Raw genomic sequence first — 72,089 nt, forward strand, 5'->3', positions numbered from 1 at the left:
AAATGAAAACCTAGTTAACCATACAACTACAGTCGGCTTGGAGCGTTGTGATGCTTCTTCTTGATTCAAACTTATTGACGTGATTTTGGTTGCATTAATTATGAAATTATAAATCAAATTACATCTTTGATTTAAAACTTAAAAAACCTGATTTGCGTACAATTTTAACTTTCATTTCATATTTGGATCGATTCATTTTTATTTTCAGTATCAAAGTTTCTTTTCCAAATTTTTAGCTCAAGTTATTTCATTTAATAACATGCATAATGTTTATATTTTGCATCTGCTTATTATTTTATATATGTATTTATTTGTTTTTGGGTGATCTCATTTTGTGGTTTGCATGTGTTTATTGTATTTGTTTTTTTAGATTAATATGGGTGTTCGTGTCATTTTGGACGCATCTCGACTAATCTTACGAGCTCTGAAATTAACAGCTATGTAAGTTTCCAGTGGCTCCAAGATTTATGAGACTCGAACTAATGACATCAAGAGAATATATTTAAAGTCTGATCAGTTAAGCTATACCCTTCAGAATTATGTGTTTATTGTTTTTAATATGTGTGCTACGTGTTTTCGTGCATTTATACATATAAAAAGTGTTGTATACATTTTTATCATGTATGTTTATATATATATATATATATATATATATGAAGCTTTGTGAGGGATAGTGGTCAATGATGGTATACATGTTAACAAATTTTTAAAAAATTGAGATATTTCAAAAAGGAAAAAGAAAATCAAAGAAAAAAACAATAAAATACAAAGATAAGTGAGTTTTAAAATAATCAATGAAGGAAAGATAGATCAAAATAAACCGAAGGTTTTGGCCTCCTCTCTAAGCAACTAAGATAAGAGATAAGGGAATAAGGATAAAAAATACATAAAAAGTAAATAAAAAAGAGAGTAGAAGAGAAGATAAGATTCGAAGGAATACAAAATAAAGAAGGGTGTAAATATAGCTTAACCCACATAATGAAGTGGGTGCACTAATATAAAATTATTAAATATCAATGAAAATATTGATGAAGAAAAATATTGTTTGTAAATTACTATAAAATTTACCGAGAAAACATCTCGTCGTTGTTTCTTTTGATATTCATCGATGGAAAAAACTCCTTAGTGAATACATAGGGAATTACCGGTGGAATTAGAGAATGCAAAAAAAATTAAATAGGTATTCACTTGTTAATTTTATTGGAAAATCTGACGTGTTAATATTTCTAATGGAATTCCCAATAAAAAAATATTGTCACTAATTTTTGTTGGGGAATCCATTGGTAATATTTAAGTTATAACTTGCCACATGAACCTCCCCTCCCCCTATTTCTCCTTTTTCTTCCTTTTTATATAAAAACATCTTTTCCCATCTTATTTTGTCACAAATCAAGCTTTTATATTCACAAATTTAGACACCTTAACACTTAGTTTGTGAGTATCCTTGTATTGGTTCAATTTTTTAAAAAAGATTTACCATATGAAGTAATCAAACCTACTCATTTTTTGTTATAGCCCATTTAATTATGTTAATGTTTTGGCATTTTTATGTAGTATATGTAGTTTGTTTGTGTGTTTATTTATTTTGTAGCTTTTTTCTACAAATATTTGTTTTATAAATGCATGATTTGTACATGTTAGGGTTTGTTTGAGATTTTAAAAAATTATATTTGTTTGTCATTTGATGAAATTGAGTTTTATTTTATAATTTAGGTGTTTTATAATGAAAGAAATAGTTGGTTATTTAATGGGTACATTTTATATTTTGTCAATTTTATTGTTAAGTTGAAAATTTTAGTAAATTTGGAGGAATTTGGACTTTTTAAGAAAATTGATATTGATTAAAGGGTACTATTAAAATAGATTGAATAAGTTTAAATTAAGTCAATGATAGCTAATTAGTTGGGTATCGATAATTTATTTAGTTCACATTATTAACTAATACTTGTTGTCATTAATATTTTATATAGGTTTCATATAAGTAATGGATAATTATTCTTGGATGTATCGAGTTTCATGTAAAGGGTTGTGCAGGATAGATTATTGAAATGAAGTTCAGGGTTTTATTAATTACGCATATCTAATTCAAGAAATATTAGTGGATGGGGTATTAAATGTCCATGTAAAGAGTGTAAAAATAAAAAGTTTTTAAATACAGATGTTGTTACAATGTGTCTTCTCTAAAAATGATTCATTGGAAAATATTCATGTTAGTTTACACACGGAGAACCCTATGTTTTAGCAACGTGCATGGAGTTATAGATGGGAATAGTAAACCTTATAGGAGTTTGATGATGGATGCAATGTGAATGAATCAGAGTTATACAGGTGAATGTTCAAGTGTAGATGAAGAACCAAATACAAACGCAACTAGGTTTTTTGAACTTTTGAAAGATTTTGACGAACCATTATAGGATAGATGTATAAATCATAGTAAGTTATTATTCATTACACAAGTGTTCATCATTAAGTCAGATCATGGACTGAGTGAGACCAGTTATAATAAAATTATCGAATGGGCAAGAAGCATTTTATTAATCGTTGCAAAGATGCTCACCACATTAAATTATCAATCATTGCATGGGTGTTCATTATCAAGTCAGATCATGGGTTGAGTGAGGCTAGTTATGACAGAATCATCGAATAGGTGAGAAGCATTTTACTAGAAGGGAAGAGGTTGAAAGAGAACTTACATACTGCTAAATTCATGATGAAAACCTTAGCCTAGGATGCTAGAAAATTGACATGTGTCTAAATTTCTGCAAATTATACTACCATGAAAATACAGATTTTATCTAGCGCAGAACCGATAGGCATGCTCGGTATAAATCTAACGTTAGTAGGGGAAGGAATCTTGTTTCACATAGAAAACTAAGATACTTCTTAATCACTCCTAGGTTGCAAAACATATTCATGTCTCCAGATACTACAGAGCACATGATGCTTGATATAAAGTTTTTGATAATGAAGCTTGGAAGCAGTTTAATAGGGTGCATCTTTGATTTTCAATGAAACCATAAAATATACATCTTAGGTTATATATAGATGGATTCAATCTATTTGAATCATTTGTCATACCCTATTCTTAGTGTCCAGTGATACTCATAGTTTACAACTTGCCACGAGAGATGCGTATAAGGCCAAAGTTCATGTTTTTATTTACAGTCATACCCGATCCTAACAATCCAAGTAGGAATATAGATGTTTATCTTCGATTGTTGATTGATGAATTGAACCAGTTGTGGTTATTCAGGAATTTGATGTATGATGTCTCAAGGAAACATAATTTTCAGATTAAGGCAGCTTTGATGTATCACTGATTTTCTTAGTATATAATGGTTTCTGGTTAAAGCATGCATAAAAAAAATTAGTATGTCCATAATTTATAGAAGATAACAAGGATTTCACCTTAACAAATAGTGGTAAAACATCTTTTTTCTATTGCCACTAGATGTTCTTGTTAATATTTTTCCATCTTGGATGACTTTTATCAAAATTATAATGAGGAGACTATACTTACAGAAATTGAATTCAAACGTGCATATAATTATATGTTATTGAATTGCAATGAATTGAGACCTTTTATTTTAAAAGTACAATATTAACATGTTGCTAATTTAAAACAATTTTCTCTTATACTCTCATATTAACTAATAGATTGAATAATTCTTTGTAGGCAACATTGTTAATTTTTACTATCCTAAAATTTACACTTGACTGAATCTTCAAATTTTTAATTACAAGATGAATAATTCACCACGTGATGTAAAACAAATCTAAGTAGTACTTAATAATTCTTAACTCTCGTAATACTTAGTTTTATTACATCTTCCTCTTTAATTGTTAATGGTTGTAATCTTGAAACAAGTTTCTCAAATAGAATACAATGCTAGTGGTAGTTTGAATTTGCTATGTTTAGGTCTTGAAAGAAAAGCCAAGTATTATAACAGGTATACCTTTCATACTAAAAGTATGTTCAGGACAGAAAGACCTATAATAGTGGAGTTTGTGTTAAATAATTAATTTTAAATGAGTTTGAAGTTGATTACTTTAGAGAATTAGAAGAGGTGGTTGAATTGTAATATCATAGCAAACATAATAAAGTCTTTTTATTCGAATATTATTGGTATTGTCGTGTCGTGCACCACATCGAGTGACGGATCATGCCTCTTAAGAAATGGTAAAAAAAAGGTTTTAAGTTTAATCATAAAATTATGATTATAAGGTTTAGGAGTCGCCATTAACTATTATGATCACTAGAAAACCTAATGGCTTGCAAGAGTTTGGGTAATGTACTAGTTGTGCAAAGAGAAGATGCATCACTCCTAATGCACCTTACCTAAGATAAGTTGTATTATTGTTTGATTATTTTTCTAGGTCATGTTCCTATCACTTGGTTTTTTCTAAGATCCAAGGCAAATCTCCCTTCGTAAGGAAGTCTCTATCTTATTAAGATAAATCTTAATTGTTCTAAAGTCTAAACTTATTTATTTCTTGAATTTAGCTAAGATCTAGCTTTCCAAATAACAAACTAATTATAATGAGATTTTTTTTATTGTATTCTGGTCAAACTCTAATGGATAATTATAAACCGGTTATGATATCCATTTTCATATTTTTAAAAACCTTTAGGACTTGGCCGTATGCATGAAAACCAAACACATTTTTTGTTTTTGATATGAAAGTTTTTTTTTTTAATTTTTGGATTTTTTTTGAAGTTTCAGAGAAAACATGATATTTTTAATACCGAATCTATATTTTACAGTGTAAGTTTTGTCACAATTATCAGATTTCAATGTAAAGTTCTCTGTATTTTCATTGCCTCCGAAAGGAAGAATTCAGTCCTCTAAATACATGTAATAGTCCCTGATTTGTAGTCTATAATCCCTGATTTGTAGTCTATAATAAATACAATAAATACAAGATATTCTGTTACAATTTGGTTGCCATATATTGTTGATATTCTTGCCATATACATTGACATCCCCCCTCAAATTGATGTTGGTTGATCAAGAAGCATCAATTTGTCAATCATGAGTTGATGTCGAGGCCGAGACAATGCCTTCGTAAAGACATCAGCTGTCTGATGCTCGGTGGAAATATGAGGTAGTGTAAGAATATTATGATCAAGAGCTTCACGAATATAGTGACAATCGACTTCAATATGTTTGGTGTGTTCATAAAACACAGGATTAGTAGCAATCTGAATAGCACTTTGTGTTATCAGCATGAAGATGTAGAGTGTGCTGAGGAAAACCAAGTTTCACGTAGCAAACCCTGGAGCCACACAATTTCAGAACATGCGGAGGACATAGCTCGATACTCAGATTTTGTGGAAGATTTTGAGATTCGGTCTTGCTTTTTACTTTTCCATGAAATTAAAGCATTTCCAAGAAACATACACCACCTAGTAACAGACCGACGTGTATCCATGCACCCTGCCCAATCTGCATCACTATAACCTGTTAATTGTAATGAATTATCAGCAGGAAAAAATAATCCTCGCCCAGATGTGCCTTTAAGATAGCGAAGAATTCTTCGAACAGCAGCTAAATGAGGTTGACGAGGAGCCTGTAGAAACTGACTGACTTGTTCTACTGCAAAAGAAATATCTAGCCGAGTAATGGTTAGATAATTCAAACTGCCCACCAATTGCCTATATATGGAGGGATCAGGTAACAGGTCACCATCATTCTGAAAAAGTTTTAAATTAATCTCAAGAGGTGTAAGAACGTTATTCTCTGATTCAAGACCGCCCAAGAGAAGAATCTCTTGGGTGTTATTTGTGCTGAGTAGAGAAATCCATTAGACATAGAGTGCACCTGGAGACCAAGGAATGTGAAGGTGTCCCAGATCCTTCATATGAAACTCACTGTTAAGAGAACGTTGTAAATCCTCAATGAGTGGAATGTCAGATCCTGTAATGATAATATCATCCACATATACCAGAAGAGCAACAATACCAGTAGTAGTTTGCTGAAGAAACAGAGAGGAATCATACTGGCTCTGAATAAATTTAAGTTTCAGAAGAGTAGTGCGAATTTTTCAAACCATGCCCGGGGCTGCCTGTTTAGACCATACAGGGACCGTTTCAACCAGCAGACTTTATCAGATGGGTGAGTAAACATACCAGGAGGAGGAGTCATATAAATATTCTCTTTTAGATCTCCATGTAAAAATGCATTTTTTTACATCCATTTGACGAAGTGGCCATCTCTTGGAAGCAGCAATTGCCATAATGGTACGTATGGTAGTCATTTTAGCCACAGGTGCAAAAGTCTCCTCATAATTAATATCATATGCCTGACAATTTCCAAGAGCCACCAACCGTGCTTTATATCGTTCCACAGATCCATCAGGTTGGAATTTAATAGTGTATACCCATTTGCATCCAATAGGTTTAATACCGGTAGGACAAGAAACAATATCCCATGTGTGATTATCCTGAAGAGCCTGAAGTTCCTCTTTCATAGCCTGTTGCCAACATTCTTGGGTACAAGCCTGCGCATAAGTCTTAGGCACAAAAGTACTATCAATAGTGGTTGCTGAGTATCCATACCTGTTTGGGGCACGTGAAACTCTAGTTGATCGTCTTAGTTGAGTGGAATGATCAGATGTCGGTTCCGAGTCCGGAAGGGGCAAAGTGGATGGTGGATGACATCTTTGATATACAATTCCTAGCTTAAAACGTTCAAAGATATAAGATGGACTATCATCATCAAATGTAGGAAGCTGGATAGGAGTGGATTCTGTAGAAGGACAAGAAGGGAAAAAATTCTGATTTTCAAAGAAAATCACATTTCGAGAGATACGAATTTTATGAGCATTTGCATCATAACATACAAACCCTTTATGAGAATTACTATATCCTAGAAAAGCACAACGAGCAGCTTGGGCTGAGAGTTTATTACGTTCAGTAAATGGTAAGTGAACAAAACAAACATACCCAAAAACATGGAGAGAATCATACTCAGGAAGAACACCAAATAAAATAGAGTATGGAGATGCAAAGTTTAGAACTTGAGAAGGAAAACGATTGATTAGATGAACGGCTGTGAATAGAGCTTCTACCCAAAATCGAGTAGGTACTGAAGAATCAATTAATAAAGTGCGAACAACATCTAAAAGATGACGATTCTTACGCTCAGCAAGTCCATTTTGTTGAGGAGTGTAAGGACAAGATCTTTGAGAGAGAATCCCTTTGTTTTTGAGATATTCCTGAAATTCTTTGGACACATATTCCCCCCCGGAGTCAGAACGAAGTATTTTAATATGAGCAGAAAATTGATTTTCAACAAATACTACGAAAGTCTGAAATGTTGAGAATACATCAGCTTTAGATCGGAGAAAATATATCCAAGTGAAATGACTGAAATCATCAATAAACGTGACAAAATATTTATACTGAGCATGAGAGATAACAGGACTTATACCCCATACATCAGTATGAATAATTTCAAAACATTTAGAAGCACGACTACCATGTGAAGGAAATGATAATGCTTTGCTTTTACCCAATTTGCAAGAACTACAATCCAAAAATTCTGTGGAAAAAGAATTTTTATTCCCCAAATATCCATGTTTCATAAGATGAGTCAATACATTAGAATTGGGATGTCCCAATTTCTTATGCCAAAAATGAGGATTATTAATGACAGTAGAATAAGCACAAGAATTAATACTAGGAATAGAAAATTGTATTGGAAATAAACGTCCAACTTTAGGCCCCTTCGCGATCACCTTCCCCGACACTTGATCCTGCACACAACAACCATGACGATTAAAGAGAATTTCACAGTTATTTTCTACCATTTGACCAACAGAGAGTAAACTTGTTGATAATTTCGGTGACACAAAAATATTGTTGAAATAAGACCCCAAATTACCAATTGATAAAATCGGCAGATTATCACCATTTGCAACCTGTATATGTTGATTACCCATGTATTTTCACACATTACACAAACCATTTTCACTGCTGGTCATATGATTCGACGCTGCCGAATCCATTAACCATGGTTTATTATATGCCGAATCCAAAGAAATGTTAAGTTTATTACCAGAAATTCCAAGTGCAGAGAAGGCAGAGATGATCATCTGCTGCACCATCTCGGGAGTGATCGTGCCTGACGAAGAGCTCACCGACGATGAAGATTCTGGTGCCAACGGTGAGGACACGGCTGCGGCAGCCATAGAAGTAGCCCCCAATTTTTGATCTGCACAGTAAACCCCTTGGCGATTCTGTGGTCGCAGACGACATTCCCTGATTACATGCCCCTCTTTCTTACAATAATTGCAGAATTTCTTACTGCAATTTCTGGCAATGTGCCCTAATTCCTTGCAATTGAAACACTGCACACTCTCACCCCTCTTTTGTCCCCTTCCTTGAGCCATGTAAGCCATATTCATCTCTGTGACAGTGTCCTGGGTCAACTCGTGTTGAGTGGCGAGTCGTTGTTCTTCCCGTAACAGTTCCCCCAAACATTCATCCAATGTGGGTACTAGACTTCGGTTGATCAAGCTAGCTCTCACAGCCTCAAATTCTGGCCGGAGCTTCATCAAGAACTGGTCCCTCTGGCTCTCGGCATAAACAAGGTATAGTGCTTCTAAACTATCCTTCGGTATTTTAGAGTAAATTATACCAGTATATTCACTCCATAGGTTTAGAAATCCAGCATAGAATTGTTCAATTGAAAGATTGCCTTGTTTGTAATTAGCAATACCCATTTCGACCTGAAATTTTTGAGCCGAATTGTTCTGGGAATACATGCGTCTGAAGTAGTCCCAAATCTCCTTCCCTGTGCCAAACGATCGAAGATTGTTGATCATATGGGGTTCAACAGACCCCAGTATCCAGGAGACAATTTTCGCATCCTTGGTAGTCCATATACCCAGCTCCTGTGGTTCGGTTGGTGCTGGTGAAGATCCATCAAAATGCCCCCATAATTCCTTCCCTTTAACAAACATACGAAACTGAAACTCCCAACTAGCATAGTTTTTGCCATTGAATCGAGTAAGAAAAGCCTCTCCAGACATCCTAGGAATCTCAAAAAAAATATCACCAAATACTGATGAATTCAGTCTATAGACTTAAGAAAAGAACAAAAGATCTAGATTAGAGAATAATCGGCTCTGATACCATGTCACAATTATCAGATTTCAATGTAAAGTTCTCTGTATTTTCATTGCCTCCGAAAGGAAGAATTCAGTCCTCTAAATACATGTAATAGTCCCCAATTTGTAGTCTATAATCCCTGATTTGTAGTCTATAATAAATACAATAAATACAAGATATTCTGTTACAATTTGGTTGCCATATATTGTTGATATTCTTGCCATATACATTGACAAGTTTGTAGCCTGATATTGTGCAAAATAGTTGGAAAAACATGTGAGGGGGCCATAAATATTTTTAAAATGCTCTTTGAAAAATTTGAATTTTTTAAATATTATTATATTATTTATTTATTTATTAAGTGGGCTAGACCCGGTCAGGTCGGGTTGGGCCAACTAATGGTCTAATAGACCTTTTTCTTTTTCTTTTGTTTCTAATGTTGGGTCGGGCCTGGAGCCCAAGCCCAATGTAACCGAGTTGGGCTGATAAATGGCCCAGCCTTTTTTTTTATATCTAAATCAAAAGAATGAAGACTAAAGCTGATATAAAAAATCATATTATATCAAATTCTAGGGGAAGAAATTGAAAAAATAAAAGAAAAAAATGATTTAAAACAAAATATATAGCAATCAAAAAGATTGAGGATTAAATTTGATATAATCAACAAATAACAAGATATTTTTGAGTTTTTCGTAAATTCCGGAAAGTGTTTTCTATCTAAATTAAAAGTAGAATACTTTTTAGAAAATATAGTCAAATTTTTCTTTGACCAGAAAATATTTTTTAATTAACCAACTTTTCTAATAGTAAACAAACATTAAAAAATTTATCACTTTTCATGAAACAAATATAACCTAATGAGCAATTTTAAAAGGGGATTAATGTCTATTGATTAGTTCAACTCTTGATTTTTAGTACAGTGTTAGATTTTCCAATACTTGTTTTATTATTATTATTATTATTATTATAGCAAATTTGGTGCATAAATAAGTTAATCATATATTTTACATGAAAATTTTACATTTCAAAGTCACATATAAATAAAGCAATATTTTTAATTACATGGAAGTTGAAGCATAAAATATGCTTGTACATGAGCCTAATTCAATGTAGATAAATCACCTCTTCAAATAATCGATAGACTATTTCATCTTTTTATCAAAAAAAAAGAAGAAGTAAATGCATAATCTTCTTATGCCTATCTAAACCAACCCTAGTTAAGATAATTAGATTCTTTAAAAAAAAGAAATTGCACAATTAATTAAAAATATTAACAGAATATCATGGTTGGAAAAAAAAAAACAAGTGAAATAGCATAGTTTATACATGTCACAATCAGGAAACATAACTTTTATAATTTATCGCTATTCAGAATAATAACTTTTTTTAAAAAAAAATATTTAATAAGTAGGAGAGAGGACAAAGAAAAGGAAAGAAAGAAAAAGACTCCAGTGAAGCTTTAATTAGAATACCAATACTACCATTAGAAAGATCTTGATGAGACAAATCAAATGATATTAGAAAAGGTCATCAACGGTGGCCCAAGAAGGTTACACTTATCACTAAAAACAAGTGAGTCATCCTCCTCCTTTGGGTGAAAAGTGTTTTTTTATAGTATCGGTGTTGTCGTAATCGTAATTTTAAATGTGTCTGCAAGTTTTTTTTTTCTCTTTACTCTCTTATCTTTCTTGCTCGTTTAATAATTTTTAAATGATGCTATTATCCTGAACAATCATAAATTATAAAAGTCACATTTTTTAACAAAAAGAATTTCAATGATTTATTTAGCTAATATTTTTTTTAAAAAAAATATGCTAAAAACCAAAAAACATCCGGATAATCACCATTCATTTCAAAGAAAAAGGGAAAGAAAAGTAAAAAAAGGTGACTGAGGTCGTTGCTTTAAATCAAAAGGGGGGAACTTGTAGCTTCGGAATCCAGTCATGGAAGTGGGGAGTTTACCTTATTCACAAGGCATTGCTTTGAGGGATCCTTATCACGAGTAGTAGTCATGGCCCTTTTCTTCCTCCCATCAATTTACAAAAGGTACGCACAGCTTTATGCTACCTTTTATTATTATTATTATTATTATAGATTTTTAGTTAAGTTTATATATCTCGATTAATTTTTAAATTTTAAACTTAAAAATTATATAACTTTCTAATTAAGTTTTATAAAACTTAAATTATTAATTTTTAAAAAAACAAACTTAAACTAATTAGTTACGCTATATGTTTCAGGGTTTATTATTAATTATTATTGAATTAAACGCAGGTATTATTATATTTCACACGTACCAAGGTGATTTATTTCACGGCGTTCTTCATTGCTCAACGGTGTGTGACGGAAGCAACCATACGTTATGGCCTAGGATTAGGAGCTAGAATAGGGTTACAATAGTAAACGTCTACGCATGCTAACCCCCAATTATGATTTTGCAACAGTAAACGTCTACGCATGCGGCAGCCAATATTAATTTTTTTCTAATATAAAAAACAATATCCAAGTAATTTAGGTTTTTTTTTATATATTAATACTAATTATTTTTTACTTAAAGATATATTAAAATAATATTTTTTTATTTTTAACATTAACAAATTAAAATAATTCAAAAATAAAAAATAATTTAAAATAAAAAAAATTCAGTTTATTTTTTTCAAAGCATGATGTCACCACACAAAAAAATACTACTTTAAAGAAGCAAGAAAAATCCAGGACTTCGATAATTGATTTAAATGAGTTCAATAATCTTTGTTAATTTAATAATATAATAAAAAAACAATGATAATAAAAAAGACCAGTGAATAATAATAATAGTAAACACTTGTCAATATTATTAAAAGATATCATCTAAATATTCTTAAAAAGATTTCAAAGATCTTATTTAACTACAAAGAAAAAATTAAATAGGAATGAGATAAATTTATAAAAAGAAAAATAAAAAAAAATTTGAAGCTCAATTACAAGCAAAAAGAACGTTGAATGACAAACTAAAAAAATATATTAATTTTAAAAAGAACAAAAAAAAAAAAACTCACTCATTTCAACATGATAAATTCATAGCCCGGTCATGAGATCGAGATAACTCTACATAAAAGAAATTGAGTAAAACAATAAAGGTCAACTCTCAAGTAAACTAAATAATGAAAAGACGAAACTGAAAAAAAAAAATTTAAAAAGTATAAAAACAAATTTGAGTCAACATGAGTTGACTTATTTAATCCGTGACTTGTGATATGATATCAGGATAACCCACAAAAAAAAAAAAAAAAACCATGTAGCTCAAGGTTTCAAAAACCTAATGTCAAAAGATTAAATGAAAAAAATAATCATTTAAAAAAATACCTAAAAAAATAATGAAATTAAATCAAGTTAATCTTCAAACCTCGTGACTCTGGTCATGAGACTGAGATTGACCTATAAAAGATCAAAAAAAAAATCATAAAAAAAATTTATAATCATCAAAAATTAAAAAGCAAAACAAATTATAATAAAAACAATGAGGATCAAATATGGTATTAAATTTGGAATAAAAACTAAATGAAATAAAATATTGAGAGATGAAATTAAAACAAGAAATAGAATCAGAACTAATTTGAATAAAATTAATAAATGAAATAAAATATCGAGAGATAGAATTAAAAGAAAAATTCTTAATTTGATATTTTTTTTAAGAAATAATGTTTATTTTTAGAAGTTTTCAAAACAATGTGTTTTTATTCCATATACACTGCAAGAACATGTTATATATAATCAATTATTGTATCAAGAAATATTCTTTATTTAAAAATATGTAAGGGGTGTTTACAAGTATAATATTTTTTCAGTTTAAAATATATTTTATTTAAAAATATATTAAAATAATACTTTTTTATTTTTTAAATATTATTTTTTAATATACGGCGCCGTCGTGAACAAGGGATGAGAATCCCTGGGGTCTCAAAACAGGCAGCCACCACGCAGAACACAAATCCCATCTCCCCCTCTTCCCTTCAGTTCCCAATCTGTTTCTTCTTCATTTTCTTTTTCTTAATCAGCTAATACTGAGTACTGACCTTCAGTTCAAGCTTGGATTACGCTCCATTTCAGGCAAGTCAACCTCTCCTCTCTTTTTCTTCTCTTCACAGGTTTCGACATACACAGCTCTTACACCTTGGTTTTTAGGTTGTTTTGTTAAAGGCATAGCCCAAGCCCAAGCCCAAGAACAAGACCAAGCCCATCTAGCTTAGGGTTTAAGGCACAAATTGAAAAAACATCTGGGCTCTCTCTCTCTCACTCTCCCTCCCCTGCGAAAAAATCGAAAACAAAATCAAATAGTTATCATTAGGGTTTATCAATCAATCTCTCTCTGTGGCACTTTTCTTTATTGTTACAGAAGCAGTTTCTTAAAGAATGAGGAAGCTAAAGTTTCACGAGAGAAAGCTGCTAAAGAAAGTAAATTTCTTGGACTGGAAAAGAGAGAACAATCACAGAGAAGCCCATGTTATGCAACGTTACCACATCGTTGAGCGTGATGATTACAAGAAGTATGTTGTGTGCATTGAAAACTTTAGTTTTTTGTTTTTGTTTATTAAATCTCTCTTTTAAGTTTCTCTAATTCTTTATGAAAATACTTACTTTTTTTGTGTTTCTTTAACTTTGTCTGTTTTAGTTTTCTGTACTTATTTAATGAAACGTGAAATTTATTTATTATTGTTGTTGTTGTTGTTTTTTTCTTGAACTGGGGATTGTTTTATTTTAGTTTAATTATTGGTAAAAATTGTGAAATGTAGGTATTCTAGTGTGTGCCGGATGGTGCAGAAGTTGACAAATATTTTGAAGCAGATGGATCCTAGAGACCCTTATCGTGTTGAAATGACTGACGTTCTTTTGGAGAAGCTGTAAGTTCATTTTGTTTATTTATTTTGTTATATCATTAGTGGAAAATGTGTGTATGTTAGTGATAATTTGAGCTAAGGGATTGCTGAGGCTTTGATATGGTAAAATCTGAGCTTAAGGAGTAAAGATTACTAAATAAACATTTTAATCTTGGTGGAAACAAAGTAGTTAGTGTTACCCGTGCTGCTTTTGATATGTGGCATTGCTTCACTGGCAGCAAATTAATTTTATTGTGATGAATACCAATCTTTTTTAGTCTTTGATTTAAGTTCCATTCTTGTAAATGCGTTATGGATGGTGTCCAGCTTCATGTTTTGCTTGTTGGTTTCAAGGTTTGAACATTAGGCAATGAAAAGCCACAATTGACCAAGATAGTCTTTTTAAATTGGTTTTACAAGTAACGTTCTAAGTGGTTCTTTTTGTTGCACCTTTTTTCTCTTGTTGCTGTTGTTTCCAATTAAGTGGCTGATGTTGTGGTTGTCTCATTGCAAATGACAGCTACAACATGGGTGTGATACCGAGCAGGAAAAGCTTGGCCTTGTGTGATCGCTTGTCAGTGTCATCCTTTTGCAGGTAGGATAATGCTTCCTGAACTGAAATCTTTTGCTGTTTAATGAGACCCTCTGTTTGAGCCCTCCCCCCTTTTCTACTCTCTCTCTTGAGAGGATGTGTACAGAAAATGTGGTGCAATTCGATATTTATGGTGTGACGAGAAATCCCAAGCTTCCATTGGACTTTAGTATGGTGTTCTCCCTTACTGCTGTACTGACTGGTTGCTTGGAAATTCTCTTCTTTCAAATCTTTACCCACTTGCATGTTTGTTTTGTTAATGAGTATATCTTGTTGGTTGCAGGCGTAGGCTTTCAACTGTTTTGATGAGATTGAAGTTTGCTGAACACTTAAAAGAAGCCATAACATACATTGAGCAGGGGCATCTTCGTGTAGGTCCTGAGACCGTTACTGACCCAGCATTCCTGGTAACAAGGAGCATGGAAGACTTTGTTACTTGGGTAGATACATCCAAGATAAAGAGAAAGGTGCTTGAATATAATGAGAATCTGGATGATTATGATGCAATGAACTAGGAGAAACTTTTTTTGTATGCCTTATGTCTGTGGGTTTACGACATAAGCAAAATCTTGGTCATAAATGATTAAAATATGGTGTAAGAATGATGTTTAGAGGGACTTTTGCCCTACCCTACTGCTGAGAACACCGCCCTCAAGAGCCAGAATTTATGGTGTTACAATTTACAAATATTTTGTAATTTGTGAAATCTTACGAGCAAGCCTTCTCTCAATGTTTTTCTTCAAGCTAAATTGATTTCTCGTTCTACCATATTTCTGATCGTTATACCTTCTTTTGTCTTAAAAAGAAATTAAAAAACTGTTTAGTGTGGTTTACATGAACATTATTTCTTGGTATTCTGACTTTGGCACATTGTAGGACTGGGATCCCAGGTGAAGTTAATTATGTGTATGTATGAATGTCGCACTTGCATTATTTTGTAAATTGAATCAGCTTGAGTTGTAAGAACTGACATCATGAAAATAGGCCTGTCTGGTATGAATTGGCAACATAAAATTGAGGGGTTTTTTTTTTTTTACCATGAAATATGGCAATTTAACTAAAAAAAGCAAAATATATTGTAGTGTGAACCACATTACATGTGAAATTAAATTCAATTTATAAATAAATTTGAATTCAACAGCATAACGCACAAAGGAAAGCTAATTATATACAGGATAGACATTTGCCTACAATAACCCGAATAAATAGTAATGGCTAAAATATCTAGCAGTTTGTGTTCTATGGTTTTGTAAAGGAGCTTCAACTCTACTTACAAGATTAGGAGCTTCAACTCTACTTACAAGATTAGGGTTTATAGTTAAGATATCAAAAGCAAAATGCTAAATCAGCCAGTTTTGCATTAGAATTTTATTATTTATTTGAGAGTGTAGTTCAAGTTGTTTTTTTAAAGTGCTTTTCGTATTGAAATATATCAAAATAATATATTTTTTTATTTTTTAAAAATTATTTTTGAGATTAACACATCAAAACGATTTAAAACATAAAAAAATTATTTTTTTATAAAATAAATAAATAAATTAAATTTATTAGAAACACGAGTTAACATGCGTTTTTAAACACAATTTTAGTTTTACAGGCTAAAAAAGATTATAACTTACCATCTAATTTTAGAAACTAATAAGTTGGTCTTTATTGTTCTACAATTCTTATATTTGATTTCTATATTCTTTTTATACATGATTTTGCCATGTGTACTATTAAAACTAAAATAAAATAAAATATTGTATGGGTTCAATAAACTAAACCGTTTATAAAGTGTAAAAGAAAAACTAGAATAGACGTTAACATTTGATATTGTGGCAAACATACAATATTTTTGAATAAATTTTTTTAATTTTTTATAAAACAATAAATACCGTATTTCCAAACACTATTATAATAAAAATTAAAATGAACTAAATGGTTGTTGTTTGGCTCAAATAAATAATTTCTGTTAGAAATTATCTAAAAAAATTTAAAATATATTTTAACCTAATAATATGAATATTTAAATCAACCATCTATTTTAATTGTTTTATTGATAATTATAATTAAAAAAGTGTTTAGAAGTATGATATTAATTATAATAGATATTTTTTAATATATTAAAATAATATTTTTTTTAATTTTAAATAATATTTTTTTATTAGTAGATAAAAATTAAAAACATAAAAAAATTAATAATCCCACGGTGAAAGAAAGGCTAGCTATTTTTTAATATACGGCGCCGTCTTGAACAAGGGATGAGAATCCCTGGGGTCTCAAAACAGGCAGCCACCACGCAGAACACAAATCCCATCTCCCCCTCTTCCCTTCAGTTCCCAATCTGTTTCTTCTTCATTTTCTTTTTCTTAATCAGCTGCTACTGAGTACTGACCTTCTGTTCAAGCTTGGATTACGCTCCATTTCAGGCAAGTCAACCTCTCCTCTCTTTTTTTCCAGTCTGGACGTGTTGGAGTTGTGGTACTGGAACTGTTTTTTCAGTACTGGAATTGTGAAAGTGTGAATTACCACTGCTATAAGCTGTGGGACAAGATTGTTAAAATCACGAGTTGTCTCGTAAAATCATACGATTTTACGAGTCAATATATATTATCGTGTTAAATCGGTTTATAAACTCGAAATTTGGTAAAATCGCAATAAAATCGTATGAAAACGTTGAAATCGTCTGAAATTACGATTTTGAACCCTGTTTGACGTGCTTAAAAAGGCCCTTGGTCTTTAGGTGGATGCTTCTCTACTTTCTTTCTCTGGTAGTGAGGCTTCTAGAACAACGACAGCTGATTTTCTGGTAAGCGGATTGACTGCTTTCCCTTGTTATATTCCATTTCCTAAGGCAGCACACACAAATTGAAGTTGATTCAATTCATTACAAAAGCACACCAAAACGATCCAAATTATCAGGCTCTCAAGGATCCAACATGCAAAACAAAATCCTTGAATTGAAGTTTTTTTCGTTTTCATGTTTTGATCACCCAACATGCAAAAATTTATTGAGTTTCTACAATGTGTGGAAATTTTATGAATTGTTCCCAATTAAAAACAAAGTATCATGTTTCATTGCTGGCTGGATATGTTTTCTAGATATCATTATAGCTACATTATCAGCAAAACAAAAAACTGAATCTTTAATTTTTATGAGGGACACCCCCCCCCCCCCGCTTCTCTCACTTATCTTCTCAACAGTCAGAAATCTTGAGCACAAAACCCAAATCCAAGACGAATTCAACAAACTCTTAAGGAGGAGGAGGAGTCAAAGCAAGCATGACTAACAACATTGCTGAAAAAAGGAGGCAGCAAGAAGAAGAAGATGATGAAGAAGATGGTGATCTCGACGGTTGGGGAGAGAGAAGTTATGCTGATGAGAGATCTTGGGAAGCTTTACAAGAGGATGAGTCTGGGCTCCTTCGTCCTTTGGATAACAAAGCGATGTACCATGCTCAATATCGCCGTCGCCTTCGTTCTCTTTTCTACTGCATTCTAATTCCAGCGTATTCAGAAAGGGCTCATTCGCTTTCTCTACATTGTCCTAGATCTCTCAAGGGTAATCATAATTTTATTCTTTTTCTTCCTTTTTTTCAATTTCTGACTACATTTTCAGTATTTAATATTTAATTGTTAGATGGATTTGCTCCCTGCACTAAGAAAATAATTTCTTATGAATGGGACAAAAGAAATGAAGTTATTATGTCCTCTCATTCATATTATGTGATAAAGGAATGAAAAAACATTTTCTGAACTATCACTTGGTCTTCAAATGGTATGAAAGTAACAAATTAGAAATGAATTTTGTAGGCAGCATCGGTGATGGATTTTCGACCAAGCAGAATGGCTGTGGTTGCGCAAAATGTTGAGGCCTTTATAAGGGAGTTTTTTGATCAGAATCCACTTAGTCAGATTGCTTTGGTTAGTATAAAAGATGGGGTTGCTTATTCTTTAACGGAGCTTGGTGGGAGTCCTGAGTCTCATATTAAGGCTTTGATGGCAAAGTTGGAATGTTCTGGTGATTCGTCACTACAGAATGCATTGGAGCTTGTTCACGAGTATCTTGATAAAATTCCATCATATGGTAATCGTGAAGTTCTCATCTTATATTCTGCTCTTACGACCTGTGATCCAGGAGATATAATGGAGACAATCCAGAAATGCAAGAAGTCTAAAATGAGATGCTCAGTTATTGGCCTCTCTGCTGAAATGTTCATATGCAAGCATCTCTGCCAAGAAACTGGTGGATTGTACTCTGTTGCTTTGGATGAGGTGAGTTATATTAACTAAAATGAATTTGAGAATAACTTGCCATGTTGTAAGCAATCTGGCTGTTATTGAAAACTAAAAGCTTAAAATAAATCTGAGTCTTTCAAAAATTCCAAGAAAAGAAAATCTTCTACAAAACACAAGGGCATCTAATATTTTCTTACCAATCCTAAAGCTGAAAGCATATTTCATAAGCACTGCTGCTATGTTTTTCTTATGCAGAGTCACTTTAAAGAGTTAATATTGGAGCATGCACCCCCTCCTCCGGCAATAGCAGAATTTGCAATAGCTAACTTGATCAAGATGGGTTTCCCACAAAGAGCAGCAGAGGGTTCCATCTCGATATGTTCTTGTCATAAAGAATCGAAAGTTGGTGAGGGGTTTATTTGTCCAAGATGTAAAGCGCGCGTGTGTGAGCTTCCTACCGAATGCCGAATTTGTGGGTTGACACTTGTTTCTTCACCCCATTTAGCAAGGTCTTACCATCATCTCTTTCCCATAGCACCATTTGATGAGGTGAAACCATCACGTCAAAATGAACCACATCGTAGATCACAGAAAACTTGTTTCGGTTGCCAACAAAGCCTTGTCAATCCTGGTGAGTTATATAGATGTGGAGGTTTTGCAATTGTACATGCTCGTTATACGTCTCTATTCATGACCATGCATTCCTATGGAATACAGATATAATATCCAGATTTGGATGAATTATCTTCTCATGTTGCTATTATTATTGGGGCATCACACAAGGAGATGTTTGAAATTTACTCTGCCTGCAAACCAAACTTTTTTTGAGTGTCATTGGTGCATCATGATAACCTAGATCCTTGTTGCCTATCTCTGGTAAAATTATCAAGTAGAAAAATATTTTAACTCTAGTGTCAAACTGCTGGACCAATGTTAGCTGGCAGATTTATTTGGGCTGAGACTCCGTTTAGCTTTTTTTCTCCGCTTAAAAGAAAACTTATTTACTACCGGACCGGTCCACCTCATATTTTAGTTTTTTTCTCTCCTCTTTCGCTGATGGATTTATGGTTAAGACTCATTATGTTTGGCAAGTGTTTGTTGCTCAGCTATTCTAATTGTTTTGTCACAGGCAACAAACCCAGCCTTCAAGTTGCTTGTCCAAAATGCAAACAGTACTTTTGCCTTGACTGTGACATTTACATTCATGAGAGCCTGCACAATTGCCCAGGTTGCGAGAGCATTAGAGCTTCATAGTCAGGCACTGCTGCATCGGTAATGAAGAATGAAAAACTATTGCCACTTGAGTGCTCTACTTTTCTTCTGCCATATGGATATGGCATGCTCTTACTGCTATTCCTTCAAAAACATCCAAGCAAGTTCAGATTTTTTTTTCCTTCTCATGTATGGCGTGGTCACCATTGCAACACGGACAGATACCTAACCTGACTGGTCAGGCAAGTATTGTCGTGATGCTTTCTTGAGCTCGGATACTTGGTTTTACAGATAGGGCTGTTGAGCGGAGCTTAGCTCGCGTCCATTGAATATGTAATCAAAGAATGCGCGCACGCAGATTGCAATCTTTCACATGACATGGGTTTCCATCATGGTTGTAGCCATAACTGGTCACTTAGAAGTGTTTCTTAGGTGACTAGAACCCTCATGCTAGAACTTGTACGCCCCTTTTTCACGAGGGTGCATTGGCTTTTTTTGATTCACAGATATACCATGTCATAGAAACAGCACATACCTTTCAGGAGTTTTGGGTATTTGTTTTTTGTATACAATCAGTGAGACTCAAAAAGAAACAAGATATTGTATCTTAATTCCTCAAATTTTACTGATTGGTTGGAGTAAATGAAAATCTTACTCTTCTTTTCCGGGACATCACAAATATACTCTCATGCTTTGTGATTGGTCGTTACTGCAGTTAATTTTACTGCACTTCAGGTAGAGCAGCGCCTTCATTAATGTAACGCATCACAGCCACAGCGCCTCTGCTATCTGCACTTTCATTTTCTGTCGCAAGTAAAATGGCCGTGAATCTTGGTGTATGGAAATTTAAGGTTTAATTTGATGGCTTTTAAGGCAGAATATGGACGCGTCGAGGGAGGGATGTGACGGGTAAAATAAAAGTTTTTGCCCAAAAAACCAAATTTCAGACGATTAGCCAACGTCATGCCTTTATGTCCATTTACAGTGATTAACGTATTTAAGGCCTAAATAAAACTCGCAACTATACAGTTTTTTATTTAGGCTTGGACATTCCACATGACTCCCTGAGGCATGATAAATCAAATATGATCTTGATTATTTTTTCATATTTTTTGTTTTAAAATCTATTAAAATAATATTTTTAATTTTTAAATTTTTTTATATATTAACACATTAAAATAATCTAAAAACATATAAATAATAGTAAAACAAACAAATAAAAATAAAAAATTTTTGTTTTAACAAATAAAAATTTAATTTTTTTCAAAAACAAAAAGAAACCAACGACAGCTACAACATGCATTTGAACGTGTTATATCTCCTCATGCTCAAACATTGTCTACTCGCCATCCACCATTGAAATAAGACTTGCATGTATTATATAAAAGCATGTTCCTTGGCCACTTGCCTTTCAAAAATTGGTCCATCTATAGCACACAAATCACAAAATCTCCAAAACTATAAGTGAAATATATAAATTTCTCAACATGGAGCAATAGATGAAGGGGTTCTTCCAGATGGGGGAACAGCTATAGACTCACAATCGAGAGCTTTCATACTGAACAATTGAAGGCCGCAACCTTCAATTTTAGAAATGGTTAGTTTCTTGGCAAAATAATATTAAGTTTAAGAGAAGAGATGGCTTTTGATTTTCGTTCTCCCACCAAAAAGATGGATAACAGAGGATGTGATGAGATGTTTCAGCCACCCTATCAAATACAAAACTTGTCCACAGTACTGACAAACAGAGCGGTAAACAAAGAGAAATAAAAGCTACAATCATCTAGGAAAGATCCTCTCACTGTAACTCGTGTCCAAAGCCTCTTAAGTAGATGAGCTCAAGACATCCTTTGCGCAGCCTCCTTGGCTAAAACTCTCTCCTTAGCTTTGCTCTTGGCCAGAGATTTGGAACCCATGATGCCACCACCCCATTTCTTGCGGTGCTCATCAAACTTGTCATTGAAGTTAGCCTGCAGTTGAAGAGAAAAAACGTGAGAAGCAAGAACAGAATCCAAGAAATAGGTAAACCATGCAAAGGTAAACCGCATAAAAAAGCAACGCTGTTAGATAAAGACTTCTTCATGAAACAGGTTAAAAGGAACAAATTTCCCCTTTCTGAATTTGCTATCTTCTAGGAGGGTTTCAAATAAATGTTCTGTTTTTTTTTTTTTTCTTTTTTTGAGATCAGACTCTTGTTCTTTTTTTGAGATCAGACTTCAAAATAACATTTTGGGGAGATGGATAGACCTAGCAACAGACATTCCTGAACAGAGAGCAAGCACATGATCATTATATTTCACGTCTGTCATGGTATAGGGTCGTTGCTCATTAAGATATTACCTTGACTGCCTCCAAAACCTTGCTAAATTCCAATTTGTCCTCATTCTTGACAGAAGTAAGGCACAAAACTGAAGCTGTTTTCTTGTGGACAATCTGTTTTTTTAAAAACAAATATCCTTCATTATCCATGAAAAATTAATTGAAAACATTATTCTATGCATAAGAAAAAGTTCAGAGAAATCACCGCTCCAAGTCGTGACTTGCCCTTCACAATGGCATAAGGAACCTCCATTTTCCGGCACAGTGCAGGCAACCAAACAACAAGCTCAATTGGATCTACATCATGTGCAATAACCACCAGCTGGGCCTTGTTCTACATGCATCAAGAAAAAAATAATATTACCTAGACAAGAACACAAAAAATCGGCCTTGCAATTTCTCCCCATGGATCCCATAAGAGGTTCAAAGGAGGTGTGTGTGTGTAAAATGAGGGATAAGAATCAATTTGTGTAAACCAGCCAAATCATTGACAGAAATGAGAGGGAAAGAGGTTAAGAGATGAAACAAAGCAATCAATTCAAAAGTCATCTTCTCCTATAAAACCTTAATTACAACAGAACTCCCAAATAGGTCAATTAGAAAAGGTACAAGCACCATAACATATATTATCACTTTATTACCCAATTAGCAGCAGAGATAATAATAATAAAAATAATAATAAACTGTAGATGCTAACATCAATACCTGCTCAATGAGGTAAGTGACATGGTTAAGACCATATTTAATAACAATAGGCTTCTTTGTTTCCACAGTCTTCCCCTCAGATTCAGCTTGTGCTCTCTTAAGAAGCCTTTCCTTCTTAGCAGCCTTGTCCTCAGGTCTATATTTTAGGAACAACTTGAAAAGTTGTGTAGCTGTGACACAAAATGACGAGAAAAATAATACATCTCAGTACCAGATAAGCAATCTGCACTTTCAGTAGTTAAAATGAACTCTATCAATGCACTACAATATCAATAACAATGCATCTGTGAATTTTGGCATCAAATTTTGTCAAGTTCCCTGTAACAGGAATGAAAAATTTACCAAGGTTCTTGTCAAGTGTTTTTGTGAACTGGTTAACAGCAGGAGGGACCTTCAAACGCTGTTTCAGAATCCTTCTTTGCCTCTGAATACGAACAACATGTGGCCACTTGACAAATCTAGTCAAATCCTTCTTTGGCGGAAGTGCACCGCCAATTCCAAACTGCTTTGGACGTTTTTCAAACAAAGGGTTCACTACCTTTTCCTGTAATTAATCAACATCAGTGCACTAAACCTTTAGTTGCAAAGGAGCAGAGTATAAACCCCAACTGTCAATAATGAAGCATAATTATAATAATCACATGCAAGTTCTATGAATCGAGTATAAATCATAATCTCTTAGCATTTGTATTCTTGACTTTTTAGAAGTGTATGATTGCATGAGATTAAGGGGATAGTTGCAGGAAACAATGGTTGGCTCTAGCTGGCTACAAATTCAAAATGGAAATAAACGATGACAACCACAGAAGAGAGAAAGAGGGAGATCACGCACAGGTTTCTTCTTTGCTGCCAGTGGGCCCTTCACACCTCTTTTGGGAGCCTGTAGTAAACATAAAAATAAGCCAACGAATCAAAAAAAGGGAAAGAAACCAAAGAACATTATTTCAAAATATGCATGTCAAGAACAGAGCTGATCAAAACAGTGGGTAAAAATACCATGTTTTTTGGTTTTTTCCACCAATATATACCCTGTATGGTGCTTGTAAATGCAACAGTTCTACACTATACCCTCAAAAAGTCCTCCATCATCCACCAATTTCCAAACCATATCACATAGCCTCACAGCGGAGATATAAAAAATAACAAAATGCAATGAAACTTCAATTCATACAACAAGAAGCGCAGCTATTAACTAACACCCCAATAAAAACAAACCAGCAGAATCTCCAAAAAAATTTAACTGAAGAAAGTTTAATTTTTTTGGGTACTTTTAATACTTTTTTTTTCCTCCCAGTTTTCTGCCTTGCCACACACACAGTACACAAAAAAAAAAAAAAAAAAAAAACAATAGAAAGGCTAAGACTGAAATCTTATTCACATAGAGAAGTAAGATTATACACCCTCCATCCCAACAAAAATAAAAGCATCGGCGTCAGCAAAAAAAAGGTATAATTTTACACCAGAAAATCATCAGTTAAGCTTTTTGAGCACAAGATAGACAACGTTGTAAAAGAAAAACAACGAAAGGGGCATGAAAGATGAGTGATATATGTTACCATCTCGAAGACGAGACTTGCAGATCGAAAACCTGAACGTGTTTGAGGTGAAAATGGGTAGGGGCAGAAGAGCAGCAAAAACGGCTGCTTTAGTAGGGTTTGCCCAAACCCTAAATTGTTCTTTCAGTTTACATTTCGGTCCCTTCATTATGCTAATTGGTTTATTTTACTCCTACTTTATCTTTATTTTATTTATTAAGCCCTACCTTCTTCTTAAAATTTGATCTCTCTCTCTCTCTCTCTCTCTCTCTCTCTCACACACACACACACACACACACACATGTCAAAGTAAAATTATATTTAAAGGGAAAATTCTCTTTGAAAAAATAATAATAAATATTTTAGTGTTTTTTTTTATGAATCAAACATTGCACCACGAGAAAATGTCAGCATTGATTATTTTTATCAAATGTATTATTGCTTTGTTTGTTGATGTTATACCCTTTAACAGTATAAAAGTTTCAAGTTTTTTTACCCTTAGACTTTTATTTTGAAGGTTTTAATCTTTTTTGGTTTTTTCCAATTTAATCTTTATCTAATTTTTTAAAATATTTTATATTTTTCTCTTTATTTTTCAATGTAAACTAAAGATAAATCTTGATTTTGTATCTTATTTTTAGTTGTTAATTAGGCATCTATATTTCTCTTTACCTCGCTTTTGATTTTTCACAACTGTTACTTGTATGTTTTTTATATTGTCTATGAATTTTATTTAAATTGTTTTTGCTAATTTTTTTTTGACCTGTTAACTAATCTAGTATTTGTTTTTTACTCTAATCTCGTGATTTAGTGTGTTGACTAGCTATGTGACTCGTATTCTGAGTTAAATAATAAAAAAAAATTAAAAAAAAAGCTTTTAAATAAATAAAAAAGAGAGAGAGGATGTTTTGTCTATTTTTTTAGTTTTAAATTTTTTAACTCATTATATCACTTTATTTTGTATTTAAACTATTTGTAAAATATTTTTAAAAAAAAAGGGTTTAGGGTAAGAGAAAAAACACATTTGAAAAAAAAAATCCCTTCTGGGTTTTTGCTGGATCACCCGATTTTTGGGTTGACTTGACAGGTCAACTGGTTTACTCTAGGTCAATTACAAGCTTAGATTTTGAATGAAAAAGACTCCACTCAACACTGCTGGGCTTGCCCTACTAGCAAGACCCAAAGCATTGGATCTTGGTTAATAAAGAGTCCAAAGATGTTGGATCCACATGACAGAAGGGTCCAATTGGGCGTTGGATCATGATAGTAAGCAAGGCTCAAAGTTGTTGAGTCCAGTGGCAGCAAGGCCAATTAGGCATTGGGTCATGATAAGGTGGGAGGCAAGGCCTAAAATTGTTGAGTTCGGGTTCCTGTTGAGGGCATGACCCGATGCTGATGGATCATGTCAACACTGATGGCTTGCCCTAAACAGGACTCTAAGTTGATGGCTCTTAGTCGCAATAGGATCTAAAATGGACGGGTCTGCTTCTAGTAGCACCCAACCCAAATGGGTCCTGCTTACCATTAGACCCAAAGTTATTTTGGGTCCTAGTAGGGGCAACTTTAAGTCCAAATTCCACAAGAACCCAATGATATTATGTTTTTTTGGATCTATTAGAGGGTCCTACCCCTAGCAGGACCAAGCAAGTTGCTACAATAAATGTCCGGTGAAAGAAAAGGAAAATGAAAAGGAAAAGATGCTAAACGAGCAGTTATCAAGCAAAGCATCAGGTTGGTATTGAATCCCCAATTGATAAAATTAAAATGCGTTTAAAAAATGCTTAAATACAACCTTGACAGAGATATATAACCTTCCTTCCTTATGTGTGGAAATCAAATCCCGTTTTGTTTATTTTTTTGGATAAAAATGGTACATGAGATTTTTTCTCATTTAAGACAATAAAACATTGATAAAACTTTAAATCTCATACACTAATATTATAAAATTAAAATATCTTCTATCACCCAAAATTAAATTATATTAGGTAATATTATTCTAATATTATATAATATTATACCATACATTGGCCATAATATTATTTTAATCTTTGTATATTTATAATGAAGAGAAAGTCATCATCGGTTCTCCAAATCCAGCCCTCAACTTATTATTTTTCATACCTATCTACAAAATTTAATGGGCTGTAAGTAAGACCACAAGGCAAGAAGATCAAAAGCTTAACAAATTATCAAAAGACGAGCAAACAAATATATTTTTGAAAGTGAAACAGCATTCTTTGAATGCATGACATCTTTATTACATTTTATACATGTTTTGTAACTGTAAAAGACAAAAGAATTACACACATGCAATCTAGGATAACATGTGTGTGCATGGCATCTTTATTCAAATTTATTAATTTGCGTCTAATTGATTTTCTGGATAATCTAGTGTGCAAAAAAATAATAATTCAGCAAGATGAAATAAGATGTCATCCTATACAGTGTTTGGGGATTTTTTTACTGTACATGCCAACACCCAATTGCATTATGCACCGTGCAGGGCCCCAAGCTAATTGGAACTCAACACTCAATTGGGTCCTGCACTGTGCAGGAATCAAAACTATATATATATTAAGCCAAAACATGGTTTTTTAACTTTTAAGATACTTGATTGTATGCTGCTAAAACATTTTTTTTTTTTCATGAGAGCAAAAAAATTTTTTTGCAAGCATTGGGTTCTCCCAAAATAAATAGTAAAAAAAGAAAAAAAAAAACATTTAAAGTAGGGAAAAAATAGAAATATCTTAAAATATTTTTTTAAAATATATTAATATAATATTTTTTTTATTTTTTTTAAAATCTATTTTTTATATAATCACATCAAAATAATACAAAAACAACTTAATATAAACTAAGAAAAAATAATAATTTAAAATAAAGAAAGAAATAATAAATTATCAAAAAAAAATTCAAAGCATTGTTGAAAAACAAAAAAAAAACTTTATCATCACCTAATTTTTTTAGAATATATATATTGGGTCCAGCTGCCTTGACAAATCCAAGCTAGACCAACCTTTTTTTTTAATAAATTCTTTGATGTAATACAAAAATATAAATTATAATAAGAAGAAGTGACAATGAAGGTATAAGTTAGTTGGTTCAAGGAGAAATGCACATCCTGTTTAGGAAGTAATCAAGTAGGCAAGCAAATCAGGATATCCCTAAAGGTATTATGGGTCCTGCACCCAAAGCTATTTTGGGTCCTACACTCAGCAAGACCCAAAGTTATTTTCACCAATATTGCATGTACTTAATAATATATATATATTCAAAATTATTGCATAAAAAATCTAAAGACAATAAAACATTGATAAAACTTTGAATCTCATACACTAATATTATAAAATTAACATATCTTCTGTCATCCAAATAAAATTATATTATAAAATTTATAAATTATTTTTTAATTAATTGTAGTGTTCAAAAATTCTCTTATATAATACAAAAAATTTATAAAGCATATGATGCGAATCAACATTTTTTTGAGAGCTCTATTAACTTTATTATAACAATATTAGAGAACGAAATTAAAAATAATAAAAATCTTAATTTGTAAAGGAAATTTTTATTTATTTATTTTTAAAATTATTTTTGAAAGACAAAAACAAACATGCTTAAATAAGAAAATCCAATCGAATCTCGAATGAAAAAAATTATCATATGCCATTTTTATGCAAAAAAAGACAAAACAGGATTCAATTTCCATGCATAAGGAAGGAAGGTTAGTTTATTTAAGTATTTTTTCAATGCATTTTAATTTTATCAGCTTGGGATTCAATACCAAGCTGATGCTTTGTGATTAGTACTTAAAAGTGTATTTTTATCAAGGTTTTATATCATTATTTTACACTTGAAGTATTAATAACTTCTTAGCTAGAGCATGCTTTATAATAACATCTCTAATAATATAAGATACCTTTAATTTGTGGTAAATGTTCATCTTAAATGCAGGTCTATCACATAAATCAAGGGATTGATGCCTATCACATAAATCAATGGATTGATTGATGAGTTTAACTACTGAAATTGAGAAGACAAAGAGAGAGCTTAAGTTTAGAAAAGAGATGCTTAGGTTCAGTTCAAACTAAAACACCATTTGATTATTAGATCATAATTGGAGTTGTAGAACTTGAATTTATAGTTATTTGTTGACGTGACGGATAGTCACTGATTAGTGGTGGTGTGTTGCCAATGTCCCACTCTTCTTATTTTTTCTCTTATCTTTTTCTTCTACTCGGGTTTTGTGCAATGTTTTTTTTTTTATATAAATTTTAGCCCTCATTTTTTTTTCTTTTTTTTCATCTATGTCTTTTTTATGCTTTTTATAGGAAAATCTTGATTTCATGACCCGGGTTGCAAATTTGAAAGGTTGACCCATGTTGACTTGATTCTTTTCTGTTTGGGTCATTTTTATTTTTTTTTCAATTTCATCCTTGAATATTTGGTTGGTTTGAAATTTATTTTTTATTTTTTTTTAATTTTATAGTCACATGAATCGGGTCACGAGTTTTACAAATAATTTAGGCTAACTTGAGTCATTTCTTTTGTTAATTGTTTTGATTTTTTTTTCAATTTCACTAGTTGGCATTGTGTTGATTTGGAAATTGGGCTTCACAATCCTTTTTAGTCTATTTTCTATAATTTTATCTTGTGGCTCTCAAGTTTGGCAGGTGTACACGAGTTGACTCGAGTCACCCTTTTTTGTTTATTTTTTTTAATTTATTATTTTATTTCATGATTTATTTCTTTGACTTTGGGTTGATTTGGAATTAGGCTTCATATATATATATTTTTTCTTTAGGTGATTTTTTTATTGAATTTTTTTTTTGAATTTCATCCTTTATCATTTGACTAATTGGAAATTGAGCTTCATATTCTTTTTTCAACTTTCTTTTTATAGGAAAATCCTAATTTAATGACCTAGGTCGCGGGTTCAGAAGGTTGAGCTAGGTTGACTTGGGCCATTTCTTCTTAGGGTCCTTTTTAATTAATATTTTTTTTAATTTCATCATTAGATATTTTGTTGGTAGGGAATCGAGTTTTTTATTTTTTTTTATTTTATTTCTATGAGATTATTACGGTCTGATTGCTTGGTTGCGGGTTTTGCAAGTTTAACTAAGGTTGACTCGAATAATTTCTTTTGTCAATTTTTTTAGATTATTTTTTTTCAGCATTCTGTTGACTTGAGAATTGGGTTTTGCAATGCTTTTTTTTGTTTATCCTGGATCTTTTTTTCTAGTTCATTTTTAAAAAATAATTTTTTAATCCCGATCTCATATTGCGAGTGGCGGGTTAGTAGAGTGAACCGAGGTTGACTCGAGTTTTTTCCTTCAAGTTTCTTTTTTGAAATTGATTTTTTTTCAATTTCATCTTTTGAAATTAAGTTATTAGGCCTTGAGTATTGTGAATTTTTTTGTTTTTCATTCTGCGAGGGTATCCTAGTTTCATATCTTAGGTCACATGCTAGACAAGTTAACATAAGTTGATTTGGGTTATTATCTCTTGATTTTTTTTTTATGTTAGGAAAAATTTGACCAAATATGTAGCATAATGGGGATAAAAAGATCTAGTTGTCTCTTTACTCATTTTAGTCAATGATAATTATTAGCTCTAAAAATACTTGTGCACTTTGGGAGTTTTGCATTATGAAATCACTTGGTCAAACATAAGTCTGCATCCGTGAGGACTTACATATACAATGTGCTTCACTTTCAATTTAAAAGCTTAAATAACTTGGTTTTTAATTTTCTTGTTCTTAACTAAAAGACCTCCATACCATAATTGCTTGTATGTTTGGAATCAAATTACATGTGAGATGATTCAATTCTATTAATAACTTATTACAATTATTATATTTGGAATAAAATACTAAATTATAGAATTGAATTCAATTATACTATTTAGAATACTGTAGAATTAAATTAACAATCTTAATTTTTCCTTTAATTCATAAATCATTTCTCTTATGTTAATTTTTTTCCTTTTTGTTAATATAAAAATAGAATCCATAACATATTTTATGATAAATCATGATGCATGGTATGATAAAGACAACAAACAAAACAACATTAATGTGCATGACATAAAAAACATTAGGAATAAATGATTATATTAACGACAACATCATATTTTTTTTTGTAATAAAAATACTCTCGTACCAATTTTCATATAATTTTCACACAATAAAACTATTTTATCTAATTTTAAATAAGTTATTCAACAAAAAATTATTGTATTTTAATATCACTTAGCAAAGAAACACGCATTAGTAAATTCATGATAATAGACTAACAATATTCTTTTCTTGAAGACCATTTGTTCTTTATTATTAACAATAAAATTTTATTCTTGGTTCACTCTATTCCACCTAATAAAATCCAAAAATAGTTCCTATCATTATATATACCTTCGTTATCTTGACATCACAACAACACCAATAAAGATTGTATGGTAGCTCAATGGTAAGAGCCTCCCACTGGAGGCTTACATAATCGTTAATTTTAGGGTCCGTGAGATTAGTTTGAGGTGCCTCTTTGATATATATATATATCTTTTATTTCAAAGGTTTCGCTTCTTTTTCTTTATCTCTCTACTGCTATAAAAATTGTAATAGATTATTAATTGAATTTCAATAATCAAGTTAGTATCACGCATAAGAAGTAGATATATGTTAATGGAGAAACTTGGGAAGGACATATCTAAAGGGATCCCCCTCCCCATTTTTTACCTTTTTCCTAAACTTGAAATCCATTCTTGGTTAGCTAAAATTTAGAGGTGTCTTCTAGTTTATTATTTTTTTTAAATGTGGTCCTTATTCTCTTGATTAGTCTTTATTTATTTTGAATTATTTTTTTCAATTTCATCCATTACCATTTGATTTATTTTTATTTTTATATCAAATATGATCTTTATTCTTTTGATTGCTATTTTTAATCATTTTCTTGATTTATATTTTTTTCAATTTTACTCCTCAATATTTTATTTTATTTATTTATTTATCCAATTTTGGTTCTTATTTTTTTTAATTTCTCTTTTTTTTTTCTCTTAATCCTTTTCTTAATTTATTTTATTTCTTAACAATCTTAATTTTTCCTTTAATTCATAAATCATTTCTGTATGTTATTTTTTTTCCTTTTGTTAATATAAAGAATCGATAAATCATTATGCATGGTATGATAAAGACAACAAACAAAACAACATTATTGTGCATGACATAAAAACATTAGGAATAAATGATTATTATTAACGACAATCATATTTTTTTTAGTAATAAAGATATTTTCATATAATTTTCACACAATAAAACTATTTTATCTAATTTAAATAAGTTATTCAACCAAAAATTAATTTCAATATCACTTAGCAAAGAAACACGCATTAGTAAATTCATGATAATAGACTAACAATATTCTTTTCTTGAAGACCATTTTTTCTTTATTATTAACAATAAAATTTTATACTCTATTCCACTTAATAAAATCAAAAATAGTTCCTATATTATATATACCTTCGTTATCTTGACATCAGTAGTAGGTAGCTCAATGGTAAGAGCTTGGTACCAAGAAATACTTCACATGTGGTCTCAAGTTCGAGCTATGTGGTTGCTAACCACTGGAGGCTGTTAATTTTAGGGCCCGTGAGATTAGTTGAGGTGCCATATATATCTCTCTACTGCTATAAAATTGTATCGATTATTAATTGAATTCAATAATCAAGTTAGTATCACGCATAACTTGGAAGGACATATCTAAAGGAATCCCATTTTTTACCTTTTCCTAAACTTGAAATCCATTCTTGGTTAGCTAAAATTTAGAGTGTCTTCTAGTTTAGTGGTCCTTATTCTCTTGATTATTCTTTACCACCATAATATTTTATGATAAATCATTATGCATGGTATGATAAAGGTGCATGACATAAAAAACATTAGGAAAAATGATTATTATTAACGACAACATCATATTTTTTTTAGTAATAAAGATACTCTCGTACCAATTTTCATATAATTTTCACACAATAAAACTATTTTATCTAATTTTAAATAAGTTATTCAACCAAAAATTATTGTATTTCAATATCACTTAGCAAAGAAACACGCATTAGTAAATTCATGATAATAGACTAACAATATTCTTTTCTTGAAGACCATTGGTTCACTCTATTCCACTTAATAAAATCCAAAAATAGTTCCTATCATTATATATACCTTCGTTATCTTGACATCACAACAACACCAATAAAGAAAATATCTTTTATTTAACCATGTAGTAGGTAGCTCACTTATTTACTTCACATGTGTCTTAAGTTAGCTATGTGGTTGCTAATATGATAACCACTTTACATAATCGTTAATTTTAGAGATTAGTTGAGGTGCGCTTCTTTTTCTTTATCTCTCTACTGCTATAAAAATTGTAATCGATTATTAATTGAATTTCAATAATCAAGTTAGTATCACGCATAAGAAGTAGATATATGTTAATGGAGAAACTTGGGAAGGACATATCTAAAGGGATCCCCTCCCATTTTTTACCTTTTTCCTAAACTTGAAATCCATTCTTGGTTAGCTAAAATTTAGAGGTGTCTTCTAGTTTATTATTTTTTTTTAAAGTGGTCCTTATTCTCTTGATTATTCTTTATTTATTTTGAATTATTTTTTCAATTTCATCCATTACATTTGATTTATTTTTATTTTTATATCAAATATGATCTTTATTCTTTTGATTGCTATTTTTAATCATTTTCTTGATTTATATTTTTTTCAATTTTACTCCTCAATATTTTATTTTATTTATTTTTTATCCAATTTTGGTTCTTATTTTTTTAATTTCTCTTTTTTTTTTCTCTTAATCCTTTTCTTAATTTATTTTATTTCTTAACAATCTTAATTTTTCCTTTAATTCATAAATCATTTCTGTATGTTAATTTTTTTTCCTTTTGTTAATATAAAAATAGAATCCATACCATATTTTATGATAAATCATTATGCATGGTATGATAAAGACAACAAACAAAACAACATTAATGTGCATGACATAAAAAACATTAGGAATAAATGATTATTATTAACGACAACATCATATTTTTTTTAGTAATAAAGATACTCTCGTACCAATTTTCATATAATTTTCACACAATAAAACTATTTTATCTAATTTTAAATAAGTTATTCAACCAAAAATTATTGTATTTCAATATCACTTAGCAAAGAAACACGCATTAGTAAATTCATGATAATAGACTAACAATATTCTTTTCTTGAAGACCATTTTTTCTTTATTATTAACAATAAAATTTTATTCTTGGTTCACTCTATTCCACTTAATAAAATCCAAAAATAGTTCCTATCATTATATATACCTTCGTTATCTTGACATCACAACAACACCAATAAAGAAAATATCTTTTATTTAACCATGTAGTAGGTAGCTCAATGGTAAGAGCTTGGTACCAAGAAATTTACTTCACATGTGGTCTTAAGTTCGAGCTATGTGGTTGCTAATATGATAACCACTGGAGGCTTACATAATCGTTAATTTTAGGGCCCGTGAGATTAGTTGAGGTGCCTCTTTGATATATATATATATATATATATATCTTTTATTTCAAAGGTTTCGCTTCTTTTTCTTTATCTCTCTACTGCTATAAAAATTGTAATCGATTATTAATTGAATTTCAATAATCAAGTTAGTATCACGCATAAGAAGTAGATATATGTTAATGGAGAAACTTGGGAAGGACATATCTAAAGGGATCCCCCTCCCATTTTTTACCTTTTTCCTAAACTTGAAATCCATTCTTGGTTAGCTAAAATTTAGAGGTGTCTTCTAGTTTATTATTTTTTTTAAATGTGGTCCTTATTCTCTTGATTAGTCTTTATTTATTTTGAATTATTTTTTTCAATTTCATCCATTACCATTTGATTTATTTTTATTTTTATATCAAATATGATCTTTATTCTTTTGATTGCTATTTTTAATCATTTTCTTGATTTATATTTTTTTCAATTTTACTCCTCAATATTTTATTTTATTTATTTTTTTATCCAATTTTGGTTCTTATTTTTTTAATTTCTCTTTTTTTTCTCTTAATCCTTTTCTTAATTTATTTTATTTCTTAACAATCTTAATTTTTCCTTTAATTCATAAATCATTTCTGTATGTTAATTTTTTTTCTTTTGTTAATATAAAAATAGAATCCATACCATATTTTATGATAAATCATTATGCATGGTATGATAAAGACAACAAACAAAACAACATTAATGTGCATGACATAAAAAACATTAGGAATAAATGATTATTATTAACGACAACATCATATTTTTTTTAGTAATAAAGATACTCTCGTACCAATTTTCATATAATTTTCACACAATAAAACTATTTTATCTAATTTTAAATAAGTTATTCAACCAAAAATTATTGTATTTCAATATCACTTAGCAAAGAAACACGTATTAGTAAATTCATGATAATAGACTAACAATATTATTTTCTTGAAGACCATTTGTTCTTTATTATTAACAATAAAATTTTATTCTTGGTTCACTCTATTCCACTTAATAAAATCCAAAAATAGTTCCTATCATTATATATACCTTCGTTATCTTGACATCACAACAACACCAATCAAGAAAATATCTTTTATTTAACCATGTAATAGGTAGCCCAATGGTAAGAGCTTGGTATCAAGAAATTTACTTCACATGTGGTCTCAAGTTCGAGCTATGTGGTTGCTAATATGATGATCATTGGAGACTTACATAGTCGTTAATTTTAGGGCCCGTGGGATTAGTTGAGGTGCCTCTTTGATATATATATCTTTTATTTCAATGGTTTCACTTCTTTTTCTTTCTCTTTCTATTGCTATAAAAATTATAATAGATTATTAATTAAATTTCAACAATCAAGTTAGTATCGCACATTAGAAGTAGATAATGGAGAAACTTGGGAAGGACATATCTAAAGGGTTCCCCCTCCCCTTTTTTTTCTTTTTCCTGAACTTGAAATCCATTCTTGGTTAGCTAAAATTTAGAGTTGTCTTCTAGTTTATTTTTCTTTCAATTGTGGTACTTATTTTCTTGATTGGTCTTTATTTATTTTGAATTTTTTTTTAATTTCATCATTACTATTTGATTTGATTTTATTTTTATATCAAATATGGTCTTTATTCTTTTGATTGCTTTTTTAAATCATTTTCTTGATTTATATTTTTTTTCAATTTTACTCAATATTTTATTTTATTTAATTTTATATCCAATTTTGGTTCTTATTTTTTTAATTTCTCTTTTTTTTTCTTAATCCTTTTCTTAATTTATTTTATTTCTCAATTTAGTCTCTCATTATTTTTTTCATTAGTTTTTATACCAGATTTGGACCTAATTGTTTTAATTGCTATTTGTTTTCTTTTTTAACTTTTGGTGATTGAGATTTTGTTCATGATTTTTTTTCCTGTTTTTTCCTTTAACAAGGTTATCTCGGTCTTATAATCTAGGTCACTGGTTTTAAATATTAGCCTGATTTAACTTTAATTTTTTTAAAATTTTATTCTTTGACATTAGGTTATTGGACTTTGAACTTTTTGATTTTTTCTGTTTTTCCTTTTATGAGATTATCTTAGGTCACAAATTAGTCAAGTTATCCTGATTTTACTAGGGTTTTCTTTTCAATGTTCTTTTAAGAGTTATTTTTTTTTCAATTTCATCTTTTAATATTAGGTTATTGAGCCTTGAACTTCATAATTGTTTTGTTTTTTTTTTCTTTGGGTTATCTCGGGTTTTGGGTTAGTTAAGTTAATTCAAATTGACTTCGGTTTTTTTTTTCAAAATATTTTTTTTATTTATCTTCAATCCTTTTTTCTAGGTCATTTTAAAATAAATTACTTTTTCCTTATCTAGATCTCATATTGCAAATGGCGGGTTAGTAGAGTGAAGCTTTGAGTTGACTCAATGTTTTTTCTTTAATGTTTCTTTTTTTATATATTTTTTTTAAAATTTCATCATTTAAAATTATACCATTGGATCTTGAGATTTATGATTTTTTATGCTTTTCTTTAGGAGAGAGCATCTCAATTCTATATCTCTAGTCAGATGTTAGATAAATTAACTCAAATTTACTCAAACTATCATAGTCTAAATATTTTTTTTCTTAATGTTAAGAAAGATTTGACCTGACATTTAGTATAGCATGAATAAAAAAACACCTAGTTTTCTCTAGACTCGTTATAGTCAGCACACCAATATTCTGTTGGGAGATTTGCATAATGAAATCACTTGGTCACATATAAGCCTGCATATGTGAGGACTTGCATATACAAATTGGCTTCACTTTCAACCTAAAAAATTAAATAATTTGGTTCTTGTTTTTCTTCTTCTTGTTCTAAACCAATGTACTTCCAAATCATAATTGCTTGCTTGTTTGAACCAAATTAGATATAACATTGAATTTAATTTCATATGTAATGTAAATTTAATTAATAATCTATTATAATTCTTATGTTTGAAATAAAATACTAAATCAAAGAATTAAATTTAATTATACTATTTAGAATATTTAGAATACATGTGTAATTGAATTGAAATTAACAATCTTGACTGTTTGCTTTTAATTCAGAAATCATTTCTTCTTGTTAAAAAAAATATATATTTCTATTTGTTAATGTGAAAATAGAATCCATAACTTTTTTTTTTTAATGATAAATCATGATGCATGCATGATATGATGAAAACAACAAGCAATATTAACATGCATGACATAGAAAACATTAGGAACAAATGATTATTATTAACAACACCATCATATTATTTTTAGAGTAATAAATATATTTTCATACCAATTTTCATATAATTCTCACATGATAAGACCATTTCATCTACTTTTAAATAAGCTATTCACCCTCTCTCTCAATATATATATATATATATATATATATTTTTTTAATTCATAATAATAAAAATTCATTCTTGACCCACTCTATACCACTCAATAAAATCCAAAAATAGTTCCTATCATTATATATACAACACCACCAATCACTTCGCTTCTCTTTCTTTCTCATCAATTGAATTCCACCAATCAAAGCTAAAAGGGTGAAACTTGGTAAGGACATATCTTATTCTTTAACACTGTAATTAACCACAACCTTTTTACATTGAAATACGTCTTCCATGTATCTTCTTATACTGTAGATAGTTGTTGTCTACAATTCACTTGGTTGGGCGAGAGATGGTGTAACCCAATTTTCTGAGTAGTTCTATTCTAATATCTCTTTTTTTGTTGAACTTTAAGATTTTGCTAATTCTGGCTGACAGTTCCTGTTTCCTTTTGACAACATTTTTGGAAAAAAGCCACCCAAAACACTCGACCTGTGAAAATGTTGGCTGACATTATGATTCAACTGTTTCCCTCACACATGAGCCTTCGCAAAGAGAAGTCATCAGCGTGGCTTAACGTGATCTAAACTGGGGGCCCATGCAATGAGTGAGAGGGTAGATAAAAATAGGTGAACGTTTTGTGTTTGAAAAAGTATTTTTAATCTGAAATTACTGGGAAAAAACTAATTAGAAAACATTCTTTTCATAAAAACTATTAAATGATACTCATGATAATATTTTAACTACCCAGTCAATACAGAACTTGTTCACAACAACAAACAGAGCAATTGAAAAAAGAAGAGCTAAAATCACCCAGGAAGTTCCTTTCTGACTAAAACATTATCTCCAATAGCTTGATAGAAGAAGCTCAAGACATTCTCTGGGCAGCCTCCTTGGCTAAGACTCTCTCCTTAGCTTTGGTCTTAGCCAGAGATTTGGAACCCATGATGCCACCGCCCCATTTCTTTCGGTGCTCATCAAACTTATCATTGAAGTTAGCCTGCAGTTAAAGGGAACGAAAGTGAAATATGCAAAGAAGAATGAAGTTCAAAAGAGTGGCCAACGAATTACAGAATATCAAATCAAAGAAAGAAACCACTTCAATCAATAAACCACACAAGCATCATAAGTAATGCTGTTAGAACAAGCAAGTTCACTGTGGGATAAGCAAATCAAGGACCAATTGCCTCTCCTTGTGACATAAAGCTAAGCTAGTCTTCTAGGATGATTACAAATATGAAATTGAAACACCTTTTTTCTCCCTTGGGATACACTTTAGAGATACCACATATAAAGTGCAAAAACATGGTAGTAATATTACCTTGACTGCCTCCAAAACCTTGCTAAATTCCAATTTATCCTCATTCTTCACTGATGTAAGGCACAAAACTGATGCTGTTTTCTTGTGGACAATCTGTTTTTTAAACATAGAAGAGTCATAAAGATAGTACCAGAGGATCCAATTTCCAAAAAAATCGATGGTTCTTTTAATGCATAGAAAATGTGTAGAGAAATCACCGCTCCAAGACGTGACTTGCCCTTCACGATTGCATAAGGAACCTCCATTTTCCGGCACAATGCAGGCAGCCAAACAACAAGCTCAATTGGATCAACATCATGCGCGATAACCACCAGCTGGGCCTTGTTCTGTATGAATCAAGTAGAGTCTTAGGAAAAAGATAAGATAACCTATACAAAAACACATCAATCTGCCATGCATGTTCACCATCCAAGTCAGATGACGACATGAAACAAACATAAAAAAAAGGTTGAAAGGAAGGCACCCAAAAAATAAACGAGGGAGAAAAAAAATCAATGTGCAGCAAAATCAGCCAAGTAACTGAAGAAATGAGAGGAAAGAGAGTGGCAGAAGGAAAGGTAGAAAACCAAATTGAAAGCCATCTTCTCCTACACAATCATGATTATAACACAACTCCCATATAGGTTAACCAAACTAGCTAAAAAGTCACCAAATCATCAATTATCTAAATATTTACATAGTTAATCAAGAAAGCCCTAGAAATCAACATCTGTACCTGCTCAATGAGGTAAGTAACATGGTTAAGACCATATTTAATAACAATAGGCTTCTTTGTTTCCATAGTCTTCCCCTCAGATTCAGCTTGCGCTCTCTTAAGAAGCCTTTCCTTCTTAGCAGCCTTGTCCTCAGGTCTATATTTTAGGAACAGCTTGAAAAGTTGTGTAGCTGTGACACAAAATGAAGAGAAAAATAATACATCTCAGTACAAGATAAGTAATCTGCAGTTTCAGTAGTTAAAATGAACTCTATCAATGCACTACAATATCGATAACAATGCATCTGTGATTTTTGGCGTCAAATTTTTTCAAGTTCCTGTAACAGTAATGAAAAATTTACCAAGGTTCTTGTCAAGTGTTTTTGTGAACTGGTTAACAGCAGGAGGAACCTTCAAACGCTGTTTCAGAATCCTTCTTTGCCTCTGAATACGAACAACATGTGGCCACTTGACAAATCTAGTCAAATCCTTCTTGGGTGGAAGGGCACCACCAATTCCAAACTGCTTTGGTCGTTTCTCAAACAAAGGGTTTACGACCTTTTCCTGTAATTAATCAGCATCAATGCACCAAATCTTTAGTTGCAAGGGTAGAGCACATAAGGCCCCAAAATTGACAGGGGGGCAGAATTATGATTTATCAAATCTGAGTTCTAAGAACTGGGCATAATCTATCAACTTTGGCAATTTCATGTATGCAATTGGATAAGATTAGGGGGATAGTTGAAACAAACATTAGCCATATCTAGCTAGCTACAAAAATAAAAAAGGAAATAACAGGAACTTTCATGGAAGAATATAGACCTGTTACACACTAAACTATAAGTAGGTTAGTCAGTGAACTACTTAGATAAATGTTGTAGACAACACTCCAAAGAATTGAAAGACTATACCACCCTTGGGAAATTAAACTGTCTTCTTTTCACTTACACATGCTTATTTTGTGTGTGTGTGTGCGCATATAATAGAGAGAGTGAGAGAGAGAGGAGACATACAGGCTTCTTCTTTGCTGCTAATGGGGCCTTCACACCTCTTTTGGGAGCCTGTAGTAAGTACAAAAACAAGCTAATGAATCAAAAGCGGGAAAAGAAACACTACAAACACAAACTTTTCAATGAAAATTTTAATCAATACACCATTTCAAAATATTTGAGGCATGAACAGTACTAATTCATATAGCATATAAAAAAAAGCAGCAGGACCTAAATGACAAATATTACATTATTGATCACGCATCAGACTATATTCTTTGTCTAGAGCCTGTAAATACAAGCAATTGTTTCACACAATGACAAGAATTCCAACTTCTCAAAAAGTACATAATGCTCACGAGCTTATTGAAAATCCATCTAAATAATGAAATGAGTTGTATGCAATGTTTTTAGTTTAACTTCTAACCAGTTCACTGCATTTATTACAGTCCCATCTTGAAACTTCTACAGCTCTGCATTGGTTGCGATGGGAAGCCAATACACATAGCTTATCTGGGGCTACTCATATCAATTGCAGATTCATTACTAAATTGGCAATCATTCACCAATATCTAAATCATATCATTGCCACTATAAAGAACCCTACATATACACTCATATCAAACCTTCAATTATCCACCCAGGTGAACTGTCACCTAAACCAAACAGAACAAAGGGAACATTATATGCGTGAAAATATAAAAGGGTATACAAGAAGTGAAGATTGTACCATGCGGAAGAGGAGATCGAGAGAAACCCTGGTAGTTCTCTGCCGATGAAGGGTTAGAGCCTTAGACCTTGGAAGAGCAGCTGCAGCGGCTTGCTTTTTATTGTTAGGGTTTTATTTTCTCTTTGTTACGTGGACTGGAGAGAGTAAGGCTAAGCCCATAGGCCTCCCAAACCCTAAAAATTGTTTTTGCAATTTTGTCACTATACTGTTTACTTATCTAAGAATAGTCCTGTTTTCTTCTGGTTTTTATTTATCAATCCAAAACTTTTCTTATCTTTATTAATTTTAAATAGTGGGAAAATATTAAAAAACTGGTTTTAATAAAAATTAGATTAAATGGGAAAATTTATCTTTAGAATAGTGGAAATATGGATAAATTGGCAATAAAAAAACTATCTTTTCCTAACTTTCAGAAATTTTATTATGTATTCTAATTGTTGTCCTAAGAACAATTAAGTTTAATTGAGTTGTGATTAAATGTTCGTCAAGAAATTAATAAAGATTGACTTTTTTTAAGATTGACTTTGTACCGTTCCCACGAAAAAAAAGAAAAGAAAAGAAAACAAGTAAAAAGATATAAAATCTTATTAAACTTACAAATTTATCTATGTTTATGGAAGAGGAAAACCTAGCTAAAACATTAATAATTAATCCACGATCTCTCGTCAAGAAAAAGCATTCATCCAAGTCATTTGGGCCGTTTGTTTCTTTTGTTTTTAAACAATTATTTCTTAAACTTTCTCATATTTATTTATCATTAAAAAAATTAATTAATAAAAAATATTTTTTAATCAAAGAAAATTTTATTTTCATTTTTTTAAAAAATATTTTTCATTTATTTTAGATAAAACACACTTTCCAAAAATTCTAAAAAATAAAAAAAATATCATATTTTTTGTTGTTGATTATATTAAATTAGATCCTCAATATTTTGATTGATATATATATATTTTTGAATTTTTATTTTATTTATTTTTTTCAATCTCATCCCTTAGAATTTAATTTAATTTTTATCAATTTTGATCCTTAATTTTTTTTTATTGTTATCTTTTTATCGATTAGACTTGGTCTCCATTATTTTTTTTTATTACTATTTGTTTTATTTGAAATAATTAATGAAATTAGATTTTTTTCAATTTCATTCCCCTTCAAATTTTTTAATTATTTAATTTATTTAATTAAAATTAAAATTTATATTTGAGCCAACATGTTAGAAACCTATGAGTCACACATATTAAGAACCATTAGTCATAAATTAAACTGCAATGATTTAATTTAAGTATGACTTGATTAAAATGTATTTTAGAAATTAAGGACTAGAATATAATCAATATATGGATTATATTTGTAGACCTAGAAAAACCAAGTAAGGATTTAATTGAGTTAATTCCTAAAATCATCCGAATTAATATATGGATATTATTCAGCGAGCAAATTGATATTTTACTAATTTATAGAGTTTTTTATATTTTTCTATAAATAAGTTATGTCTCTAATTGATGGAGGTTGTCTGTCAAACAAATATAAAAACTATGTAAACATAATATTAGAGTTAGTACTTTAGGCATTGCAATCTCTCTCTTAAATTGAGATTTATGAGGTTTCTTACAAGTAGTTCGTGTGGATTACCGTTTAAGGTCGGATAATAGGACGGTTTGTGATTTACAACAACTCAACCTTTAAAAAATTATTCAAAGTTGAAGAAGATCTATTTAACAAGATTATAAGAAATTCTAAATAATTTTGTTTCATAGCTTCCATTGCATATATGATATTTAGGAACCAAACATTACACTAATTAATAAATGGTTTCATGAAATCAAAGAAATAGCACAATCAATACTTGAACAGCATGAAGAAGCATCAAAATGATCGTCACGTTACCTAATTTACCAAGCTAACCTCTCGGGCTGTGGCACAGTCAATACATCTCACCACCTTCTGAAAGGAAGGCTTCAAACGAAAACGTAGATCCACCCAAGCACCATTAACGAATGACAATTGGACATTTGGTTTGGTCCTCTCTCCGGTTTGATGACGATAATACACACAAGTGACAGCCTGCGAAGCCATAGAGTTCATCTCATCGATGCTTTTCTCAGTCTTAGAAATGAAAGCAGATAGTCCAAAGGGTTCCCTATCCACATAGAAGATTTGTTTTGCATGAGAGTATAAAATGGCCCAAGCCTAGACACAATAGCTCATCAAGTAACTATGGAAAGCAAAAATCCATCTAAAGTTTTCACAACTTCATCAATATCATCATTTATAATAATTTGAATAAAATCTAGTTTAATTCCTCTTATTTCCTTGTTCTTTCCATGACTATTGACTTTGAAATGCAAGGATATGAGTTAGTAACTTGCCTTCCTATCACAAGTACATTAGCTCCTCCAGGTTTTAGATAAATCAATCATTAAATGAAAGTGCATGCTAAAATAGTTCTAGCTACACAAGAACAATTTTGAACTTTGATGAAATAACAACTAGCTTTATTGCATGCACAATTGAGTGCATAATGACAACTTCATTTTCTTGAAAACAATAGGGTAGAACAATATGCAAGAAAGAAGACATGAGAATACTCACACTCTAACACTATGTAGGATACATTCCTACCAAGAAGAGCATTCTTAAATTGGATGTTTTATACATGAATTCCAAACATCTAAAAGTAGAGCATCAACAAGTCTTAGCCACAAAAATAATTATTGCCATCAACCCCTCTAAATCTCTTTCGTGAACTCCTCATAAAAAAAAAAATACCTCAACATGAGATGAGATCGGTAATGATACAAGCTTCTATAAGTTAATATCATCCGTACCAAGTTGGAGAACAATTAGGTGTTGCACAACCATCTCTTTAAGGATTAAGTGTCCTCGAAGGTGAATTTAGACAACTATAAAGGACTTATAATTCATAAAGAGCACATACAGAATGTATGAGAAAGATTGAAGCTTGAAATATAAGATAGCAATGCTATGTGCAAAATCCTTCCAATAACATTTTATGGATTTGCTCGGGCATGGTATCATAGCCTAGAGCCTAACCTTATCCTTGGGAGGGCACTCCTAGTTCTAGTAATAGAGAAAAGAATCTCCTAAGCATCGTTAATCTCCTAGTAGCCCTAAGGCATCTAAAAATAACCCAAAAGGGTGCATTCACCATTGTCTTGCAATTTCTTAGCTCATGACCACATCTTTGAATACCAAAAGCATTAAGGTATTAGCTTCTATTAAGAAAAGAGAATTTGTACAATACCTCCATTCAACTAAAAACGACTCAAACACATGGCATCCCAACAAGTTTTATCCCTTTCATCATGACAACAATCACAACATTAAGGATTGTTATGCCCTAAAAATAAAGATAGAAAATATAATTGTCAATGTAACCTTCAATAGTTTACAAGGAAGTAAATAAGTTGAACAAAAAGAAAAAGAGGTCAATTAACTATAACTAAAACTAATTAGTGTTTCACTATAGCGTGAAATATTGTTTACTGTGAGTGAATTTTATGTAAATTGCATTATTCTGCACTGTAGTGCGGGTACTGTAGACTGTGAGTGCTTTCACTATGGACTACGCTGTTGGTGGGGGCATGTAGGGAGGCTGTAGCTTACAGGATCCAAACGTTAGGCTGGAGAGGCACTGATTAGTACTTAAAAGTGCATATTTATCAAGGTTTTATATTATTATTTTGCACTTAAAGTATCAATAACTCCTTAACTAAAGCATGTTTTATAATAACAAGTCTAATACTATAAAATGCCCTAATATATGGTAAATGTTTATCTTAAATGCAGGCCTATCACATAAATCAAAGGATTGATTGATGAATTCAACTACTGAAATTTGTGAAGATAAAGAAAGGGTGAAACTTAGAAAAGAGATGTTGGTACAGTCCAAACTGGAACACTGTTCGGTGTTTGGGTCATATCTTGAGTTCTAGAAGTTCAAATGACCTCAAAGTTTTACACAGATTCAGTAAGACATAGGCCTACAACTTTCATGTTTTCATCAAGCTCTAAGAAGGCTGTTTTCAAGTCCAAATTATAGCAACAACGGAGAAGTCCGAATCTGTCCTGCAGCCCGAATACTGTTCAGTGTTTGGCCCATATCTGGAGTTCTAGAAGTCCAAATCACCTCTATTTTTTTTTCTGGAAAGCTGAGTCAATTTCCTACAACTCTCATGTTTTCAAGTGGACCCAGTTCTGATGCTAGCATTTTTGTTTTATTCAGACAAGAAGATAAGGATTTTCACAAAGTTAAAAGTTGGCCACCCACTCAACAATTAGTCATCAAATCAATAATTCTGAATTTTGGCCTATAAAAGAAGGTATTTGCCATGTATTTAGGAGCTTGGTTGTTCAGATCAAGTTCATGCTCTTTATTTCTCTTTTTATATTTTTTTTTTGTAATTTTTAAGTTTTGCTTTCATTAATATCTTGTTTATGTTTTTCATTTCCTTTCCTTTCCTTAGTTAACTTGTATCTTATTTATATTCTTGTTTTGTTTATTTATGTTTCTCTTTTTCATTATGTTTAGCTAAGTTTATTATGTCAAGGTGAAAAGGTTACACTAATGGTGTAAGAATAAGTATAGTGTAAACTCAACATGGACCTTAATGTTTAATATTAACATGTCTTATCTTTTTATCTTATTAATTCTTAATACCTTGCTTGTTAAATGGTTAATCTAGATTTGTGTTGTATAACACTTGGTACAACAAATGGTTGACACTCTTATAGCTCAACCGTATGGTATTACCTACACCTGGGCTATGAAAGGAACTTGATTTGTTGTTAACATCAGTTAACATTATGAATTCCAGACAATATTTAAAAGTTTGGTGTTATGTAAATAAGATAATTAATATGATCATGTTAATAATTTATAATGAGCTATTAATGACAAATCATCCGATTAGAACCTCCTCCGTGTGTGGTTTTCAAATTGAGTAATAAGAGTTTATACTATACTTGTTTGAAATACCATTGGTGGATCCTCTAACCTTGACATTTGTTTTTATCATTGTTTAATCCTTACATTAATCTTCCATCTCAAAGTTCTCATTAATTTCTTCATTCTCTTCTTTTTTACTACTACTACTACTACTACTACTACTACTACTATTATTATTATTTACATTCTGTTTATATTATATAATATATCTCTTTGATCTTTTCATAAACTTAGTATATAGGCTGGAAACCTGTGACCCGATCTTTTAGATCATTCTCAGGTATAACAACGTCACGTACTGAGTATTATTATTATTGTTGTTGTTGTTGTTGTTGTTGTTGTTGTTGACTTGTTATTTATAATTTATACAATTAACCTCTTTGTAGTTCGACTCCGGTCTTGCCGGGTTATTTATTACTTCGACACTCCTGCACTTGGGAGAAGACATCAATCTTTTAATCGTGTCAGACGCTGGGCACACCCCTAACGCACACGTGGTGCTTGGGGTGCTTGTCAAGGGGCTGGGCACATCCCTGCACACACATGGCGCTTGGGCTCCTGCCTCAGTGTTGGGCACATCCCAGTGCACACGTGGTCCTTGGGCTACGTTGGGTTGGGGACAAGTGGCGCTTAGGTCATGGCTCCGAATTCAGGGGGAATGGGCCGGGCGTTAAGACCCATGATCAATGGGTCCAGTGTAAGGACCCAATTCTATTGGGTCCTTCATCAAGACTCAATGTTCAGAGGTCCTAGGATTCTAAATATTATTATTTGTTTTAGAAATATTTATTATTTTTTATCTTTGAGACTCTTTATGGCATTTTTTTATAAAAATAAAGAGTGAGCCCATGGCGTAATATTATTAAAAATATTCAACAATTCTAAGTATTAATATAAAAAATATTATAATTTGTGTTGTCAATATATATATATATATTTTTAGAATACAAAGTATTCATCTCAAAGATAGTATTATTTTTGTTATAATATTATTATTTTTATAATAATTCAAAGTTTTAATATAAAAAATATTATTATTTGTGTTCTAAATATTCTTGGAATTAAAAATAGTATTATTTGTGTTATGAATATTCATGAAATTAAAAATAATATTATTTGTTTTATAAATATTATTATTTTTACTATATTCAAAAATATTAATATTAAAAATATTATTTTCTGTGTTATAAATATTATTGCACTTTGTAAGCTTCAAAGGATCAATAACGAAGCTCTTCAAATCCTAAACCAGCCAAGAAAGGAACTTGAACAATTTGCCCATTCAGAAGGTGAAAGTCACCAAGCTCGGTCCTTGGCGCATCAAACTTTTGATCCCATGCTCCTTTGAAGTATATTGCGTTGGCAAGGATCAGTGCGACGTCGTTATCTACAGATCCAGGTGGGAGGACTTCCTTGATCAATCCTCCCGTCTTTCTTTCAGCCCACAAACTCACCTCCTTCTCTTTGCTTCATCAGGCTTGAGGGAAAAACATAACATATATTTACTGTTAGTCCAAGCATTTTAGGCTCATTTTGCCACATATGGTAAACATAAAAAAAGAAAGAAGCACCTTTTTTAGAAAGTCAACTTCAGGTTGAGCATTGTAGACCTCTCTTACAATCCCTTCAAAAGAAGGATTCAAGCTGTAACATTGATCGACCCAAACACCACTGAAGAACAACAATGTTGGACCTGATGTTCTGGCACGTTTCTTTCCAGTTTTTTTCTGCAAATTAATTAGCGTTAGCTAAATACCTATGAAGATAAAGTACTTTCGAATGTAAAAAACAACAGCGCCTAGCTACTTTGCTAATTACCTTCCTCGGCAGGCAGCGTAATCCTGGCAATATATGATGCCAACTGATTGAATTCCCAAATACTCTGTCCCCAGAAAAGAAAGAAGCTGCTCTGAAGTCTTGCCTGTTGATCCTGCAGCGACAAGGCTCAAAGTCAAATGGAATGACAAAGGAGATGACACAAAACTTGACCCTTTTTCAATCTCTTTCAGCAAGAGTTGGTTTGTCATTAGCAGACTAGAGTCTGTGTTGAAAGAGGTGCTGTTTGTGTGCCGGACTTCCTTTGCAGTTTCTAGAGCCGTTGATCATATACAACATGTATGATTTAGTCAAGTTTATATAGGGGCTCAAAGTCAAAAGACCACAAGTTCTATGCATGAAATTAAACATTGACTTAAGGCACTTCACTTGAATAAATATATTTTAAGCCTTGGATCAACGAATAAAAAAACTGGTTGAATTGGCATCTTGTACTTTCATCTTTCTATAGCTCGGTTTGAGCCTTCCAAGCGGACCACTAGTACTAATTTTCAGTATAAATTAAAAAAAAAAAAAAAAAAAACAGAGAAAGGGAATGAAAGATTCAGTTTTATCACTATAAAGCTCATTATTTTAGCAATTTAGAGTTCTCAAGATCAACAAATTAAGCTCATTGTCTTTTCCAAGAGAGAAAATGGAGTCTCTTACCATGCGATCACAAGGGAGTCCATTTTCTTTGTTGGATACAACTTTGTACTCTCCCATAAAAAAACTCGGCTGAATTTCATAAAATGAAAAAAAAGGAGTTTGTGATTCATTTTTTTTTTTGCAGATTTTATTTCTGTTGATGTTTTCCTCTTGAGAACTCTTTCAGGAAAAAATAAAACAAATCTCATGGGATAGGGCTGAAAGAAATTCCTGAGAAACTATGCCTTTGGACTTTGGCTAAGAGATAGACCAAATATGTGGCAGAGGAGAGAATTCAGAGTGTATGGACTTGTGTAAAACTAGCTTAACCTTTGACTTGGTTTCACAGCCAAAAGGCCATTTGAGTTAGCTGTTAAACATCTCTAGTGTTGTTATCCTGAAACATTATGTTTTAGGTCCTGCTACATTATCCAGGTTATAAGGATGTAATTTTTCTCCTTCAACACCAATGATTAATTTGTTCTCTGCTTGGAGCATTCAATGCTAAAAACAAGTTAAAGATGAGTGCGCTTTATTCTGTCTTGAAGGGAACAGAAGATGTCCCAATAACATGTTAAATTCATCTTACGACACATCCTAAATTGGCTAAAAGCTTGAATCATTTCATGTCAATAGGTTAAGTGGCGGTATGCCACTGTTCAAGGATTACAACTTTACATTCTGTAAATGATATAACCAAAGTAGCTCATGTCTCAAACATTTCTAATTATACATGTCACGGAAGTATACATTTGTTAAGCCTGGCTGATGACTGAAAGCTTATTCGATTCTAGTGCAATAATTTATGTGATCTTTTATTGCTAGAAATACATACATACACCACTAGATACTAAACAAGCAGAACTCCACTAGAAAGAAAAATAATAAACAAAAGGTAAACTCTGGGTTTAAAAGCCATAGATAGATGTTTTTGGAAGCTATGCAGTGATAGCTAGATAGTTTTCACTGTTCAGTCAAGGAGATGTTTTCTGTGAAGATGAAGAAGCTGGGGGGATTCCAGGGATGAGAGGAGGTAGAGGAGGGAGAGGAGGGAGAGGAGGGAGAGGTGATGGAGTTAGGCCAGGGATTGGTGGCAACGGAAGGGATGGTGTTGGAGTTAGGCCAGGGATTGGTGGCAACGGAAGGGATGGTGTTGGAGGAGGCTGAAGTGGGTTAGGAGGAAGTATGGGTGGAAATAGTGAAGGTGGCTGAATTATTGGAGGTGGCTGTAAAGGGTTTGGTGGAAAAAGTGGTGGTGTTGGAAAGCCAAACTGATTAGGATGGTGCACCGCTTTCTCATCTGGTAATGTTGTGCTCTTAAGAGATTCTGTAGTTTTGGTCTTTTCCGTATTTGCTGGAATTGGTGGAAGCAAAGGTAGCCCTGGAAGAGGTGGGAGAGGAGGGAGTTGCGGTAATGGTGGCAATTTTGGAGGAGGAGGAAGAACAGGTGTTTCCGGGTCTTGAAGTGGAGGTGGAAATGTTGGGTTTTCAAAAGGAGGTAGAGAGGCTTCTTTGGAACTGAATTCCCTGGGATTTTCTCTTCTTGGTTTTTGATTACATAAGAACGGTTCTTTTTCAGGCTTGAAGGTGAAAAAACCAGCTGAAAATATATGTGTTCCTTCCTTTCTTGACTTGAGACGAAGTGACGATGAAGTTGCTGTGGATGCCACAGCACAATAAGGCTCACTGCTACTTAGTAACTCCACTGAACATCTCTTAATTTTCTCTACATGTGTGCTCACTGAGAGAGGCAAATGAACCTTGAATTCTCCATGTTCATCTGTCTTCGCTTCTTCTCTGAAACTGGGTCTTGATTTCTCATCTTTGCATTCTACAGCAACATTTGCACCTGCATACAATAGCCCCCAGAATCATTTTCTATATCACACTGCAAAACATAACCCGTAAAAAACTAACGTTAATCCAATAATTAAGGAAGTTGTCGAAAAGAACCTGAAATGAAGTGACTGTTCCTTGAGAAATCCTCTTGGAAACACGTGTCGCAGTAGACAGTGCCAACAACAACTGCAGATGGAAGTTTCTTTCCATGGCTGGCTTCTAAGGGGTTATTAAACGTGAAACCGAGAAGGAATATTATGAAAAACCAAGGCATTATGAGCATTCTTCTTCTTCTCTCTCTACGATCTCTGATTTTAGAGAAGAATAAGAGTTGTCAGAGCCTCCTCTTTATAAGTTGAGCCAAGCTCGACACTTGTTCTATTATAGCTGTTTGAGATATGAATGAATAATATACAGTCTTATCCACCAAGAATCTTTATGTCATTCATGCAAAAACCAGTCAACTGCAAACCAGCAGCGGTGAATGTGGTGTATTTCACACCATTTAACAGCTCAAAAGGAGGTAAATTTACAGGCAGATAAGGGAAGACTCTAGCTCTACCCTTCGTCCACCTCCCCCTTGTTTTCTTACATTTATCGAGTCTGTTCCTTTGCTGGCTTTAAAATACCATTATGAACAGTTGGGTCCCTGTCGGTTCACGAGACATGTAGAGGAGCCACAAATTTCATGCCCATACAACGACACCCTAGCTAATACCAACAAATTTGAGAATGTAGCTCGCTTGTAAGATATATGTATCAATGCTGTTCACCTTTTGAACTAATGTATGGACAGACTTAGGTCGGCTGTTTCTTGAGGTTGTGTTGGTTGGAGATAAACATAGAGGAAATAAAAATCTGATGGGATAAAAAGGCAGAGTTAAAAGATATAATATAATAGTTTTGAAGTGACTTTTTTTAAAAATAAATATACGTATACATATATATAATCCCGATGCTTTCTTATCTTTTAACTCTAAATAGAAATCAACATTGTTGAATATTTTCAAATTAAACTAGGTAATGAAGGTTGATTCAGTGTGTTTTTATTCACCTAACAAGTTAACCTATTACTTGGGTTAAAGTCTAATTTGACTTTTAAGAGATTTTAAAACCATGTGGTTTGATTTATTTAAAAAATATATATTAAAATGATGTTGTTTTAGATTTATTTGAGTCAACTCAATTTAATTTTGTAAACTATGTTGTTGGATTAATGTAAAATTTTGGATTTTTTTTAAATATTTGCTTTGTTGAAATACATGTACAGTTCATAGAATGCTTGATTGTCATCCATGCTTTTGCGAAAAGAAGAAGAAGAAGAAGAAGCTGGTTCTTGAGCCGGTGAAATATGGGGGAATCCCTTAATTGAACTACTGTGTTTGTGTAATTAGGCAAATAAGTCCCTTAAATCACGTATTTATTCATCACACTCCATCAATTAAGCCCAACGATAAGAAATTATAAACAACATAGGCAGACCTTGTAGGGTAAATTCGTCATAGTTTGTTGAAATTCAGTCCAATTAGATTGAATTGATAAAGTGTGACACATATAAGGTAGATTTTACAAATAAGCTTTCATAAGGGCTGATCTGCTTAATTGGCACAATCAAGGACTAAATCTTACGGAAATATAATAATAATAATAATACTAATAATAATATGTCAGTTTTCTGTCGAAAACAAAAAGAATGATTACATGCCAACGGAAAAACTTTGTCATTCTATTCGTAATCAAATGTTAAATGCCCATGGTCTTTTAGGAAGACCATTCCATAAGACATGTGCGTACGACAATATTAACTATAGAGTTTGATGATGAAATAATTGAATTTAATTTTTTCTAATGCCATTTGATTTTTTAGTGATGTATATTTTGTTATGTGCTTGGATATTATAAATTATTTGTATAACAAATATTTGATTTGAGTGGTGATTATAAATTGAATGTAACAACAAGTCAAAGTTTGGATTCGTCATATAAAAAAAGATGTGACAATTACAAACTAAACTTAATCATATATAATGATCACTTTTTTAAAAAATTTCATGGATCAAATGCTTAAGATATTGACAGGTAAGTTTCACTATTACTTTCTTGATGGATAATGGTTATAATCATATTGTTATTGCACTAGAAGATCAAGAAAATACTATTTGTACTTGCCCCTTCAATACATTTTCATATAGAAGTATGTTTTTGGTCTATGCAATGCTAGTTCTACTTTTCGAATATGCATAATGAGTATATTTTCACACTATGTAGCAAAAATCATATAGGATTTTATGAATGATTTTTTTATTTATGTTTTGATGCATGTATTGAAAACTTAACTCTTATTTTGAAATGATGCATGAAAATTAATCTTGTTTTGAATTATAAAAAGTGTCATTTTATGGTTGAACAAGGGATAGTTTTGGGGCATATAGTTTTTTCTAGAGGTTTGGAAGTTGATAAAGTTAAGATAAATATTATATTTTCATTGCTTTATCCCGTAAATATACAAGAAGTTTATTCTTTTCTTGAACATGTAGGTTCTTATCGGAGATTTATCAAGGAATTTCTCAAGAATAGCATTTCCCTATGCAAATTATTTAAGAAGGATATCAATTTCATGTTTGATGATGCTTGCAAGTATGTGCTTGATGAGCTTAAGAAGAGACTAACTTTGCCATCCATTATGTAGCCATCAAATTGGAATCTTCCTTTTAAGATTAAGTTTGATTTAAAATTATACATATTAAGTTAATACATAATTTTTCATAAAGCAATCAATAATATCATCATAAAAATGCTCTAATCTTCTTAAAAACATTGGAATAATTGGGTAATCAAAATGCAACTCCTTTTTTCTTATTTTTTTTTATAAGAAAAACTAAATGAAAAAAAATAAGATATTTAGAAAAGGCTAGTCACATGTAGTCTTGGTCTTCCAAATATGCCTGGTCTAAGAAAAATAAGATTTATATGAGATGTCATGTGTTGGGGTTCCAAGGTGCCCATCTCAATTTAAAGAAGATAAAATTACCATTAATATCCTATAGTTTGATCCATTTTACCCTTCCCCGTTATGTTTTGGAAAACTACATATTGCATAATAGGTCAAAAGGAAATTTCAAATATGAGAGAATCACTAAAGTACCTTTATATATATTACAACCAACAATAGATCTAAATGACATATCATTTCTTTTCTCTCATCAATTAACACTATTCTCTTACTAAAAAATCAATCTCTCAAATCTCGACCCTAAATAAAAAAAAAACAAAACAAAAACTATTGATTAAAATTATTTTTTTTTAGTAATTTGTGTTTTAGCATGGTTGTCTCTACTAGCTATTAGAACTTCACACAAGTTTCACATTGAAATCAATAAGAAACATTAATATTTTTTTAAATCAAGGCTTTGAAAATTGTTAATAGCATGTTGTGTTATTGTTAAACATAATTTATTCATTTGGTTAAAGGTTGTTTAGTGTTTGTGTAACTAAAAACTCGAATTTGTGAATATGTACATCAATCTCGAAGATTGTAAAACCAGAAAAGAATCAATTATTCTTCTTTAATCGACAAAATAAACATCATAAACATGATTTTGCTAGTGGAAAAAGTGTAGTCTTGTTTATTTTAAAACCTAAGAAGAACCAACAATTTTAATTTGACAGGCCATTGTTCTTCAAACCATAATTTTTAATCTTATTTAAAACATGCATCATTATGCACTAAACCCTTGTATTATATATTTATCCGTTACTAAACCTAATTAGCAACTTTTAAAAAAACCCAAATTTTATTTCATATTTACTATTCAAAGAGGCCTAATTTTATAATTTTTTTTAAATGTGTTTGATTAACATAATTAATTTTCTATTAAATGTGATTAACCATTGTTTAATCTAATTAGTATTTTTTTATCCTAATAAAAAATAAAATATTATAATTTATAGGTATTGTATAAGCATCAACAATTTGCTTATAATGATGAAGTTAAGAAAAACAATAAAGTTATGATGTTAGTTGGGATAAAAGATTTTGATTTCAATAATGAAGATGTTGATGTTGAAGTGGATTATGATGTAGGAGGTTTTGGTGTTGGTGTTGGTGTTAGTTACGGTGATGGTGTTGGTATCGAAGTTGTTGCTACTATGGAAGTTCCAGTGTTGGTGATGATATTTATGCTAAAGTTGGTGCTAATGTGGGAGGTTTTGTTATTGGTGATGGTAATGGTGTTGATGTTGAATTGGTACTAATATAAGAGGTTTTGTTATAGGTAATGGTGTTAATGTTAAAACATGTATTTATTTTGATGATGGTGTGGGTGTTACTGTGGATGATGTTGTTGTTAATATATGTAACGATAATGAGGATGATAAAGAGATAAAAGATGAGAATTATATCTTTTATGAAGAAAAAGGATTTGATTTTGTAATTGAAGTTAAAGATGACTGGATTGACAACTTGTTTAGTGATGGTTCCATTGGAAATAATGTATATGGTTCTTTAGATTCAAAAAAATACATGGAATATTAATAGTGATGATAATGATAATGATGATATTGCAGATTGTGAGAAATCTAAAAGTGATGGTAGTGACGAGTTTGTTAATAAAGACAATGTTAATGAGTGTAAAAAGCAGATAAAAAAGAAGATTGATCGTATAACTAATTTTAAATATAAAAAGTTTAAGGTAAGAGTTGATGGTTCCATTAAGTTTAAATAATCTTATTTTTTCAGCAATATAAATGAATTTAAAGATGTGTTAAAAGAGTATAAAGTGAAAATGATTATCACTTGAAAATGTTTATTAATTAGAAACCAAATGTTACAACAACATTTATGGGTGATGGTTGTTCTTAGCGAATATATACTTCTCTCATTTCTAGTTTCAATACATTCATGGTTTAGTTCTTAAAAAAGAAACATAGTTGCATTTAGCTAGCAAGTATAAAAGATGTTAATTCGACATGATTGCAAAAACATTATTGCTTATAATAAGTGTTGACCCAAATATCTCAAATAAAATCATCGATACCATTCTAGAAAATAAGTTTTGGATTAAACCACAATCAATGCAATTATAGAGAGCTAGAAACAAAGTGAAAGAGTTTATCAAATGAAGCCATAAAAAGTCTTTTAAAAGACTCCCTCAATTAGTGCAATTGTTAAAGCAATGTAATCTAGGGTCAGATGTATTTTTAAGGTTTGACCCTAATTACAACTCGAAAGTGCATTTACAATGGAAGTTTTAGATGGTTTATATTTGCTTGAAAATGATGAACAAGGACTTCGTAAATGGATGTAGGTCATTGACACGACCAAAAGATTGATGTCTTCTCCCAAGTGCAGGAGTGTCGAAGTAATAAATAACCCGGCAAGACCAGGGTCGAACCATAGAGAGGTTAATTGTATAAATTATAAATAACAAGACGACAACAACAACAACAACAACAACAATAATAGTAATAGTAGTAGTAGTAATAATAATACTCAGTACGTGGCGTTGTTATATCTGAGAATGATCTAAAAGATCGGGTCACAGGTTTTCAGCCTATATACTGAGTTTATGAAAAAATCAAAGAGATATATTATATAATATAAATAGAATAATAATAATAATAACAACAACAACAACAACAATAATAATAATAATAATAATAATAATAATAATAATAATAATAATAGTAGTAGTAGTAGTACTAGTAGTAGTAGGAATAAAAAAAGAAGATGAAGAAATTAATGAGAACTTTGAAATGAAAGAATAATATAAGGATTAAACAATGATAAAAACAAATGTCAAGGTTAGAGGATCCACCAATGGTATTTCAAACAAGTATAGTATAAACTCTTGTTACTCAATTTGGAAACCACACACGGAGGAGGTTCCAATCGGATGATTTGTCATTAATAGCTCATTATAAATTATTAACATGATCATATTGATTATCTTATTTACATAACACCAAACTTTTAAATATTGTAAGGAATGCATAATGTTAACTGATGTTAACAACAAATCAAGTTCCTTTCATAGCCCAAGTGTAGGTAATACCATACGGTTGGGCTATGAGAGTGCCAAACATTTGTTGTACCAAGTGTTATATAACACAAATCTAGATTAACCATTTAACAAGCAAGGTATTAAGAATTAGTAAGATAAAAAGATAAGACATGTTAATATTAAACATTAAGGTCCATGTTGAGTTTACACTATATTTATTCTTACACCATTAGTGTAACCTTTTCACCTTGACATAATAAACTTAGCTAAACATAATGAAGAAGAGAAACATAAATAAACAAAACAAGAACATAAAGAAAATACAAGTTAACTAAGTAAAGGAAAGGAAATGAAAAGCATAAACAAGATGTTAATGAAAGCAAAACTTAAAAATTACAAAAAATATAAAGAGAGAAATAAAGAGCATGAACTTGATCTGAACAACCAAGCCCCCAAATACATGGCAAATGCCTCCTTTTATAGGCCAAAATTCGAAATTATTGATTTGATGACTAATTGTTGAGTGGGTGGCCAACTCTTGACTTTGTGAAAATCCTTATCTTCTTGTCTGAATAAAACGAAAATGCTAGCATCAGAACTGGGTCCACTTGAAAACATGAAAGTTGCATGAAATTATCTTAACAAATCTGTGTAAAACTTTAAGGTTATTTGAACTTCTAGAACTACAGATATGGGTCAAACACTGAACAGTGTTCGGGCTGCAGGACAAATTCGGAATTCTCTGTTGTTGCTATAATTTGGACTTGAAAACAACCTTCTTAGATCTTGATGAAAACATGAAAGTTGTAGGCCTATGTCTTACTGAATTTGTGTAAACATTTGAGGTCATTTGGATATTTAGAACTCGAGATATGACCCAATTACCGAACAGTGTTCTAGTTTGGACTGCATCAACATCTCTTTTCTAAGTTTCACCCTCTCTTTATCTTCACAAATTTCAGTAGTTGAATTCATCAATAAATCCTTTGATTTATGTTATAGGCCTACATTTAAGATGAACATTTATCATATATTAGGGCATTTTATAGTATTAGACTTGTTATTATAAAACATGCTTTAGTTAAGGAGTTATTGATACTTTAAGTGCAAAATGATGATATAAAACCTTAATAAATATGCACTTTCAAATACTAATCAGTCATTCATTGGTATAGATAGATGTCATCTTAAAGGTTTATTTATAAAAGAGATTATTTTTATTTTCTGTAATGGTTTTGAATAGCAATAATGGATTGTTTATCATCATATATATTGTTGTTGAGTATGAAAATAACAACACATGATGATTTTTTTTATATGCATTTTATAGATATATTGAGCATGAAATACATCAGATGACATTTTGCATAATGTGTAAATTCTATTTTTTAGTAAAATATGTGTATAATGCTTATAATGTTTTTTTTTTCTAACTGAGATTTTTATAAACTATAGTCCACCTGGAGTAGTTGTAGAGATATTCCCCGTTGTATCACACATGTACTATTTAAGGCATATTTATGTCAATATGAGGAAAAAACGATTTCAAGGTTTGGAACTCAATATTGGATTTTGGAGTGCATTAAAACCTTACACAATTCTTAATTTTGACAATTTCATGAAGGATATCAAGGATGTGGGTGTTAGTGCTTTGAATTGGTTAAATAAAATCTCTTTTGAGCATTGGTTTAGGCATATGTTTGACCATCAAATTAAGGTAGAGAATGTAACTAACAATATAACACAATTGTTTAATAGTTGGGTTAGAAAATATAAAAGTTTGTAAATTGTTATGTTAGTATAAAAAAATTAGGATGAAACTTCTAACTAGGTTTCATTATAGATTTATTCAGGCCTCAACTTGGGAATCAAAGACCACACCCCATATCAAGAAAATACTAGATAAATATATTGAGAAGGCGATAAACATAAGAATGGCTCTAGCAAAATCTGATGAATGTCAAGTATATAAAGGTCAACTAGACTTTTTATTGATTTAAAGAAATGATAGTGCTCTTGTGATGAGTGAATGTTGACTGGAATTCCATCAAGTATGGTGTCTTGTGTGTATTATAAGAGTATTGAATTTGAAGAAGTATGTCATGCATATTACAATGCCAAAACATTTAAAAAGGCATGCTTTGAGGTGGCACACTCATTGCTAAAAGCTGATCTTGACTCGAAGGAAGAAGATATAATTTTTCTTCCTTTTAACTTGAAAAGGAATGTGGGTCGATTAAGAAAGAATCAGAGAAGAAAAGATGAAGAAGATCAACCTGGTACAATAAGAAAAAGGATTTCCACACTTAAATGAAACAATTACAAGTAATATTGCCATATTTCTAAGAATTGCTTAAAGGATAGTGCTAAATAAATTTTAGGTGGTAGTGGTGGATGAATTTAGAGGGGATCCAGTAGTGAGAGGCTCAGAAGGTGGTAATGGTGACGTTGGTACATCCTTCTCGCAACTCTCAACTGATTCTATTGTAATATTTGGATAGTTCTATTAGTTTAAAATAATTATTTACTTTGACTAATATATGCCATCTTCAAATGCAGATTGGTACATTTATATCCTCTTAACATTCTACCCAAAATAGCTGCATTGATTGAGAATATAAAAGAAGATGGGTGATTTTGAGCTAACAATATTGTTTATTGATTTATTACTATTTTTATTATAATATGGTTGCAATAAGTTTGGATTATTTCTACTAAAAATGATGCGTACCTCCTAATCATGAGATCAAGCAACCCCTGACAAAGTAGATAGCAATCTAGAAAGCTGAAAATCAGGTTTGATAGAATTCTAACCTAGAGGTATAAACATGTACCTAAGAGCATAAGGTATTGGAAAAAGACTTGGATCCAGAGATAACCTTATATATAACAATCCTAGGCATGTGAATGACGGCACAAAACCAATTAATATTTAATAAGTCACTTTAATAAGTCACTTCTCTCTTGGCGTGATTAAGCTAGTCATCTGCATGGCTTTGATTGGCTAGAGTTTCACTTTGCTAGTGGCTGTTTGTTGGAATCGATGCGCACGTCCGCACTTCATCAAGGAACCCACTTTTGCCTTGGGCGCTTGCTTTTGTGTATGCTGATTCTAGCATTGTCGTTTTCCTTGTTGCTTTTTGCATTTAGGTTGTGATTTAGAGTTTTTTTCTCTTTTAAGAGAGCTTGTTCCCTTTGACGGGTTATGTATGTTCATTTGTTCTGCTGATTTCCAGCTTGTTTCGTAAGCTTCGCTTACTACTTTTTGATCTATACAATACTTACATTTGATCAAAAAAAAAATATATTTAATAAGTCAGTGTGCGATCTTTATCCCTACAAAGAAAAGTTAGTTTGCCCCAAACAAACAAAAAAAAAACTCACGTTTATTCTTCTACTTGCTGCTAAAATTTGTAGCTCAAAAAAACATAATATAATCTCCCCTAACTAACTCTCATGGACCCCTTTTGGATTGCAAGCTAAAAGGCCTAAATTAGTAATCTACTAACACAAATTCAATAATTAAATAAACCCCTAAAAATATCTAATGGGCTAAAACAAACTCAAATTAAAAATAATTATTCAAAAATAAATAAAAATATAAAATAGTATAATAAAAACAAAGTATTCATTCTAAAATTCCTCAATATTATTAAACTTTATAAAATCCATGGACCTCTTCACAGGTTTGGCCGGTTGACATGGCTAGCGGGTTTGGAGAGGTTAACTTTTTTTTTTTATTTCATCTATAAATATTAGGTTAATTGAGAATTTGGTTTCATAATTGGTTTCATCTTGCTTTCTATAAGGTTATCGTGGTTTTAAAAAATATCTTAGAATTATGTTGGTGTTTAATTTTTTGATTGTCTATTTTTGTTATCATATAGTTAAATAAAAAGTAGTTTAAAAAAAACAAATTATAATCCCAGTGGAATCCATAATTCGATTCACGGGTTTGGCGTGCTAGCTCAGGTTATCTAATTTCCAAGCTTGACGAGGATACTCACCAACTAGAAATGTTTTTTTTTTCCTTTATTTCTTTTTTAATTATTATTTTATTTCATTCTTTAATAATGGATTGGTTCAAAAGTAGACTCCATGGTTATTTTTGTTTGTTTTCTATAAAGATATCACAGTCTCAAATAAATATTTATTTTAGGGTTGATGCTCAATTTTTCGAGCATTTATTTTTATTGTATAATGAAACAAAAAATATATAAAACAAGTTATTAAACCCAATATAGTCCATGACCCAGGTCGCTAAAGGACTGTGGTTGATTCAATATGTCATTGTCTCGATATTTTTTTAAAAAAAATTGTCTATCTTTAAATTTTTTAAAAAAATTAAGTTATGTTTTTACTGGTCATTTATGTTATCTTTAAATCCATAAAATTAATCAATTTAAATTAGGTTAGCTCTTAAGTAGTTTAATTAAAAACTTATGTCAGATAAAGAATTGAAAGGAGAAGTTTTAAGATTCATCTAATTGGTCATGTTTAATAAGAATGGCCTTATCTTGTATAAAATTAATGAGAATCAATTAAAAATCTAAAGAATTTTTCAAAGCAGATGAACCAAAATAATTAAAAGGATTGTACCCGTGATTGTGTATATATATATATATTCACGATGCAAACGCAAGCTTATCTTCAGGGCTGAAGAAGGACAATCACCGCTGAAGGACGTTTGCATGTGATATCATGAGATTCGCAGTATGAACAACGTACTGGAAGAGGGGTTGTGATAGCGAAAGAATTGTTCTTATATCAAAGAAAAACCACAATCTTTTTCCTCAAATTCCAAAGGCCAGTCTTTATCTTCACGGGTGCATTGAAATTAAACACAAAAATGCCAAACCTTCACGGGCCCTTTTAGAATCTATATGTCTGGTAGTCATCTCATTCTTGTCTGTTTCTCGTGAATCATCTTCGAGTGCCACCCTTTATTAAGATCCACAGCTTGCCGCCATTCCAACTTTTCTAGTGTTCTGATTCACAAACAAAATCTCTAGATGAAATAATCCATCAATTGAGTATTGTTATACTATTAATGTACTAGTAAAGTTGGGATAATTCTAAAAATTAAATATTAAAAAGAAAAAAAGTGAGAGACGGTGCAAGCTACTAGATAGCTGCCTCGCCAGAGCATGGGGGTTGGTTGCTTGAGGATAGGAGTTTTGGCTAAACTTGACGGTGGCTGTTTGCTTTTCTTTCGAGAAATATCAAGTCCTTGGAAGATATTTATCTATGCTTCCTTTTGATTTTAATGATAGAAGGCATGACGGAAACTAGAAACCTGCTCTCCTTTTCTTTTCTTTTTTTATTAACCTGAGTATTCATGTTGATTTATGTGTACCTCGACTAATCCTACAAGTTTTAATATTAATAATCATACAAGTCTCCAATAGCTTTGAAAAAACTCAAACTCGTGATTATTAGAGAGCAAATTAGTTTAACTATCACATGCTCTCTTCATTGTAAGAGTCCATTGTTACTTCTAACCATCAAAGAGGTTTTTCAAGTTTGTTTTTTAAAGATTTGTAATTGTTTTTGCAGCATATTATAGCAAATAAGTTGATGGTATGGAAGTAATTATAGGACCATGGAACTAATAGAAGTAATTATAAGTTTAATATATCAAATCATAACTTTTTATTTAGCTTGCAGATAACTGATTGTACTACATTTACACTTATCCAGTAATTGTCTTTTCTTCGTGAAATAATCTATCTTCCAGCTAAAATAGAACTAAAATGGCTTGCATATCTGATATGATATATTAAAGCACTGCTGGATCATGAAATTCTATATGATCAACTTGGTTTTGATTTATTATATCTTGATGTTGACGTTTTCATGCTGATAAGGTAAGGTAATATCATGTTTTCTACATAATTTATTGGTTATTATCAAATTAATTAGGATACTGTTGTCTTTTTATATTTTATATTTTTAGCGTAGTAAATAATATTAAACTAACATTCGGAGGCTTCTTTGTCTTTTTAAGCATGATAAAATTACCCTTAGAATAAAAAAATTATTAAGCTAGAGTGCAAGGTTATTTTTGTATTTTCAAATTTTTTTGTTATAGTTAAGTTGAAAGAGGGAGCAATTTGATACATATATATATATATATAAAAGTGATTAGCGCGTGCAACGTACACGCTAGCAGATGAAAAATGCTCGCGCCATTCAAACAACGCTTGAGGTGTCTCCAATGGAAGAATGATGGTTTTTCAGGGTGACATTTGAATCATTTCAGTGGCCCCTCCTTCATTTTTAAACGGTGCGTGTGCCAATGAAACTTTAGTTTGGTTCATATAACCTTTTTTTTTCTTTCATTTCTCTGTCTCCTTCAATTTTTAAACCTTCCCCTCTAATTTTTTAAAACAAACATTCGATTTTTTTTTTCTTCATCTTTGTTTTTTTTTCTTATTACAATTTATTTTATTTGAATTTTTTTTTTAATTTCACCTATATTTTGATTGTTATTTCTTGTTTTCTATCCTCTTTTTAATTTATTTTATTTTTTAATTTCATCCCTTATTATTATTATTACAATTTGGACTGAACTTTGAACTTGGATCTGTTAAGCGGTGGTAGAACCATTCCATTGCAAAATAAAGGTGGAATTATAAAACTGTGTTAGCCTAGAAAATGATCATAGCAGTAGCAACAATTATTTCGCTCCAGCTTACAAGTGTGGTTCAAGCCATACAACTTCATTACCCGTAAAATGTTTCTTGTGATACAGCAGAAGGTGAAAAAAATAAAAAATAAGGGAATAGGTTGTTTTCAAGTTTCACTTGAACAGTTATTTTTTTTTTTTTTGCAGTGCCCGTGTTGATCTTCTTAAGGGAGACTTTTTCCCTAAACCCAAATTTTGCATAGATTAAAAAATAAAAAAAATACACCACATGATTTAGCATATTTTTTAATATTAAGATTCAAGAAAAATAGTTTTTTTTTTACATCTTTATATTTATTTTTGGATTTAATAACAAGTTTATTAAATCCATTACAATTTGACCTACATTTTAAAAATATCAATAAAATCAATATTTTTTATTTTAATACCAAAAATTATGAACTCACACGTAAGATATATTTCATGTATTAAAAGAAACAAATGCAAAAATATGTTTAGACTTTAGAAAGGTTAAGCTTGACTCATAATGTCATTGTTAACTCTACTAGTGTTGATCCACTTCTAACCAATAAACAAACCAATTGTTAGAAATACATAACAGTGTCTTAGTAATCAGATAAATAAACAATGCAGCTTATCTTAAATAGGATATATTATAAGTAACATTGTCCTTTCTATACACAACTAGTTCTCTTATCCAAATTATAAAGACCAAATAAGGTTTTTAGTGATCAAAATACTAGGTAATAACTCTAAATCTTTTTCCATTCTTCCAATAATTGATCCAATTTAACCATTATTATACATTACTCATAACCTAATACATTCTAATTTCATCAATTAACAATAAAATCTCATTTTCCCTAATTTTAATTTTATTAAGCCAACTAAAAAAAAAAAAAAAACCATGCATTAACATTATTTCTTTTCATTGAAACTTTTATAAATAGGTTTGAAACCCGTTACCAAACGATAAAATAGACTTCAAACATTAACATGTTGACTTTTCTTCACTCCTCTTCTTCTTCATTCACCAATCCCTTTTTTCTCTATCTGGCCGTCATTTTCTTCTCATGTCTTCCTCTCTCAAGTAGTATTTTTAAACCCGGCCAGGTCACAGGTTTTGACTAGGTCACCGAGTCATCTGGGTCAACCCTAATTTTTTTTTATAAATCAAAACAACATCGTTTTAATTAAAAATATATATATATATAGTCAACGGGTTACAATAAGGTTTTCAACTAGGTCTTGCTAATTCAATATGGTTACCGGATCAGCTGGGTTTTTAACCTCCCTTATTTTTTCATAAACCCGACCTTGTTGACTTGTTGGGCCGAGTTTTAAAACTATGTTTTCAAGTCCTTCAATTAATGCTCCTCTCATTGGATTTGCCTACTCTTATTTTAATCTCTCAATTCCTATGATCTCACCTTGGATTTTGATGTTCATTAAGCCTTTCTCTCTTCTTCTTCATCCCCCCCCAGCAACTTCCCATAGGAAAGGAGAGGTAGGTTTTGTCGCTAAAAGACTATTTTGCACTAAATGAGCCCATGAATTTGTCCAATATGTTTTTATTCTCGCAAGGCCTTTTTAACATTTGATTTTTTTGAAATTTTAACCTTAGGTGGAACTATGTATCAAGATACTTCACATAAGATTTCCTCTCAATTCAATAGTCAGATTGAGAGTTATGTTTGATACCATAAAACTAGTTAGTATTTTATTTTTACGCCAAAAATCCAAGTTTTTGTACTATTTTATCTACTTAAATCATCAATATTTTCCAAATAATTCATCAAAAACTTTCATCCCCTTTTATACTATAAATTCTCCTCAACTATTTCCTCTTCCGGATTAGAAACTGTGTGATTATACGCATGGCTTATACCAGCTGTCAAGGTCATTTACACGTAAAACCATACATTAACTTATTTAAAAATTAATAAATATTTTTCTAACTATTTTCACCCCAAATTTATAGATTCTACATATTTAGTACTAGTTTATCAATTTTCCAATTAGGGGTTTACATTTTACCTTTTATGTTCGCGAGTAATATTTCCAAATTCTATCACTTGTTTATATCAAATTTAAGTTAGATTATTTTGAATTTCATTGAATTATATTCCAATACCTTTGTTTCCTCATACATCACTTCTATTTAATTTTTATTTGTATTTTTGTATTTTTTTCTGACCATTTTTAAAATTAAAACTTGAAAATTTTAGTTCAATTTCCCAAAATCCAAAGTCGTCTTTTTAGTTCAAATATTCAATTTAATGTCTTTGACATAATATTTACTTCAAATATTTTATTGAATTTCAAGAAATAAACAAGAATTCAAGGTAGTTATACCTCTCCTCATTCTTTCCTTCCCTTGGCTGAAACTCCTCCCCAAGTACAAGCACTCAAATTTCTTCTTTATACATTCATAAAACTAGGTAATTCATGCTCTACTACACCTTAATTACATCATATCGACATAATTTCTTAAATTCCCTAAATTTCTCCTAAGAACCCTAATTAAAAAAAAAATCTAAGAAATATGCATTATATCCATTTCTTTTCATTTAAAATTGTTTAAACAAGCTTATAATTTCTTACCTGACAATAAAATAGACTTTGAAAGCTAACCAGTCAAAGTTTTTTCTGCTCTTTCAAATTTTCTCCTCTTTGTCGTGAGTTACAAGTATAACTTTCTACTCTCCTTCACATTAGTGTCCTCTTAAATCTTTACTAGATAGATTGGTTGGTGTTTCACATTTTCTAACTCATAAATCTTACCTAATTTCTACTTTTGTCTCAATGATTTTTAATATTTAGCTTTCATGGTTCTTTTCTCTTTTTCTATTCTTTATTTCCATTTATGACGGCAAATTAAGAAAGAATGAGAGGCTGATTTTTTCAGCTTTAAGTTCAATTGATCATTTTACCCTTAATGAACCCTTTTAAATTTTGTTTGGTTGTCAATATTTTCATGCAACCTTTTCGAATTTCAATTGTATTGAGATTTTACCATACCCTAAATAAATATGTTATAAGACTCCCAATAGAATTTCAGTCTAATCTAAGAATCAGATTAAGAGTTATGCTTATAGTGTAAAACTAGTTGGCATGTAATTTTAAGTCAAATATCTGAATTATTATACTACTTTATGTACTTAATTCATTTATAGTTTTTACTAATTCATTGGGAACTTTCCTCCTATTTATAGTAAAACTTTTCCTCAAATTTTGTTCACTTGTGAGTTAAAAATTATGCGATTGTACACGGTTTTACATTGGAGATCAAAGACATTCACGCATAAAACCATACATTAATTCATTTGAAAATTTTGAAATAATTTTCTAAATATTTTCACCCCAAATTTATAAAAGCTAATTTATAAATTTTTAGGGTCACGAGTCTACATTGTACCATCTATGTTCGCTAAGTCATATTTTTCATATTCAAATGTATTTTTAATACTAAATTTAAACAGACTACATCAAATTTCATTAAATTATATTCCAGAACATTGCTTTTCCTTTTTATCTCTTCCATTTGGTTTTTATATGCATATCTTTGTTTTTTATTTTTATTGTTATTTTTCCACCATTTTCATACTTTTATTTTTAAGTTAACACATGAACATCTTATTTCAAGTTCCCAAAATCCAAAGTCACCCTTTTAATTCCGATACTTACTTACTTAACATAATATTCTCCATTATTAATTTTGTGAATTTTATCTAGGAGTTTACATATCAAGTCAGGGTTTAATTGACTTCCTAGCATTTGAAATGGTTGTCAGTATTCCTGCATTAAGGTCTTCCATGGATTATCAAAATACTACTAGTTTTGATCACTCAATCTCTCTGTCTAAGTTCAGTTTATTTACTACCAATTTTGACCAAGTGAATTTGGTCCGGTATCTTAGAATAACTCTAAAAATATACTCCATGCATATTAATACATGGGGATTAGTAGGCCAAGTCTGTGAAATGTTTGAACATAAATAATAAGCAATACATAATCTTGAATAAAGTATATAAGATACTGAATGGAAGCATACAGCACTGCCCGAGAACTTCTTACAGTGATAAAAAAACCAAGTATGACGCTTATTATACATGACTTTTTCTCCTCTTAGATAACCAGTTGATACTATTTCAAATCCATTATCACCAGCAAATCAAACAGTTTACAGCATTTAGACAGCCTAACAATGAAAACAGCCAAGAGAATTCCAAAAAAAAAATGCATATAAACTGACCACAAATTACAGATGAATCACCTCCCCTGAACAATGAATTTCATAAAAGGATTTATGCAGCCTTGGCAATGAGAACAAGGAACATGATTACTTAATTTAATGACAACAGATGCCCTATAGTACACTAACCAACCAGTCTGTACAGTACAAAATTAGTGGGAAAGGGAGACAATAGGCCAAGATACCTCAACCAAAAAGCAGAGTACAGAAATCCACCACCATCACCTCCCTTTTACGCTCTAAGCCAATGGAGGATGCTTTGACTGGTATTCCAATCGATGGTGCTTGATTGCCTCTGTCTACCCTCATGTACACATACCAAATCCATCCAACCGCCTCCTCCCTCATCCTGCAAACTAAATAGTAGGATATCATCGAAGATCTCTTCATCACATTCTCAAGTGTATCCCATGCAACCCAAATGTAATTTTCCGTATTGACATGAAAGTGGTAAAAAAAAATCAGTCAAACAAGGAAAAGTGCACAAAGATCTTGTTCACATGAGCTCTTTATCATAAAATGCAAGAAGTTGCTTGACGTGATTATGCCAAGCAGCAACATTTTGTCCATCAACTGTAACCCAGTCAACAACAGTAGATGCTGGTTGCTCCCACCAATCATCAAGCTGCAGAAACAATGTCAAGGATTAATAGCTAGACGTAGAACAGAACAAAAAAAACAACCAGAATTACAGTTACAGATTCCTAGATTAACAATTCATACTCAATTCTTTCCATCACTTCTGAAACGAGAATCATAAGAAAATGGTGAAAAATAGGTCAGACGAGAGGGGGCAGAAAAACATGTAAACTACAAACCTAGACATGCCATATTATGACACAAAACAACAATTAAGTCCAAACAAAGCAAGCAATTTTAAGTGAAGTCGGGAATTGTATAAACAGCCTTGTGAGTGATCATTGATGGGCATGATCTTTTTTTTAGAACCAAATAAAGAATTTTGTCCTTTTGCTTAAGATATGGCAACAAATATTAATTCTGTTTGCATCAGCATTTTGTTAGGCAGTTATTTCTTGAGTTTTTAACCTGTCCTAAAATTTGCTTCTCAAGGGTCCAGCTGATTAGCTCTTGGAAACAGAATGCTGCTCCAGCCCATACAATTCATGAAATCTAAAAAACAACTTGTGCCAGTAGATAGACACCCAAACTGATCCATCTAATCTTCTCTATCTTGACTTTAACATTGTTTCATCTGCCTGTTTCTCACATTTGATTCTTATATAACATCATAGTATCTGTTGGTGGAAACTTCATCATATTGTTCTGTAGCCAGTCCTTACATGTCCTCCCCCCACACTCAAGATATGAATGAATAATGAATCCTTAACATTCAAGGACATTCCTATCCTATACCCACCAAAACAAGCAAAAAACCTATTTGAATATTTAACACGACAAAAGAATACAATGAAAAGGTGACAACACCCAAGGCAAGTAACACATGCATATGAAGACAATTTGTTATATGGCCACTACACCTCCAGCATCTTACCTTATTAAAAACAGCAACCTAACAGATTTCTTGGACTTAGAAAGTGCCTTAGCCTTCCACATTTGATTTGCCAAGAGAAATAGCCATGAACGAGTGCTTTTCATAATGCAATGACACAAGACTCAGACTCTCAAAAACAAAACAAAAAAACAAAAGGTTTCCTCCTATAACCATATAAACTAAGAAAAACAACCGTGAAAAAAAGACATGAGATATCATCCAAAGAATTAACCATGCTCCATCCCATCCCAAACCTACTACAAGAAGACAATCTAAGCATGTTTTCTGGTCCCAGCAAGGTCGATGGTCAAGTTTGATCTACAAATTCCAGAAATTAACTTGTTTTGAGATTCATATATCTTTCTAACTAAATACCCAGAAGTCCCACTAACCCACTACCAAATAAAAGAGCCTAGCAACCTCACCAGCTACTGCAACAGACATCAACACAATACAAAGCAAATCTGCTTTTGCAGACATCTTCAAATTTTGCTTAAACAACATCAGTAATATAGTCAATGTCCCTCCAATTTAAAATCAAGAATCAAGAGATTAAATGGATAGTCAAGACACAAGCATCTTCATTCCAACCCAACCCAAAATCTCAATGATCTTTCTCTCTCTTCATGAAACAACATGCAGGAAATGCAACAAAAAATTAATACATTTTTAGTTACAGTATGTACTCACCAAACCTCTCACGTACTTGCAATCTTCCAAGCACTTTTGGGCATTCAAAGCTGTAGTCTTAAGCTCAGGTAACCATTTCTCCACAACAATTTTCTCTTGCTCATTGGCCAAGTCCAAGCAAAAATTTGTTGTCCTGGATGACATAACAACAAATGTGAAGCTTCTCCGTGTCACATAAAAAAAAAAGGTTAGGATAGGAAAAGAAATGGGGTCAGGTTAATAGGTGTCCTTAAGGCACTCTAAGAGATTAGTTATTGGTAATTTAATTATAATAATTAGACAATTTTTTATTGTGAATATTTCAATCCAGTCACATTACTAATACAAAAAAAGAAATATTTTTTCAGATAATTCATGGGCTGCGTAATGGTGAGTAGATAAAATTTTCAAAATTTAAAATTGTCTGATCGTTACAACATTTACCATTAAATATCATAATTAACCTCTTATGAAGACACCTGTTAGATTTCCCAAGGAAATTGAAAAAGAAACCAAATCCATGCACATGAGATCTAAGTGATTGTTTGCATGTGTGTGTGTCAGAGAGAGAGAGAGAGATCACATGAAACACAAAACATATTCATGACTCAAATAGTTTGGTCATTTAAAACAACGTCAGAAAGTTAATCTATTGAAGGACATAAATCAGGACAAGCAAATCACTGACAAAATGGTAGAAACTAGGGGAAAGGTGTTTAAAGGCTAAGTCTAAAAGAGGAGTTCCATGTCAACAACTGCACAATTTACAAATGTTTGTCGTCAAAAAAGAAAAGTGGCAGAATTGATATAAAAAATATTTACTCAAAATGCAGACCATTTGGATAATTACAATACCACAGTAAAACAAGCATGCACATGTCCAATTGTACCTTTCATATTCTTGTTGAGAACGGTATGCATGGTTCAACACTGCATGACCACTTTCAACAAGATCATGCCGAATATGGACCAGATTGATTGCCTTTGCCAAGTCCTCCAACACACTAGCCTCGGAACCACGAAGTTTTAAACAGAACTCCAGGGACTCCAACACTGAAGCTAAACCAGCATCTGAACCCTCCAAACCTATTTGTCATTTGCAACTCACTTAGAACATAAGAAAATGAAAGGAAGCACATACTTTGGATGTCAAGTCAGTGAATGCATTTCCATTTTACTTCTATTTTACATGGTTAAAACCACGTTATAGTCAACAAAATTATAGGCATAAGAATAACATGTAAAGCAACCTTTAGCAGGCTCAGTATTCAGAAATGCACATAGAACAGACCACATTGCAACCAATGGGAAGAAGTCGTCAACTCAAATATTCAATTCCGCTAAATATATTGCTGCTGCTCAAACTAAATACCAGGAATCCACATCAACATTCAATTCATCACTAAGCAGTGATCAAGGAACAATACTTCTTAATTAAACTTATGCTCAGGCGACAGTTAACTGTTATGCATGCCAACTGGTAATGCTACTCTTTTCCTTCAACAATTATCATGCTTCATTAGTATGACAAAAATCTTAACTTGAATGTAGTCAACCAAGCTTTGATGAAGATAATGAATCCTCTGCAAGAAATATCCTCTGAATTTATTTTATTTTTTTCCTTGAAAATCGATATAAGGCTATTAAAGAAAAGGCACAATTATATCATTTTATGAACATGTTCAGCTCTTAACACAAATGTTCTTTATTTTTATTTTTTCAAAGCTTCTTGGAGATTATTGGTCTTCCACTTCAGTGAGAGATCAGCCTATGCAAATCTTCCAGCTTGCCAGGTGCAACTAGATCTAAAAACCTTTTGCACAACAGGAATCCTTTAAGTGGAACCCTGACAAATGAATATGCCCAAAGTCCCAACCTCAGATATCACACGTGACGCCCAGCCCAAACAGCTATCCAAAATCCAAAAAGATAGCCCAGGACAAGCTTCTAACCTTCTATAGAAAAGTAAGAACTTACCAGCAGGATACTGAAGGGCAGCAGACACACGGCATATGGATGGGATTGCTGATGGATCCCTAGCACCAGCTCTTGCTGTCAATAAAGCAGCATTCTTCTCTGCAGCAGCAGCAGCTTCAGGTCCTGTAGATCCATTAGAACCCATGGACTCCAACAGTGCCTGATAGAATTTAATTAAAAAATAAATTTCTTTTAGCATGAATATACAACTAAAAATACTACAATATTTGATACCAGAAAACCAACATGCTGTTTCAATTTCACAAACCTGTGAAGTTGAAGGAAGCATGTAAAGACTATTATCAGGACATCGTGAGAAGGCATTAACTTCTTTATCAATAAGATCTTTGGCATTGTTTGCAATGTCCACAACAATTGTACATGCTGGGATGATAGTAATTGATGCATACTCCCTTGCAATCAATGGCTGTTGTTTCCAAAATGCTGCCGCATCCTAGGAGTCAAATGAAATTTTTACAAGTGTTATAATTTCACACATATTTCTTAAGAGCTTAACAAGGCTGCGAAAGCAATGGTTAAAACAAATGGAAAGGAAGAAATCCAAAAATTAACAACAAAATGTAATATATCCCCAT

The 72,089-nt window shown here is 31.4% G+C and overlaps 6 protein-coding genes across 7 annotated transcripts in view; 2 read left to right on the forward strand and 4 right to left on the reverse strand.

The window, feature by feature from the left end:
* Positions 1-13,363: 13,363 nt before the first annotated feature.
* On the forward strand, positions 13,364-15,312 carry LOC118055143 (uncharacterized). Its single transcript, XM_035066965.2, has 4 exons — positions 13,364-13,641; positions 13,888-13,995; positions 14,492-14,566; positions 14,847-15,312. Exons 1-4 carry the CDS (start codon positions 13,508-13,510, stop codon positions 15,076-15,078), a joined length of 549 nt encoding a protein of 182 aa, XP_034922856.1. The 5' UTR covers positions 13,364-13,507; the 3' UTR covers positions 15,079-15,312.
* Positions 15,313-16,807: 1,495 nt separating this feature from the next.
* LOC118055142 (general transcription factor IIH subunit 2) lies at positions 16,808-20,666 on the forward strand. Its single transcript, XM_035066964.2, is given in 7 exon segments — positions 16,808-16,974; positions 17,274-17,354; positions 17,750-18,031; positions 18,033-18,107; positions 18,359-18,820; positions 19,040-19,415; positions 19,914-20,666. Coding segments are annotated over 5 exon segments (1,242 nt in total). The 5' UTR covers positions 16,808-16,974; positions 17,274-17,354; positions 17,750-17,827; the 3' UTR covers positions 20,039-20,666.
* Positions 20,667-21,598: 932 nt separating this feature from the next.
* Positions 21,599-24,687, reverse strand: LOC118055144 (large ribosomal subunit protein eL8y-like). Its single transcript, XM_035066966.2, has 7 exons — positions 24,577-24,687; positions 23,853-23,900; positions 23,363-23,564; positions 23,021-23,190; positions 22,521-22,649; positions 22,337-22,429; positions 21,599-21,966 (listed from the first exon to the last, which is right to left on the reverse strand). The coding sequence occupies exons 1-7, from the start codon at positions 24,577-24,579 to the stop codon at positions 21,835-21,837; spliced, it is 777 nt and encodes a 258-aa protein (XP_034922857.1). The 5' UTR covers positions 24,580-24,687; the 3' UTR covers positions 21,599-21,834.
* Positions 24,688-38,110: 13,423 nt separating this feature from the next.
* On the reverse strand, positions 38,111-41,276 carry LOC118055145 (large ribosomal subunit protein eL8y-like). The gene is made up of 7 exons (XM_035066967.2): positions 41,161-41,276; positions 40,455-40,502; positions 39,804-40,005; positions 39,463-39,632; positions 38,945-39,073; positions 38,748-38,840; positions 38,111-38,426 (listed from the first exon to the last, which is right to left on the reverse strand). Exons 1-7 carry the CDS (start codon positions 41,161-41,163, stop codon positions 38,295-38,297), a joined length of 777 nt encoding a protein of 258 aa, XP_034922858.1. The 5' UTR covers positions 41,164-41,276; the 3' UTR covers positions 38,111-38,294.
* Positions 41,277-49,277: 8,001 nt separating this feature from the next.
* On the reverse strand, positions 49,278-50,991 carry LOC118055147 (uncharacterized). 2 transcript variants are annotated; one of them, XM_073408855.1, is made up of 3 exons: positions 50,543-50,991; positions 49,711-50,438; positions 49,278-49,668 (listed from the first exon to the last, which is right to left on the reverse strand). In XM_073408855.1, exons 1-3 carry the CDS (start codon positions 50,709-50,711, stop codon positions 49,564-49,566), a joined length of 1,002 nt encoding a protein of 333 aa, XP_073264956.1. In that variant the 5' UTR covers positions 50,712-50,991; the 3' UTR covers positions 49,278-49,563. The 2 variants fall into 2 exon arrangements, with proteins under 2 accessions (XP_073264956.1, XP_034922860.1); XM_035066969.2 differs by having other exon boundaries at positions 49,278-50,438; positions 50,543-50,988.
* A 16,127-nt stretch (positions 50,992-67,118) lies between these two features.
* LOC118055148 (AUGMIN subunit 5) overlaps positions 67,119-72,089 on the reverse strand; it is a 10,017-nt gene continuing 5,046 nt past the window's right edge. Inside the window, exons 6-10 of the mRNA XM_035066971.2 lie at positions 71,762-71,947; positions 71,494-71,653; positions 70,407-70,602; positions 69,538-69,670; positions 67,119-67,959 (exon numbers count right to left, since the gene is read on the reverse strand). Coding sequence (XP_034922862.1) covers positions 67,831-67,959; positions 69,538-69,670; positions 70,407-70,602; positions 71,494-71,653; positions 71,762-71,947 — 804 coding nt within the window. The 3' untranslated portion in view covers positions 67,119-67,830. The remainder of the gene's footprint in view (positions 67,960-69,537; positions 69,671-70,406; positions 70,603-71,493; positions 71,654-71,761; positions 71,948-72,089) is intronic.

This window comes from Populus alba, chromosome 4, assembly GCF_005239225.2.
Source record: "Populus alba chromosome 4, ASM523922v2, whole genome shotgun sequence".
Lineage (NCBI taxonomy): Eukaryota > Viridiplantae > Streptophyta > Magnoliopsida > Malpighiales > Salicaceae > Populus > Populus alba.

Bases quoted from the DNA above. Each gene is read 5' to 3' on its own strand.
- LOC118055145 (XM_035066967.2), bottom strand. The intron at 39,633-39,803 runs GTAAATTTTTCA...TTTGTGTCACAG, and splicing joins AACACTTGACAAGAACCTTG to CTACACAACTTTTCAAGCTG. The intron at 39,074-39,462 runs GTACAGATGTTG...TGATTCATACAG, and splicing joins TTACTTACCTCATTGAGCAG to AACAAGGCCCAGCTGGTGGT.
- LOC118055143 (XM_035066965.2), top strand. From the start codon at position 13,508: ATGAGGAAGCTAAAGTTTCACGAGAGAAAGCTGCTAAAGAAAGTAAAT. The intron at 13,642-13,887 runs GTATGTTGTGTG...TGTGAAATGTAG, and splicing joins GAGCGTGATGATTACAAGAA to GTATTCTAGTGTGTGCCGGA. The intron at 14,567-14,846 runs GTAGGATAATGC...TGTTGGTTGCAG, and splicing joins TCAGTGTCATCCTTTTGCAG to GCGTAGGCTTTCAACTGTTT.
- LOC118055144 (XM_035066966.2), bottom strand. The intron at 23,191-23,362 runs GTAAATTTTTCA...TTTGTGTCACAG, and splicing joins AACACTTGACAAGAACCTTG to CTACACAACTTTTCAAGTTG. The intron at 22,430-22,520 runs GTGATTTCTCTG...TTAAAAAAACAG, and splicing joins GCAAGTCACGACTTGGAGCG to ATTGTCCACAAGAAAACAGC.
- LOC118055147 (XM_035066969.2), bottom strand. From the start codon at position 50,711: ATGCTCATAATGCCTTGGTTTTTCATAATATTCCTTCTCGGTTTCACG. The intron at 50,439-50,542 runs GTTCTTTTCGAC...TATTGTATGCAG, and splicing joins GAACAGTCACTTCATTTCAG to GTGCAAATGTTGCTGTAGAA.